Raw genomic sequence first — 72,089 nt, 5'->3', positions numbered from 1 at the left:
AATGTTTTTATTTGTTTTGCTATAGTTGCTGACGAATAGATAATTGCACCTTATGATATGAATTCGGTGAAATCCTAATCCCAGTAACTCTCGATTTTATTTATTATTTTCATTAAATCTTTAAATTTAATTTTCACAAGTCTTAGAGTTCGAATCTTTTACTACAACAACTTTGAAATCACATCACACTGTCACCGTTTTATTAAAAAACATCAGTCCGTTTTTAAGTAAGTAAATTATCATCAATAATTCCCCTTTCTTTCCAGAGCAACAATTTCTCCGATCAATATTTAGAAAACAAACAAAACCATACAATAAAAATTAGATTAAATTTATAAGACAAAAAACATAGTTCTAAAAATCTTCTTTCTATAGCCCTGAACTTCAATATTCACCACCCACTACAAAAAAACTGACCAAAGGCTACTAAAAGTTTTCAACAGCAGCAAAATATAGTTGCCTTAACAGTTTAAGCCACTAGAAAAGGCAACGGGGGTGTGTATTGGTTTAAGCCACTAAACGGTAAGCAACTATAGTTTCTAAAATCCATTAGCAATAAATGTGCGCCAACCAAACAAACGCATTAGTAGCTTGAGACATTCAACCACATGGAGAAAACCAACAACAAGATACTAGTTGCCTAATTCTTTATTCAGCCACTAAAGTAACGCAACTACAGGTAAACCTAGTTGATTAAACCTTTGGGAACTAACCATGAAAACTACAGTAGGCATATACATTAAGCTACTTTTGGGAACCAACTTGAGCATCTTAGTAGCTTAACTTAAGAAGAGTAAATAATTTAATGAGAGAAGCCTTGTAAGTGAGCCATCATACTCAATAGTCTGGACATGTTATTGTGTATCAACTAACATGAGGTTGTTGTAGAGTAATTTAGTAATTAAGATGTGTTAAAATGTGTATCGACTACCACTACAAAAAAACTGACCAAAGGCTACTAAAAGTTTTCAACAGCAGCAAAATATAGTTACCTTAACAGTTTAAGCCACTAGAAAAGGCAACGGGGGTGTGTATTGGTTTAAGCCACTAAACGGTAAGCAACTATAGTTTCTAAAATCCATTAGCAATAAATGTGCGCCAACCAAACAAACGCATTAGTAGCTTGAGACATTCAACCACATGGAGAAAACCAACAACAAGATACTAGTTGCCTAATTCTTTATTCAGCCACTAAAGTAACGCAACTACAGGTAAACCTAGTTGATTAAACCTTTGGGAACTAACCATGAAAACTACAGTAGGCATATACATTAAGCTACTTTTGGGAACCAACTTGAGCATCTTAGTAGCTTAACTTAAGAAGAGTAAATAATTTAATGTGAGAAGCCTTGTAAGTGAGCCATCATACTCAATAGTCTGGACATGTTATTGTGTATCAACTAACATGAGGTTGTTGTAGAGTAATTTAGTAATTAAGATGTGTTAAAATGTGTATCGACTACATATAGAAACACTCCGCGTCAATGCAAAATCAGATTCTTAACATTACCATGCCAATTGCAAGAAAACTCTGTTTGTTTTAATAAAAATGAAGGCTAAGGCCAGAACTTCCATCACCTGAAGTTAACAAAAGTAACTATAGTGGTAAAACTTTGATTGAAAAGAAAAGAAAAGTTCCTTCCTCACAGAATCTGGGCATCACTTTCAGTTTCCATGTATAGTTCAAAAGTTCCATACAACCAAAACAAGAAGTTTCCATACATAGTTCAAAAGTTCCATACAACCAAAAGAAGAAGTTTCCATACATAGTTCAAAAGGGTTGAATTCCTCGTAAACAAAAATAAAAACTTGACCACTGTATACACTTGAACAACGTGCATAAACTGCACCTTCGCCAAATGCGGGCTATTAGAATCCCATATCGCCAAGTTCAAAGTCATCGTCTTCTTCGTCAGTGGTGTAAGTCAGTCCTACCCCAAACCCTTACTTCTTCATGGCCGATGGCTTTGGACTGAACGTCAGTCCTACCCCAAATCAAAGTATACTGGAGGCACCAAAATAAAGTATACTTTAAGCACGAAACACAATTGTAGCCTTACTTTTTGGTTCCTTGGTCATAGTAACAACAAACCTTATCCACAAAAGAAAAATAAATGAGTCAGAAACCATTGGAATACGGATGTTGTAATTAGAACAAATTGAAACATAAGCATACAAGATTTCAGCAACAACAACAAAACAAAACAAAAATTAGAATGTGAACAAACCTGAAGTGCAAGCTGTGGTACTTTCTTATTTGTTTTTAATGTTCTCCAAGAAAACCTTCTACTTCGTCTTCTGGCTCCAAGAAAATTTCCTGATTTTCAATATTTCCACCACTGCACTTCCATCTGAATCACATTGAAGATAGAAACAACAATAAAGTCCTTGTCCATTTCCTATAAAATAAGTGCAACCAAAAGAACGAACCGAACTTTGTTGATCACAAACCAAATTTGAACTTACGAAGAATTTGAACTTACAAAGAATTGTATGTAAATTTGAACAAACCAAATTTGTTGTATGCAGATTAGAACGAGTAGCAGTAACTAGATAGGTAGTCAACTCCTCGTTTAAATGAGACCCATCCTAATTAGGTGCCTGCAAAAATACCATATATAAGCAAATATATAAGTTCTAATAAGCTAGAAACAAGGGATAGCAGCTCTGCGGCAAGTTAAATCCTTGAGACAAATTGCTTGCAACTACAAAAAGTTAATTTTGGGCGGTTTCAGGGGTCACAAGAGTTCATGGACCTTGGAAGTTTGATCAAATTGACATGAATCAAGTATTACTTTCTGGGTATAGCTGAGAACGTTCACAGCTAGGTGTTGATCCCTTAATAAGAGAGTAACTCACAAAATTAAGCAATTAACTGTCAGACCAGAGATTTTTTTTAATAAGCAAATATACAAAGGATCAATTAACCAACCTTAGTTTCACCAACTTAAAGCATGAGTTCAGTTGTATGAATTTGATGATAGAATTTCAGTCCCCTGCATATTTAAAAGCCATCAGTGAAAAATTCAAGAGGAGAATCAACCAAACCCCAGTGATGACAAATAACAATCCAAGTAAGACTCATTCATACCGTCTCTTACTTTACTAAAACAGATTTATATTAAACAAAATATAGCAAACAAAAGGATTGGAATTCACTCACAACGAGGAATAACTTCGAATCATGTCAAACATTGAGGAGTCTTTAGCTTGACAATTGAACAGATTGCCACGAAAGATATCCACATCGGAAATGCCAAGTATGCACTTACATTTGTAAGTTCCGTTCACTTGCAATACACAAAAACACTCTGAGAATAACAAGAAATTACCAATTATATGAAATGATATTGTATGAGAATCAAAATAAGCAACATCAGCTGGCAGTTTCGAGAATGTTCAATCACCTACTTTAAAGTTGTCTTCGGTCAGCCATGCCGTGCCAAAAGTAGGCCTACAATCAAGAGGTAAGGCCTCCTTTGGTGCTTCTACTAAGGCACTACGAATTTCACCTGAATGTTCCATGTATTCATACATTTGCATGAGTTCTGAATCTTTTTAAAAATAGGAGGAGTTAAGCCACATACAAAAAAGAACATTAAACAAAACAAATAAAGTGGGTTAGGTCACCTTGTAGCCTAACAATAACCGTAACGACATCGAAACCTTGGTTTGTCAAGAGGGTCAAACACATACTTGGCTTTATAATTCAACATTCCTAGTTAGGAAACTTTGGACGACCTAAGATCCACAACTACAGAAAAAAATTATAGTGTGCATGATGAGTGCCAAATATTGTATATATTTATCCCTTTTTGTTGGCATTTAACTCATCTTTTGCGCATTAATTCTACATTTTATCCCATATTCTGCATTTTCATTGTTTTCAAGAATAAATATTTTTATTAATTAATTTTGTATTTTTAGGTAATAAATAAAGTCTGGATGACTTGCGGAGCAGAAAAGAGCTGAAGAGTAGTGAAAATCCGGAAGAAATTACGCAAGGAAGCCGCAAAGAATGGTGCGCACAAGACCAAAAAGCTAGGAATGGGCTCAAGAAGGAAGAATTGTTCTTAAAGAAGATATGGGCTTGGCATACCCAAGGCCCAAAACCCTTACCCAAACCCATTTTCTATATCCATACCCGCCTCCATTCTCAGCCGTTAGATTGGATCCATCTCATCATCCAATGGTCGCTTCTTCATCGTGCATCAAAATCTGAAGTCCCTGCAAAACACCATAGTGCCTAAATTCCAAGCCTTCGGATTAGATCACATTTAGATCCTACGGTCGCTTCTTTGCCTGCTCATCAAATCTCGATACTTCCGCTTAACACTTCAACACCTAACCCCATCTAGAGCCGTTAACTTCGTTGTATCAAGACATCCGACGGTCACTACCAGCCTCTTCAGGCGGAGCCGTCCGATTCACCTACCAGCTTCGATTCCAGTGGCTCAGCTTCGCCAACATCTAACTTTGATGCGCCCGCTCAAAACCCTAAAAACGGATACCCTATACCCTAAACTGTCGACCCATTCTTCTCCTCTTTCTTTCTTTCTTCTTCTCCTCCACCCGACAGTTGCAGAGCTGCAACTGCAACACCCATTCCGCCACCATACCTATGCCACAACCACCAAAAGCCATCATGGCTCTCACCAATCGAAACCCATCATCATCCTACCCTTCTACCTACCTATTTCACCATTCTCTCTTCCTTTTCAGAAACCCTAGAGGAGAGATTAGTGAAATATGTCGAGCTAGAAAGAGAAATTGAAGGCATGGGAAGGAGCAGAGAAGGTAGAAGAAGCATGGGTTGAAGACGGACTCGTCTTATCACAGTTGGTGAGTAAAAAAATCAAAACCCTAATTTTACTGTTAATTTGGGGATTTTTGGGATTGAGCTTGCATGTACAAATTGAAGGCATGGGTTGCATCAGGAGAAGAATAAGAGGCATGGGTCGACGTATGAGGGCTGTTATCAGTAGGTTAGGTGAGTCAATTTCACTTTTTGGTGAAACCCTAATTCTCTGATATTTTGGGGATTTTTAGTTTTTTTTTTGCTTGCTTGTATAAATAGAAGGTGTTGGGTGTGAAATTAGCTCATGCTGGAATAGCCAGTGTCCAGGACTGTGAAGTTCTGTTAATGTTCAATTTCAGTTTCAAATCAATTTTAGTTAATTTTCAATTTCTGTTTTATTTCATGTTTAATTCCATGTTCATTTAATTTATGTTCTTATAATTTCTGTTTGTTTCTAATTTCAATTTAGTTTTGTGTTTAATGTTAGTTCACTGTTATGTTTAGTGTTTAAGGTTTAGTTCCTCAACTGTTGTTTCAATTCACTGTTAAGAAGTGATGGAATGTTAGGCTAGAAGCCTTAGAGCATTGTGTTGATTGAGCATTGGGGAGAAACTAGTGCTCACTAGTGACTGTGAGCAAACTAGTTCTCTTCCCACTCTAGTAGTATGCCTAGGCTCACCTTCACCATCTCACCTTCATCATCTCCCCTGCCCTTGGCTTAGGCCTTGGTTTACTTCCATTGTTTTTGTTTAGTTTCATTGCACTGTCACTTTTCCTCATTCCTTCACTGCCACTGTTTTACTTTCACTTGTCCTTCATTTTGTTTGCTATTTGCTCCTGCTACTTCAACTACTCCTTGTTCTGCTGCTGCTACTACTTGCTGTTGTTGTGCTGCTGCTGTGCATTGTTGTGCTGCTGCTGTGCACTGCTTTCTTTCCCCTGCTGTGCAGTACTGCTGCTGCTGCTGCTTTCTTTTCCACTGCCGCTACTGCAACTGAGTTTGGCTCACAGCATAAGCCCAGTTCAGTGCTTGACCACAAGCCCAGTTCATTGCTTGGCTATAGGTCCAGTTCAATAACAAGCCCAAGTTCATTATCAAGCCCAGTTCAATTCATTTCAAGACCAACTGAGTCCAAGGCTCAGTTCACTTCAAAGGCCCAAGGCCAAAAGCACTTCATTATCACACAAGCCCATAGTCCAAAACAAAAGCTTAATCAAAGCCCATTGGTACTCATAACCCATTGGTACCCAAAGTCCATTGGTACCCAAAGCCCAACAATAGCCATTTAGAGCCCAAAATAGCTAGAAACTCCAAACACACCCAGTCTCTGTGGATCGACCCGTACTTGCACGAGCTACAACCGACGACCGTGCACTTGCGGTATTACTGTAGGCCCGTTTTATTTCGCTTCAATTTTCACCCTTCTCCGGGTCCACCAGTGCAATATGTTACAGCACCAACCTTCAAAATCCTTTTAAACACCCTACAAATCTAAACCATGAGGATCAAGCAACATGCCAGATACCAAGTCGTCCCTCCACACACAATAAGATTCACTCAGCTTTGGCAGTACAATTAACAACATCAACTATCAAAATCCAGAGCTAAAACATTCATAGTAAACAATGTCAGCAAATTTAGTCCAAATTTAATTAAGATTCAGATTCTCCATGTTCGTGTTGGTTCTAGCAAGTTGCTAGTACTCCAAAGTGGATACCAACATTGATAGGCCGTGGGATCCATTCCACTTTGAAGTGCTAGCATCAGGCAAGCATCAACGCCTAATTTTGTACCAACACAACCCAGAATCCCCAACAACCAAAACATATAATCTTCCTACTACCAACACAAACAAACGCCGCAAAAGACAGTCAAATCTCCACATTGATTAGCTAAATCATGACTTAAGAAAGCGATTATTACCTCATAATATTCTCCAGTTCATATTCGATTCTTCATACCCTCTTTCAGACAACCTCATCAAGAATCCAAACTCCATCTAAAGCACAAACACAAATCGAGTTCATCAACATCGAATTAACCAAATCTGAGAGATAACAGTCAGAGTAATTTTGTCAAACAGGTTATAAGCGTTTGTAAATAGAGATTTGGAGTGTCAATAAACTAACTGGAAGTGGACTGTCAGTAGAGAAAAGCATAGAGTCAAAACCCCTAATTTCCAGTATACAGTATCAATTAACAATCTCTCTAAGACTACGAAGTCCAGCATCACAACCTGGATTTTGGAGATTTTTATGGTATTTGATCAAATCGATCCAAAAAGGTTAGGAATCAACTAATAACTGCGCAGTCCAGCAGAGATTTTAATAGCGTGTGAGTTAGTAATTGGGAGATAACGGTATGAGAAAGATTGGTGGAAAAACGATCAAAAAAAAGAAGAAAGATTGGTGGAAACTAATTGTTCGGCAGTCCTAAAGAAAGAAAGCAAAGGTCAGAGAACTGGAATAGGAGAACTGGAGAAGCATGGTGGTGAGAGATATGGTTTTCTGAAAGAGAACATAAAGTTGCAGGGTTTCGAGTTTTGATAACTAAAGCAAGTGAGAACTTGGATTTCCAAAATACTTTGCGCGGAAAAAAAGAACTAACGCGCCAAAATTCCCGCCAAGAAAAGTTTACCCAGAATATTTTGCGCGTCATTTTTACCTCCACTAGACAAGCTGGAAATGGGGTTATTAAAGACTTTAAAGTCTTTGGCTTTCCATTCCTGCCTAAATTGGTGTCTATGCCATTAATTTAGGCCTACGACTACAACACAAAAAAGGTCATTAAAAATTAAAAAAAAAAAAGTGCTTATCTAATTATTTAAAAAATGGCTAATTTACATCATGAAATTAGTTAGCATAATCGGGTGATTAATTGATGTTTAATCAAATTAAACTAAAAATTAACTAATCTTGATTCTTCATCAAAATTTTTAAAAAAAAAATCAAACCAGAGTCGGTATATGTTCGTACTCTCATAAATCGATTCTGGGTTAATTTTTCAAATTCACAATAAAAAAACAGAATCGGCTTTTACAAATGTACACAAAAACCGATTATGGGAAAGAAAACGAGTATGATTTCATATTCGATTTCAGTTTGCGTATAAATTCATATACTCATTTCGAGAAAGAGTATGAAATTTTGAAATTCAAACATAATTTAAATCATAGTCGATCTGAAAATGAGTATGATTTCATACTCGATTTCAGTTCGCGTATAAATTCATGTACTCATGTCGTGATCGAGTATGAAATTTAGAAATTCTGTAAAATCATACTAATACTCATTTTTAATTCGGGTATAACCAGAATCGGTATACACGATGCACACATAAAAATCGATTATTGACATTGCATAACAGGAATCGGTTTATAAAGTGCTCATGTAATTGATTAATGTCAGCGGACATCCGGTTAAATTAATAATAAATGGAGAAACCGATGGAATTAGAGAAAAATTGAGTAAGGTCGACTGGTATACCGTGAGACTACGGATTACTAATGAAACTAACTAAAGTTGATGAAAGTTTGGCTTCAAATTGATAGATAACCATATAAACCCTTGGGATCCATGAGAAATTGAGTGAGCTGAAGTGATGGGTACTCGGTTGAAAAGATAGATAACTCGAGAAGTCGATCGAATACAGATAAATCGAGTGAGGCCGACTAACGTTGGTAAAACTGACGGATGACAAGTGAAATCAAGTAAATGTGATGTAATTCGGTTTAATAGATAACTATATAAACCTATCGAATCGATGAGAAATTGAGCGAGGTCGAGCGATGTTGGATTTAATTAATGAATACACACTAAAATTTAGTGAGGTGGATGGACATTCAGTGAAGTTGATTGAGAACATATCCATGAAATTTGGAGAAATTGATTAATACTGATTGGTCCTTCTGATAAAGAGGTTTAATGAGAGCACATAAAGATTAGGTTTTTAGTAATGTTCTAGAAGCAAATTTATTGAGTAATACTGCCACTTATTTCGTCGATTATTCACTAAGTATCCACAAATGAGGTCCAAGTTTTCTCAGTTTCACTCAATTTCAATTAAAATCACTAAATTTCATCCGATATCATTAAATATGCATACAAAATGTACGTATAGTCGATTTCAAGAAGTTTCATCAGACTTTATGTTTCCTTCGCTTATATTGGGCACGTTTAAAGATTTTCAACAATCAATTCCAAAATAATTTTATTTTTCTTTAGAATTTTTTTTACCCCATTATATGCTTAAAAATTTATATATAGGTAATGTAGAGAAAAATGCATCCGATGAAGTTGATTGATAAACGGTAAATCAATGGGTTAATCTTACAAACATCAATGGATATTCAACTAATTAATTTAATGGATAACGTGTGAAATTAAATAAAGTCGTAATCTCTGAGATAGCTCGTAGTAATTTTTCAAAATTTAAAATATTGATTGTTTCCTCAAAAACTTGTCGGATATTCAATAAGCGTTTCAATATAATATTATTATTCAAGCGGATTTGGAAGTTTCCACCGCGAAACTAAGATTTATGGTGTAATTGCTTTTTCTTTCTCTGTCGATGTGAGTTCAGTTTGAGTTCATCTTGAATTCTTATAAATATTTTTCTTTTTTTTCATTATATATCCTTTTCCTCTCAAAAAAAAAAAGTTGAATCCAAATTAGTACAAACTAAAAGTAGGATGGACACAATGGTATCATGATTAGCAATATTTAGTTGTGAGTTGATAAAATAAAAATTGTAACAACATCCTTCAACTTTTATCTTTATTTTCTTTTGTAACAATTTGAGGTAATATACAAGCGTGAATAGAATGTCAAATCCATCCAAATTTTGGACCCCTACCAACAAGGTCGCATGTTAACTTAAGTTGGAAGAGGTGCTGCAGTTATCTTCAGTTGGAGTAGCTAATGTACTTTGCAAATGCTTGTACGTCGGGACGGCCCTGAGATGGACGGTTCATATTATATATGAGAAAGTCATTCTAACGTGACGGAGTTTTATTTGCTGACCATCAAAAGAAATGATGGACTATGTTGCATTAAACTTCAAAACTGAAAAAGAGAGAGAAAGAAAACCTATATTCACTTTTCAGTTTTCACTCTATCCGCCTCCCTTCTTTCCTAGATCGGCCTCCGCCTCTACTGTGAAGATCGAAGATTCAGAGATTTTCGAAAACCCTAAGCAAACCGTATCATTTTCCCTCTCGTTGAGATCAAATCCAAGTAATAGCTCCCACCTTTTCCTCCTCGAAAACCAGAACCACAAACTCAAATCAATCACAAAAAAATCCCTATATGAAGTAACGAAAAGGATAAATTAAGTATGCAATATTCAACATATTGTCATTGAGGCTTGATTTTTTTCATGTTCTATATGAACTTTTTTGATAGCTTTTTTTTTTAATTTTTCATTGTAAGTCTGTATTGTGAACCAGAAGCACAACATTCTCATCGTGTTTCCACTTCTGGGAGAAAGAAGATGTTCTCCATATACCAAATTTTTTGAACCTAACGAGATAGCAATGTCCTGTTGAATATCTACGGAGATGGCGATGCCCTGGTTTGTTACCCCGTCTTTTTTCTATTTCCACTGTTTGTTTGTTAGTTTATTTTTTTTTTATTTTTTTTAAACTCTTTTTGTCTCTATTATTCTTTTCAATCAATTTAACAAGGTAATTTTGTAAGTGCCATGGATTGGATCTAATGCATTCCACCATGAGAAATGTGGCTAATTTCTCGTTTTGTTGGCATATTGCTGGGATTAATATGCATATGGATATTTCATGCGCATAAAATATACTTCTTGCGATCACACATCTAGATTTTAAGTTAAATACGACTAATTGTTTTGATTTCTAGTTCTTCTGCAGGCAAGGGAGTGTTGTCCGATACTTGGTTTGGATACAACTCTATAGGTGGCTGAAACTTAACCAAAGGCCATAAACCTTGTGCCAAAATGTAGGGTAACAGTTCATCCCTTGTTCCTTCATAAGTCCAATACTTCCTTTATCTGCTCACAAGTTAAGCGTGTATGCTGGTTTCTGAGAGTCCTATAAGAACCTCAGGCTAACTAGTTACTGGAAATCAGATTGCATTTTTCAATTAGACATGTCATGGTTTTGTGTTTTATTGTGTTTATTTACCACCTAGTTTCTAGGTATGTGACGGCTAGTGCCCGCACTGATGGCATTTTCTTTGTGGGGGAAGAGACACAACGACCACTGTATGATCTATTGATATGTTCTCCCTGAACTAGATATAGTCAATTCGTACCAATTTACATTATGTGTTCCCAATGCTTCACAACTACTTGTGTTATGTTTCCAATTTTGGCCTTTCTGTTTTTTGCGAGTTGAAGTTATTAGATAGAGAGCCATAGATACACCTCATTGCATACACCTTTATATATATATATATATATATATATATATATATATATATTGTGCCATATACAATGACCAGTAGTTATGCTTGAGTCTGAGAGGAATCTCGACCATAACATAATGTTCTTTGGATTCTGTAGGATGCTTATCGGCTTGAGCACAAAGTTGTTCATGGATGATGTGAACTTTAACAATTTTATCAGAAGTTACCTGAAGGTTATACTCTACCATTTCAATTGGGAAACTTGCAAGTTATATGGAATTAGATGAACCTACATTGAGGTTGGTGGTTACTGCTTGCGCCACTAAATCTGTTTCCCTTTTTCTATGTCTCGATTATCTGCGTTGTTTGATGGTTTGCATGTCGGCTTTACAAGCACAATATTCGTGTTTTTGTTAACAAAGAGATTATTTCCAATGCAGACGTGGGTTTCCACACTGAAGATGTGGAAAATGAATCGCACATGATAAAGAGTTGAATGTAATTTACAATCTTTTTTTTTTGTGGAGAGCTAATATAAGATATAATCCAGTATGTCTGGAACCAAATCTGTTAAGGGGTATGGTGACTGAGTTTCTGCATCAAATCCTTAGGGTACAACTGTCTTCGTTATAAAAGTTATGAATTCTATCATCCCTCATTCATTTTATCAATTGTCGAGACAATTTTGTTCATGACACAGTTACTAGAATGGGCCATCACATCGTTATATATTGGAATTGGGATAGTCATTCCTTATTCCTGCCACTTGATGCATTTTTTTTTCTTTTTTTAATGTAATCCTTAAGGCGACCCTTATTCTTTCGCATTTTGGATGTATCAAAAGATCTAGGATTTGACTAAAATCCTTAGAAACTTCCTTATATCCTGGATGCTAATTAATAAAATTCACTTTTAATTGATATTAAAAAGAAAAAAAAGATTGATATTTCATTTATTAGGATCTAAAAAATAGAAAACAAAATATATTATTAACCCCAAAAATTACGGCCAAAAATAAGGCAATTGGCTAAGAAAATAACGGAAGAGATCTTTCATTTATTAGGATCTAATAAATCGGAAACAAAATATATTATTAACCCCAAATATTACGGCCAAAAAGAAGGCAATTAGCTAAGATAATAACGGCAGAGATCTATCAAACTGGAAACAAAATAATCTTAATCGCAAAAATTACGGCAAGAAATATGGCAATGAACCAAATGATGTTATTAGCTTAACTATTTAGCTTCTAGATACACTAGTGGCTCTAAAAATCAAGCCACTAAAACAGTAGTTGTACATGTTTTGGTCGAACAACTAGACAAAAAATTAGTGGCTTCAATGATTACGCAAATAAAACAACTACCACAAAAGGCAGTGGTTTTATGTTGTTGGCCACTAGATAGACCCCTGAATGCAAAAACTATTAATCCACTAAAAGATTTTAGTTCCCTTAGTGTTTTCGCTAATATCTGGACAACTTCCCAAGTTAGTGGCTTTCCCTATTAGATGACGACTGTTTGTCAACTACCCAGACTAGTAGCTTAACACGTTGCTACCAACTAACCCTGGCGCACTTGTTGATTTAAACATAAGACAACGACCTCTTACGCCACTATGGCCTGGCAACTAACATTAATTGCATAGAGTGATTGGCAACTATAGATGTGAATAGGCCACTACCATTGGTCAAGTAGCTTTTGGTCGGTTTTTTTGTAGTGACCATTCATAAACCCCCAACTAAAGAGAGAGTAATTTCGTCTCCTGAGTTCATAGGTATAAACTAATTAAAGCCAAAGCTTACTCAAATCAACTGTGGTTTTAGCTAAACGAATACCCAATCTTCAAAACACTATGAATCACCATTTCATGTAGCCGCAGAGAGGACCATCAACAAACAACTTGTAATATTCATCGATTTTGTTTCCCTTGCGCGGATAATTTCTTTTTACTAGAATAATTTGTTGCCGGTCACTTTCGTTATTTATAAGTACCCTTATCAATTAAGGTTGTTTTGCTTAGTTGACCCTAAAATATTTGACTTAGTATTAATAAGTAAGGGTAGTGGAATTTATAGATATTCCTTGTTCGAGAATAGGGTTCCTTTAATGCGGCGAATCAAACACAGAAGAGAAGATTAGTATAAACAAAAGGAAAACAAGTGGTTTAGGTGGTAAGGATTTAATTTAGTTTTGATCATTTCGCTTTATCGATTTTAGCTTGTACTTATATGCTTCTCTGTTTTCTTTTGATGTATTCTTTTAGGGATTAATAATTGAGAGAAATTCTTCCTAAGGAAATCAATCAAGTTGCTTGCCAAGAGTTGAGGCAAGTTCACTCGTCTCTTAGTCTCCGATAGATGTAGAATTGGATATCAAGTAACTCATGATTTGTAGGTCTCTTGTGTGAATCATTTTTCATATTCTATGATCTGCAGTTTGATAATCTCATAGTAGAACTCATTTAACCTTCCTTGTTGATTATTATTGGTTTTCTATTGGGAGTGGATACATGAGGTTCTGGATTTATGACACGGTAACCATGGAAGTACATTCGTTCCAGATTTTATTTTTATTTTTTTTAAATCTTTTGGTCTTGGATTATTGGATATAAGTGACTATGGCCAAGTGGCTGATTGCTCAATTCTAGTGTGAGCATTTAATCGCTATGTTAGTAAATCTAGATATTAATGGGTCACCCTAGTTTAGTTATTAGCTGTAAGTAAATGACATAGGAGGGATGATGTATTATCTATGTATTAAGCTGGTGACTGTTGATGACATGTGTGACGTGCTAGAATATTATGGTTTAATGTACGACTAATCAACTGGGAACATTTGTGGCTCAAGGGTCAGTACGTATTGTAGGTATATAGATATACGTGTGGGTGGTATATGTGAGTGTAAGTGCTTAGCAAAAGAATTATCAACTGGCTCTCCACAAAGAATCACTAGGATAACGAGTTTCTTCGTAGTTTTAGCCACATCGGTGATGAAATTTTGATGTTTCCCGGGAAGTAATAAATCAATTCAATCGTGTGATTCTCTTCCTTGTGATTGATCTAATCCTGTATTCGATATAACCAGATTGTGTTAGTGGAATTTGTGGTGATTAATGGTTGGAGTTTACTGTAGGTGTCCAACAAGAGCTTAGCGAGACATTTATCTAGCTAAAAGAGAATGATTAGTAAATTTGTTTGCTGTTTTGTGTGTTTGTCTTATTTTGTTGGTCAAAGTTGTGTTTAGCAAAGTTTCTCGGTAGGCTAACGCCCACTATGAGAATTCCAAACGAGGGTTCATACCGTCCATAGTTTGGCGACTGGGTGAGTGTAGTATTGACATTCTAAACTGTTAGTTGATAAAATCTTTGAATCACGGTTTGTATTTCGTATGCACGGAGGCTTTATGTAAGCATATATAGTGCCATTGCGGATATGTCCCAGTATAACATTATACTAGAGGTTATTAGGTAAAGAGCTCTATTCTTTTTGATTTATGCTTTCCGTGATCATTTGAATTTAGGAAAAACTTAAAGTCTTAATGTAGTTGCTGATCTACTTGTCACTACTGGCTTACAAATTTTTGTTTTATTTTTCCTTGTGACATGCTTGGCTGGCGATTTATTTGTATATCCTTTTTATATTCTTAGCGGCTCGGTGATGGAGTGATCTTGGTTTGGAGTTTAACTCCCATTGACTATTTTTCAGGTGTTGTTAGGGATCGTGAAGGAGTTTGATTGATTCCAGTTCCGGTGGATATTATGAAGATATCTAACTGAGGGTGGACATCTACACTTCTTATTTATTATATTTTTCCGTCATGTAGTTGTGAAGCACTGAGATACTTGCTTTTGGGTAGACTTCATTAGTTATGTCCTTTCTTTATTTAGTTCTCATTTAAGGATGGATTGTACTATTGAAGTCAAGAACACCAAAAATTTCTCGACATCCTTATTTTCGTTAAGAAATAAAATTCCCTTATGTATATTCAATTATAATGGAAATGTATTTCTAGTTTTTTGTGGGTTATGTACCTTGTTGCAGGAATTTAACGGCATATTTTCTATTTATTTATTGGCCGGGGTTATACGGAAAATAGGATTGTTACCCAACTCATCAGCAAAATGAGGCTTTAATTGAGGTTGCAATTGGAAGACTATTATTTCCAAAACTCACGTTCAGCTTAGAAGACTATTATTTCTTCCACTACTACTTGGCGACAGAGTATTACTCAATTATTCAGTTGGGGTTTGGTTTCTAATTGGATATTTTCTGGTTGTTCTTGTTACGGTTTGGGTATCTCGATTGAAGATCTAGTTTTCTGAAGACATAAAAAGGAAAATGTTAGGAACAATCTACGACGAAAGAAGATTTTTCTGAAAATGCAATGAACCTGTTCGATGAAATGTCACTATGTGGATTTGTCAAGTGTTTAACGGGGTTGAAATATAATGCCATTTTACCATTTTAGAAGGGCATTTTAGTAATGTAGTCAAACAGTCAACCTCAGTCTACGACCCAAACGCATAAACTGCGTGTTCTACGATCCAGACCCTAATATAGCCAAAGGATGCGATCCTTTTACAAAATATCTCTATATCTATTACATCAAAAAAAAAAAGAAAATATATATCTAAGATAGGGGTAAGAGTTAAAATGCCCCAATTTGGGGGTGTCGTTTGTGGAAATGCACTGACTTTCAAAATGTAGGAATTAATTATAGATCCTATTATAGTGGTATTAGTTAGTGGAAGGTTCACCCACTAAAGCCCAATAACTAGAGGTCCATAATTAAAAGAAAAATGAAAAATGGACCCAATTTTTTAAGTCCAGGTCCTGTACACGTGCGAGATCAGGTGTGTGAAATTTAAAAATACCACAAATAACCTTTCCTATTTAACAGGTCTATAACACGAGAAGAACATTGACATTTCATATTCGTTTTCTTCTTCTCTTTCTTCTCACTGCTGCTGCGAATGGGTTCTGAACAAATCCAAATTTTATTCTTCAATCTTTCTCTTTTTTATCAAATCATATGGAGATTTTTATCTTACAATGTTTATTTTAGGGTTTCACGATCTAATCCTTGTTGTGTTTGATTACGCTTTTTTATCCCCATGTTTGATTAGTTGATTATTTACTAGATCTAGACGAATAATCATATTTTTTGTTCATTTCGTTATTAGATTTACTTATACCACTTCTATTTTGTTGGTTTTAGATGTGTTTCAGTTTGTTTTTGCATATGAAGCAGCAGTACGTATATCCTGTACTGACAGAAACCTAGAAGAAGAAGAAGAAGAAGAAGATGCATCGTTATGATTTACGACGAGAAGATTTGTTTGTGTTTCCAGATATGTTTTCTAATCATCTTCTTTGATTATTTTGTTCGTTTTTATTCTTTTGATTTGTTTTTCGATTGTATTATGAAGATCAAATTGATTTTCATGACGTTTTTAGGTTTTTAGGTTCGTTACAGTTTGCTACTGTGTACGAACCGACAGTACGTATACGACGTACCGATATAAAATACTTCTGATTTTGTTTTATTCAAAATTTTGCCATTTTTTTGTGTTGATCCATTAGTATGTATTGTAGTACTGAAATATGTGCTTTGATTCGACTATATTCATGGATTCATCACTTTTTCTTTACATGCAGTTGATTTTTTAGTTCATGAATACGCAGTACGTATATGGCGTACTGATAGAAACTTCTTTTGATTTTGTTTTATTCAAAGTTTTGCCACTGTTTTTGGGTTCGATCCATGAGTATGTATGTGTAATACTAAAACATGTGCTTTGATTCGGTTATATTCACGGATTCATCACTTCTTCTTTACATGTGGTTGATTTTCTAGTTTATGAATATGCAGTACGTATATGGTGTACTGATAGGAACCTCTTCTGATTTTGTTTTATTCATACTTTTGCCATTGTCTTTGGATTCGATCTATGAGTACGTATGTGTAATACTGAAATATGTGTTTTGATTATGTTATATTCATCAATTCATCAATTCTTCTTTACATGAAGTTGATTTTTAGTTCATGAATACGCAGTACGTATATGGTGTACTGATAGAAACTTCTTATGATTCTGTTGTATTCAGAGTTTTGCCACATTTTTATTTCTTTGATCCATGAGTACGTGTGTGAAATACTGAAATATGTGCTAATTTTGTATAGTTTTTCTATGTTTACAGTGCACATAAAGGTTTTCCTTTATTTTTCCTATGATTTAATACTGTATTAAAGAAATATTAGAAATTAATTGGTATGATCCTACAGTATATGTGATGTAAAACATTTTCTAGTTCATTTATCATTGATTCTAACAAGGAAACTTTGTTGTTTGGGATCTTGAATAATGAGTTATCAGTTCTGCAAGACTCTTATTCATGATATAGTACATTTGTATCTGTATAACATCTCCTGTAGGTAACTAAACCGTGCTTTCATTACAGGTTCATTTAAGAAAGGTCATGCACCGGAATAGGTTCATGAGGCAAATCTCTGTTGTTCCAGCCATTGTCAGCCGTATATGCGGGATCTGATCCATAATCCTTTACATTTGATATTCTCAGTAGATGTTCTTGGTATGACAAGCTCAACATTGGCTTCTTTAAGTGAAGGCTTTGCTGAGATGTCAACAGATGGGCAGTTTCTGCAATTACGTTTGAAGCATGTAACTAGTATATTTTGATATTATTCATAGATGAATAAAGGTAACTCGTAATGGGGATTAAATAATGCGTTGTTTCACCATGGAATCAGATATGGTCTAGAAGAATAACTGGGGTTGGTGACGGTATTCTTCAAGGAACTGAAGCCCTTTCTCAAGGGTTTGCTTTCGGCGTGTCTGGATTGTAACAAAGCCTGTTGAGAATGCAAGGCAAAATGGTCTTCTCGGTTTTTCTCATGGGCTGGGACAAGCTTTCCTAGGGTTCATTGTTCAACCAGTTAGTGGGGCATTGGATTTTTTCTCACTAACAGTAGACGGAATTGGTGCAAGTTGTACTTGGTGCTTAGAAGTCTTTAATAACAAGACCGCCTTCCAAAGAATCAGAAACCCTCGTAAGCAGTGCGACAGATATTTACTCAAACTTGTAAACAGTGTAGCAGATATGTACTCAAATTTGTAAACAGTGTAGCAGCTATGTACTCAAATCTATGGTCCTTTATATGTTTTAATTAAATTTGGACCTCCAGATAAATAAAATCCCGATTTGGTAGAAGTATGTTATTTCACACGTACTTAAACAGTGGGGTATATTAGTCATTTTCATGTTTTCAAATAACTTTGGACCTTAGAATAAGAGTAAAATCTAGTTGGACCCTGCTATAAATAACCTTATGGACTTAGGACCAAACAAGAAATTTTCCATTATGTCACTATGTGGATTTGTCAAGTGTTTAACGGGGTTGAAATATAATGCCATTTTACCATTTTAGAAGGGAATTTTAGTAATGTAGTCAAACAGTCAACCTCAGTCTACGACCTAAACGCATAAACTGCATGTTCTACGATCCAGACCCTAATATAGCCAAAAGATGCGACCCTTTTACAAAATATCTCTATATCTATTGCATCAAAAAAAAAAAAAAAATATATATATATCTAAGATAGGGGTAAGAGTTAAAATTCCCCAATTTGGGGGTGTCGTCTGTGGAAATGCACCGACTTTCAAAATTAGTGGAAATGCACCATCCCATTAATTAAGCCATCAGGAGTAGTTATGTGGTCAACGGTACATATGTGAAGAATGCCCCAGTATTTATTAACTTAACATGCATTTTATTCCTAGAAAACCAACACTTAACATTGGGACACGAGCCATATTTCCACCACCACCATCACCATCACAACCGCTACCATCAACGCCGACGCCACCGTTGTCATCGCCACCACCATCGCTACTATCCTCACCATCATAACCACTCACTACAAGAAAAGTTGGATTAAGCGACCAGGCATTTTTGGTTGGAAAAGCCCATATTGAGTCGCTCTAACCCTTAGAGCGACTTAATTTGGCTCTCGCTCTCGAGTTGCAAAAGGTGGGATTTCTACAAGTCTAGAGCAGCTAGGTAATCGCTTTAGTAATCAAGCAACTATCATGTAGCGTCTTTTTTCTTAATTGCTTCATGGCTAGACCGACCTCCCTAGAGCAAGCAAACTAGTGATCGCTTTAAAGCTAGACCAACCATAATAGAGCAAGTGAAAAACCTGAAATTGGTTGCTTACATTTTTGAGCTACCAAATGTTTTGCCCTGAAGTTGGTTGCTTACGTTTTTGAGCTACCAAAGTTGGTTGCTTACATTTTTGAGCTACAAAACTTTTTGCCCTGAAGTTGGTTGCTTACATTTTTGAGCTACCTAACTTTTTGCCCGCTACATCTGTTGTTCTGGTGCCGGAAGTATCTGGCCTATTTCGATTTAGATAATCCTAAATTGAAATTAAAATTAAAATTACAATTAAAATTGATACTAAAACAAATTATGAACCAAATTAAAAACTGAATCATGTTTTATTATATCACATAGATCAATTTACATCATTTTAAAAAAAAAAAAGACAATCCTTAGAGGAACAAAAAGATCAAAAATACAAACTAATCATTTCTTTAAAAAATGGTGATTACAATTTCCTTAATTTTGAAACTAAAGATGAACACTCCTTCGACTTTGTAGCACCAAGCTCATAATAAGAGATTCATACTGCCATCATTTATCATTCATCATTCAAGTGTAAAGAAACCAGCAAATCCAGAATCTCCACAACTTGTAGTCTTCTTTTTGCCCAGATGGATAGATGCGGTTGGAGGATACTTGGTAATTAACACCTGTAGAATTGTCAAGAGATTCAAACAAGTTGGTTTTCACTAGAAACACAAAGGGATGAGATTGATACTATGAATTTAACAAACTGCAGGAAAAAAATGAACCAGAATAACAAAAGGCGAAATGCACAGTTAGTTCTTACATATAGGATCTTTGAGAAACTTTTCATTGTTAGGTTGAAACTGCAAAGTTTAAGGATCACTATCAATTAAGCCAACCTACAAACCAACCTACGACCGCAAGATGTCTAAATCTGAAATGAGTAACAACGTAAAATGTAAGGTTCAAATGACTACAGGTCCAATAAGGAACAACAAACACGGGAGAGGGACTCGCTATAAAAATACCCAATATACTGTCTAGTAGCATTTTAGAGGCCATACTAACCATTCTGCAACACCTAAAAAGGCATAATTGTGCCCTTTCAATCTGCACTCTCGTCTCATCTGCATCAACATGTATTCAATAAAACATCAAAAATCACCAGCAAATTCATCCACAAGCACATGGAAAAAAAAATCTCAAATGGAATCAACAGTTTTACTAATTAATTCAGACAAACTGGACGGATTTTCATCACATTTACAGGACAGTTTTTTTTTGTAGCAGATGTTTTTGAGAAATCAAAAAACCATGTAGTAGGTAGTCAAGACCATGTTCTGTAAAGTGATAACTATTTCCATTCACCAAAAGCACTCTGTAACCCTATATGCAAAAGTACTAGTTTAATTGGATTACAATCTAACCACATACTTTATGTTCATTGAAACTGGAATGGAGAAATCTCAATTAAAATAAACTAAATGAATGTCAGTTGGTTCTCTGGATCAATATGAATATCTTTTAAAACTGATAATAGAGCTACTACAGCTTAGAAGAAGAAGAAGCCTACTTCTACAATTGTTTTATGTTCCAAATCTACGGTCTCCTGCATCTCCAAATCTAGGAATTATAAACCTGCAAAATAGAATACGCCATCTCGAATTTTAGAAGGTTTAAGCCAATGATCATTTATTCTTCAATTATTGTATATTCCCCGTGAGAAAATTACTTCTTCTCATTTATTGTGGGGTCGATTGTCCCAGTGTACACATGAAGCCTGAAAATTTCATGAACAAAAACATTTATTCAGTCTAGAAGGAAGAGAATTACGACATGATTACAGTAACACATAAAACAAGTGACTAAATTTTACCTAGGAAAGTTCTCTCTTAGCTTCTGAAGAGCTGGAGGAGCAGCTAAGGTCGATATTTGATAAGTAAAAATAGTCAGCAATAAGAACTAAATATAAGAGATACAACTATTTGACATTTTATATATTAGCATGCATAAGATTGAAATCCTAGTGAGAGACAATCATTTTGATGGGTTTTCAAGAGATCTAAACAACATCATGCAATCTTGACTAATCACTTTCCACACCACAAACACCAGAACAATAAAACAAGAATCGAATCTCTTTGCACATACACAATATGAAGCTAAAGAATCATATCCTGAACACATAAACTTGTAATAACAATATACCATCATCAAGCATGCGGTCCCAACCCAAACCACGGTGGATAAGATGCTTCTTAAAGCCTCAATAATCTATATTAACCGGAAATACACGATATAATATCATCAGTGGCAAAAAAAAACCCACAATTACCTAAAAAAAAGACTTGAAGCTCGAGCCCCTTGAGCTCTTCAATCCTGCACCAATTGATATCTTTCAAATACTTGAGAGCACCTTCGTCACGCTCTGTGATCTACATTCCAGAAAGAGTAAATTAAACCAACAATTCTGTAATCTTATTCCAACAAGGAGAAAAATGGCTAATAATATCACTTACCTACTCCATCAAAACTTCATTTGTCTTCACAACATTGAGCCAAAAAACTTCATTTGTCTTTAATTGAAACTTAACCATTGCCTTGGTTTCGTTAACCTTGGCCTCCAAAGATTCCTGATGTGTCACAAGAGTAGATCTAAAGGTGTACAGGATTCAACCAAATCCCTGCATACTCCTGATCTCCATATGAACCCTTGTTCAGGCCTTTACACAAGCACTTGGTGTGCGTTTTGCTGATAACAGAGAACTAACCCATTCTGTCGTAGTATGAGCTCTCTAATCCCCTGCAAACACGAATTTATTGGTTCAAACAAAAATCCAAAAACTTCAGAAAAACAATCAAACAAACAAAATCAAAAACAAAACAAATACAAAATCCCCACAAACTCATACCTTCTCCAATTCTAAGCTTATCAGATTCAGTCGGACCAGCAATTGAAATTGGATTTGTAACACCAAGCTTCTTCTTCATCATTGACACAGACGGTGATGAACCACCACTCTCACCCTCCAACACCCCCATTTCACGAACCCTAAAATATATTTTAGATTTTTTTTCATCTTCAAACACGCGCAAAATAAATTGATGAATCGATGAAATCAAACTAGAATTCGTTATTCTTGAGAGAATTAAGGTTTGACAAGGAAGCTGAAGGTGGGTCTGATAATGAGTTTGCTGGATGGAATTGATGGGTGTTTGAGCTAGGTTGAGATTCCAATCAATTTGGGGATTTCTAAACCCAGATCTGAAATGGGTTTGTCTGAGAGATACATCAGCGAAGGCAACAGATTTATGGGGGTTTTAGTGTGTTGGTCGTATGGGAAGTCACCCAGATTTCAGTGAAGATGATAACGACCAAGTTAGGGTTAAAATCATTGAAGAGTTTGGTTGTGTTCTTTCAGCTCTTGCAATTCAGTCGAAACAATTTCATCTCGATCTGATTTCTTCATCAACATAAAGATTGGTTCTCTAGCAATTTCCATCGTCTTTTCTTCGTCTCTTGCATCTCAAAATTACCAGACCCACAGTAGCAGATTAATCTTCATCTTCTCGATTTCTCTGAGTTATGGAGACGCCATGGCTTCGTTTCTTTCTTCTCTGAATTTGAGATTTGGTTTCTTTTCTTCAGATGTATGATTTTTGATTTGCTTCATACTGAAACTGATTCCTTTGTTAAATCACTGGTTAAAAAATCTCGAGTGATGGTTTTTTTTTCTGAGGGAGGGGAAGATGAGAGACGATAGAAAAGTGAGTGAATGAAGATAAGTGAGAGAAAAAAAATCGTTTTATATAAAAGAATTTGAACGTCTAAGATGTGGTAGGATGGGGTCATACGGATTATGAAAACATTTGGACGGTATAGATTTATGTTAAGAGTGTCATACGGATCAAGGAAAGTGTGTTTTATTTGTGCTTTCTCTGTGTTAATACGAACTCATGTTTTCGGTTTAATTATCAATCTTTGACATGAAAAAAAATCCAAAAAAAATATTAATAAATTTAGGACATTGTTATCGACATTCTGATATAAAAAAATCCAAAAAATGTATAAGAATGAATCGGGAAAATGAAAAATGAATTCGATAATTGGTGTGTTTCTTTGTGCTTTCTCTTTGTGTTTTCGTGCTTTCTCTTAGTGCTTCCGGTTTGAATTTCGACTAGTCACATAGGTCATGAAGTAATTTTTACAAGTCATACAGGTCATGAAGTAGCTTTAGTTCACACTGGTAAACTCAGGTTATAAGATTCCTAGAGATGGACCACGAAATTCAGAATGGTTCTGTCTTTAAACTTTGCTAGATACATCATCAAAATTGATGAATATAAAGCTCGGTGTTGATTCGAACTTCAAATGTGGTATAACAACATATAAACTATGAGCCAAAAATATTCGGGAGGGTTCTGACTTCAAACTTAGCATGATACATCATCGAAATCGATAAATATGAAGCTCGTTGTTGATTCAAACTTCAAATGTGGTATAACGACATATAAGTTATGAACTTAGAAGCTTCAGGAGGGTTCTGACTTCAAAATTAGCTGGATACATCATAAAAATCGATATATATGAAGCTCGATGTTGGTTCGAACTTCAAGTGTGGTATGAAAACATACAAACTATGATCCAAGAAGCTCCGGGAGGGTTCTAACTTCAAACTTAGCATGATACATCATCGAAATCGATAAATATGAAGCTCAGTGTTGATTCAAACTTCAAATGTGGTATAACGACATATAAGTTATGAACTTAGAAGCTTCGGGAGGGTTCTGACTTCAAAATTAGTTGGATACATCATCAAAATCGATAAATATGAAGCTCGGTGTTGATTCGAACTTCAAATGTGGTATGACCACATACAAACTATGAGCCAAGAAGCTCCGGGAGGGTTCTGACTTCAAACTTAGCATGATACATCATCAAAATCGATAAATATGAAGCTCGGTGTTGATCTTAACTTCAAATGTGGTATAACGACATACATTTTACAATTTATCGCCCCGAGAGGGATCAAACCCTAGTTATTCTGGCATATTGTATGCAAACCCTGGCTCTGAGATCGAAATTTGGCCATTAGTGAACTACTATAAGTCGGAAACTTCGTAAGAACGATGAATCCATCCATTTACATGTAAGATTCCTTTGGAATATACCCTAAAACCTTAAAAAATCTATATTCTGGCATATTAAAAATACATTTACATGTAAGCACTGGAGGTGTGTTTCGGAGGAGGGGAGAGGTGTTTTTCGGAGGAGAGGAAGAAAGAAAGAGAGAACCAGATATGGATTAAAAATGGACGGGAATGAACAAGTGATTATTATCGTAGAAAATATGTAGAACATATAAATTTTGGATTCAATACTACGAATGTGTATAAATCAATTGAATGAAAATGATTAGCAAAATGAGAAAGAATGAGAAACCCACCTCGTAAAATTACTATAGAACTTCTATTGGAAACCCACCTCGTAAAATTTCTACAAATCAAAATTAAACATCTCAATATCAAACATCAAACACTAGATTGGTGATGGCTTCCCTTTCCCATTAATAGAATCATCCACTTTCCTTTTCTGAATTGGTGGTCGCTATACCTTGGTTGCTTAGACAGGTTTTTAGCAGCCAAACATATTTCGAATTGTTGATACATGGTAGCTTGAAGTAAATAACTACTAACCTACTATTCCACTCGCTATGTAGTACTTGGAAAAATGATGGAGCAACCCACAAATTTAATTAGTAGCTACAATTTAATGAGAGCATGTTAATAGCAGCCAAAGTTTTTGGTAATTGCAAACATAGTTGTTTAACTATTAAAACGACCAAAATTTTGAGATCTTGCTAAGATTTTGGTCGCTTACCAAGTTTTCTTGTAGTGACTACTAGCACCTCCACCACCACCGCTTGCACCACCATCGCCGCCATTGTCACCACCAGAACCATCACTGGACTTGAAAACCCTAATCATGAACCCTAAATTCCCGAACCCTAAAACCTTGAATTCCAAACCTTTATCCCTGGTGGATTATTATTGTCTTTTCTCACATGCATCCCAAATTCTTAACTTGACTGACTTTGATGGAAAAGTTAATGGATGGGGACATTTTAACTTGTTTTTGAAAACTCGAGGCATTTCCCCAACCACGCCTCCGAAATTGCATCATTTTCATGATTTTTCCAAAAGGATATATATCGACTAACAAATTATTTATTTTACCTAACGCAACTGACTCGTCCGGGTTTTACTCTTTACATCTAACTCAAAAAGTATAATACAGTGACCACAAAATATGATCAGTAAAGTAAGACCTAAAGTACAACAGACAGAAATTTAATATGTAGATGGATGTAATGAGGTTTGATTGCATGGCTAGGCCTAAGTATCCCAAGGAAACCTAACCAGCTAGACCAGCCTCACCGCTGATTCAAAGTTTCCTAATTGGAATCCACCCCTTACATATAGGATATAGCACACACCAAACTACCAAAGGGTGTAGGGTCTTATACCCCTAAGACGTTGACAAAATTATTTTTATGTGAACATTTCTTTCTTTCCCTAACGTGGTGAGACTGGTTACACGGATCTGTATCGAGTGATAAATATTTGGTTCCAATCGAGGATCAGCTATAAATGTCCATCGTCATAATATACCTAATGTATGCAACACTTTCCTAGAAGCCATGTTATCAAGTTGTCCATGTGCATATGTAAGTATAGTTGACATTATTTCCATAAACATAGACTAGTTTATGTTGATGGTTGAGCTATATGTATATCTTTGTTGAGCGACTCTACACATATATTCCACACCGAAATGAGTTGGATTCAATCCATATTTTTTTGGTATACCCTTCCTATTAACACTCCTCTAGATATACTACTCAACATCAGTCGGCCAGAGTTATTCAATAAGATGAAATTAGATTACGTGAAACAACCCATTTCATATTACGAGGACTGTGGGGATAGGTTACAAAAAGAGGAGATCATTTTGATGGACTCTGTCCCTTATGGTGGAAGAATGAGTGAGATTTCAGATTCTGAAACTCCTTCCTACAGAGAGATGGCAACTATTTAAAAGGGAACATTATTTAAATATCTCTCAAAATTCGCCCCTTAAAATATATCCTTATTCAATTTTTAAAAATATCCCATTTATTACAAGTTTGTTTTCAGAAGTGGACGCAATTAACACAAGTTGCTTCCAAAAAGTGGAAGCAACTTTCTCAAGTTGGCTCCAAAAAGATTACTTTTTAGATAAATTAGGTCAATTGTCCAAATATTTTAAAATCTGGTTCTAATGGACGAGTAAAAATTAGTATGGGTGAAATCCAAAAGAATAGCAAGAATGAATCTGGATTCATCCTGGCATAAACTTAAAAAATAGCGAGGGTGAAACTAGATGCATCCTGATGTAAGTTAAAAATAAGAAAATAATATTTGAAAATGGGTAGGATGAAACTGTTTTTACGTTCTCGTCCATTTAAACAGTATCAAATTTTACATATCTTTTTCACCCCGGAATTGTCGTTATTAGGTTAATTGACCAATGTTGTGTATTTTTTACTCTTCGGGATATTTGTGTAAGGTAAACGAAAATGGAGAGTATTTATAACATTCCCACTATTTATTTAAAAGAGATATTTTGTAAAATTGTCGTATATTTTGAGTCTATTTAGGGTCTGGGTCGTAGAAGACGTCGTTGATGCATTAGGGTCGTATACTAATGAAAGACCGTTAGATAAAAGTTAGATAACTTTGTTATTTGGCGGAACACCCTGACTAAGAGTTGACTGATGTTGACCGATTAAGATGTTTTCATAACCTACCTCTTCCGTCCTTTTCGGTATTCTCTTTTCCCCTGTATTCATTTCTCGTTTATCTGAAAACCTCTTTCAAGCAAGTCGAGATAAGAATAACACAGAGAGTTACATTGACGTTGCCACCACTACAACTTTCGTGGAAGCTTCTGGTTCTCCAGAAGAAGATGTTACTGAAAAACATGAGCATAGAGATTGCAGTGTAGTTGTGAGAATAATTCTCTGTATCTTCATTGATAGGTAAAAGCCTGATTTATACATGTTTACACAACTAGATAAGGCAAATAAAAGATACACCTAACAATATCTAGGATATATAGAAAAAAATATATATGCAGTTATAACCAAATAACAAATACAATAATGTCAAGATATATGATATCTTGACCATATCTTAATGGATACTCCACTGGATGATATATGGTAAGTTTCTCTCACCACATAAAGAAAATCACAGAAATCCCCGATGCATATTTTGAAAATTTGGCGGTGGTATGGCCTCTTTTCTCTCTTTGTAATTTCGTTGTCGTCCCCATTTATGCCGGTAGGATATTTTGATTTTGAGAAATTGGTTAAATTTTGTTGGAGTCTATATACTGTATTTCAATTCACTGATTCGGACAGGACTTAATTTGGTTTTCTCGGAATCACTTTAGACTTCATTTTTGTACACAATATATATCCATTTGCTTGTTTGTATTTTCTCTCCATTGTAAACAATATACATAAGCAGTAAGATGTTCGACGAGATGTGGCTGTGTATTTTTCCCGGTTAAGTTTTTGGCTGCGGTTAGGACATGATTATTTCACTAGGATATTTTAGTAAGCAAATAAAACGGTCAAGTCAGTCTACGACCGTACATCTTCTACGACCTAGACCCTAAATAGGCTCAAAACATACGACCCTTTTATAAAATATCTCTATTTAAAATCTTTTACCATGTAAAAAAAGAAGATGGATGATGCTACTTCCGATGAATATATCAATAAGGCTCGGAGATTGTACGACTACATGACTCCATTTATTTGTGTTGGAACAGTAAGAATGGCGCGGCTAGTTACTGTCAAGCTAAAGTCTGGGTAGCAAGTACTTCAAAAATAACTTCAACAGAGTAGTGTATGTCGAGAGCATTTTTGATCCTGACAGTTTCTTCAGCCACGAAAAGAGTATTCCAGGCTGTTCGACTATATTGAAGAATACGATGAATGACAAGTCTGAATTACTAGAGAATTTCATAGGTATGCCTAGTGTATACTTATGTAAGTTGCCTTAACGCAGTAAATAAGGTGTGCTTTCGTTGTGATGCATGAAACTTGTGCACTTTTTTTACAAATGACGGAGAGAATAAGAACACCATAAGTCCATAACATATGGGCATCTAAGAAGAAAATTAACATTACAAATACTAGTTCTTACTCGAATAAAAAAAAAAGATAGAAAATAATGATAGTACTACTGTTACAGACCACACATAGAGTTGGAGTAAGGAGTTATGTGTAGGATGTGCTAGCAGTAGCGGTACACCTTAGGGACTGAAACTGAATCATCCGTGAACCATTGACTAAGCCTGTGAGATCGAGGATGGGAACTAGTAGTCACACAAGCTGAAGGAATTATGTGGGATTTTTCTTCCGGCCAGTGTTCCTTTCCAACAGCATTCATAAACAGCCCTTGCCATGAATCGTGTCGCCAAATTCCCAAGAACTCCGACGCCACAACTTCTCATCTTTTCTCGGTGTTCAAAATGCGCAATGTATTCTGAGCAAATACAGTCAGATGAATTCACAAACAGATTAGGTAACCAGGGTGATAAAGTTCTAAAAAGATCTTCTGATTGTTGCCTCTGTTTCTTACTTTGCAAGACAGCTGCGAGTCCTGCGGTGATCGCGGTGGAAGCAACAAGGAGCCCACGCCTCACTCTCCTACTTTTAATAAGTTCGATTGGAGCTGCAATGAACGGTGGATTATATAGATATGATTCAAGGAAAATACCCTCCTTTGCCATGGTTTTTCCAGCAAGCATTGCTATGGCAGCACCTAAAGAATGCCCTGCCAACCAGATATTACTAGCTCCTTTTTCAGAAACCATGTTTTCGACAGCTTGCATTGCCTTAACAAAACGAGACCTACGGTGAAGTGTATTAATCAAAATATTTATGTTTAACTTCATATCACCAAAAAAACTATCTTGCTTCACCATAGTTCCTCTAAAAGCAATTACATATTTCGGAGCACCTTTGGACTCAGGTATGTATTCATATACAGCACCAAAGATGGAATAATCTCCATCATCGGTGAGGAAACGCAATAGTTTAAAATTGAAGGATTCCCACCATGCTGGGGCGAGAGCTTCACACCCTTGCCGATGTTGTCGATGGTCAACCTTCAGTACGTAAACACCCTTAACCAAGCTGGCGATTACAGATCTTCGGTGACTTTCATCTTGCCTTCAAATTACCATAGAAATTATATTTAGAATAAAGGTTTGCTTACAACTTAATGGCACACATTCTGCAATTGTGCGCATGAGATTAAAGAATCAATTCTGCAAAATACATTTGTTCGATACAAACAAATGGAATGATCCAACAGAAGTACGAAGGCTAGTAATCTTACCAGTTCACCGTAGTCAAGCGTGAAGGTCCTGAAAGTTTAAAATCATTGTCTGTTTGATTTTCCTGCAAAATAGAATTCAACTGAGAGGTTTTCCTTCACACTAACACAAAATGTCCATTCACATTCATGAATAATTAAACTGCAATCTAGCAACAAAATGAATCAAAGATTGCAGCAAGTTAAGTACTCCCACCAATTAGAGTGGCAAAACTAGTAGAGAGTGTGAGAGAGTAGTCAAACCTGATTGTTCATTATGAACACCCGAAAAACTGTTGAAATTGAAAAAGATTGTAGAATTTCAGTCAATAGCTAGGCTGTGAATTCTGTTTAGAGTGTATGATCATGTTTAATTATGAGACGATTTATAGACATTATGCAAATACAATTAAAAATCAAATATTGTCAACTGGTAAGCTGCAAATTGTGCAAGTGAGATTATAAAATTAGTCTTAAATACAACTTGAGAAATATAAAATAAAACATTAAACAATGAAAGATTCTAACAAGAACAAGTGCCCATCAGAGTGTAAGTTGTAAACTAGGTAATAATTGTAACTCAGTCGAAATCAAGATTCATTAATTTGGCTCGAATGCTTCATAAATCTTGGATTTTAATACTCAGGAGGCTGATAGTTGCTAAAAAAAAGAATATGTGTTAACTCATTATGACTTGAGATAGTGGACAAGTAGCTATAACGTGCTCAAAGTAAAACTCCCCACGGCAGCAACAGTGTTGGACCACTTATTAGTGTACCAAAATGTTGTTGATTGTGTCTTGTTGAGGCACGGTACTTCCGGTTCGTGGATTAGCACTCGTCATGAGCATAATGCGATGGCCGAGGGATACTATTTGATTTACGCTTTTGAGAAATAAATATAGGAGTCGAAATGTATCACAAATTTGCAGACTCAATGGACTCATCGTATATACACTATTCTTTTTGATGAACAAATACACTGATGTACCGTGTTCATCATACGTGTAACAAGAGCACTAGATCCATTACCAGTAACCATTATGAACCATTGTACAAGAAACAACTATGTCTTTGGTTAAAATGTTCCTAAAAGAAAGATATACTGTATTTGATAGATGTTTTTTTCTTTTTTTTAAAAAATGAAAATATTGTGCAAAACCTCCAAATTCGGAATTTCAGTGAACCTATAACTGAAGAATTTTGATCAGAAATTGAAAAATAAACCAACGACTGTCCGATGACAAAGACATAAACTTAATTTAATTCTAGTGACGTGATATTCCCAAAAACTGGAATATTGGGGCATATCCCCAAGATGACAGCTGATTTTGGAGCATATCCCCAATATTCCCATATTTCTACGCACGAAAATTTTATTAGAAAGCCAAAGGAGCACTGGAAGTATAAATTTTTGGAGCCAGGAATCATTTTGGTTAATTTTGTTCATATATATGTGTCGATCTTATCATAGATAATTAATGATGAGCAATAAATGTCTGATGTTAGTTTAGTGGGGTGTTAGTTTAGTATGATGTTAGTCTAGTCCAATGTTATGGAAGTACCTAGTATATAATAATGTTGTTGATTAGTTCAATTACTAGGTAGCAACACCTTCTTCGAAGATATCCCAAAGTTATGGACTTTTAAGTGTACGTATAGTTGACCTTTGAATTGGTTGACATGAATTGGCTGGTCAGATTAAACGGTTTTTTACCCGACAAAGTACGAAAATCTGAAATAGGTGAAAATGGGCCATTTGTCTAGTAAAGTGTAATTTCCGGTAATATGGACGAGTAAAGTTCCGACATAGATGAAATAGACGGGGCCAATTAACAAGGATTGTCCATTACACGCCTTTAACCATCGACGCGATCCTTTCTTTTTATCATTGCACCGCAAAACCATCGATACATATCTTTTTTGTTTGTTCACTGCAGACACCACTTCTCTCCAGCGCATCTGACATCAATGGTAAGTTGGTAACCACCACCACTTCTCTTCTCTAGCGTCTCCATTGTTATCTTTCTTGAGCATCTTACCACATCAACAGTACTACCATAAACACCGAATCCCAAATCCCTAATTAGGGTTTCAATTAATCTATCAATTTTAAGGACTCTTGATAATCCTAAGACTCGTAAGTTTCAGAAGCTCAATCTTTTTTTGATTTTATTTTCAGAAGCCATAAATTGGTCATTGGATTGGTTGATTTTTTTTTATATAGATGGATGTAATTGATTAATTTTGGGCTTTTTACAAAAATAGGCCTGTTTTTTTGGTGCTTTTCAAATCTAGGCCACTTTTTTTATTTATTGCTAGAGTAGGCAAGTTTTGACCAAAAGTGATGGATGGAAAGTTAGCACCGTTAGGTGTAACTAAAAAGACCTAAAAGTCCTTTGTATCACTGATTTAATGTTATATCATTGATTTAACTCAGTTCCTCCTTTGAAGTCCTTTGAATCGATGATTTGAGTCCCTGTCACTGACTTTCCACAGACTTTCCTGTAACAACAAAAGCCAATTCTTGCTTGTTCCATTTTCTTAGATCTGACATTCTCTGACGCAACACACAATTCCTGCAGCTGTGACTTCTCTGCAGCACAACTCCAACATCAACCAGCCTTTTAATATCAATTCCTGCAGCTGCAATATACCTGTAAATTTAGCTGAAATCAGTGATGCACACAGCAGCAACTCCTGCAGCACTGCATCAACAACTCCACCTGCTCATCCCTTTATCCATCAAACTTACCCACCAATTCACTATAAACTGCACTCATTCAATTAACACAGTACCTCAACCACTCTGCAGTTCCACAAGTGCCTCCAGCTCCTCTGTAACAACCATTCTCTCTCTCAAACCATCAGCTCTCCACATTTCTGAGCAATATAACCCTCTCTCAGATACTGCTCGGAACAACAACAGCGGACTCAAATCAATTCTACCATCACCTATTTCACATCAACATCATTACATCTCTCTTACAGCACATCCTTCTCTTGACTTCGGCAAAGTGAGTACTCAGTGTTGTTCACAACCAACCCATTTCTTCACTGATTTTGCTCGAGTCTCCAATTCTATGAAACCCACCCTTTCACGACCTTGTATCTATCATTTCATTAATTCAACAACAACCACTCATGTCTCCATCTTGTCATCATAATTAAATTGTTAAATATCCTCTACCAAGTCAAACCCAATTCATTAACACCCATAATTTACTCGTTGCATCACCAAACAAATAGAACTGCTAACCATTGGACCTCCATCTTCAACTGCAATTGCATCACTTGCACAGATTCAGCAGCACCAGCTCTTCAGCGTTATGTTCAACTTAAGATAAACTCCTCAGCTCTTCAAACATCCATCTCCTTGAACTATCTCTACAATCTGACAGCAAAACTCCAGACTTAGACTCACCATTGCATTCTACAAAATCACCATCAGTTTGCGTCTCATACACAATCCAGTCTATTGCTCTGCCAACTTCTTCTTGCTATAGTTGCACCACCATTCCATTCGTTTCACCTGCAATATTCTGGCAACAACACACAACACAACTTGAGCCATTCTCCATAACCATCAATACTATCTCATTCATATTTCAACCCACTTGTCCTAACATTCATTCTCAGTTCATAACATGTGTAACAAAATATAGAAGCCACAACGAAAATGAATGATAAATATTGAAGAATTTCGGGAAGAAAGAAATTTTATTCAGACGATGGCGTTACAATCACCCAACCAGAAACACCAAACAGCGGGCATTATATATAATGCTGGTTCCAAAATTCATTTCTCATGAGTTGGTTTACCAGAACAAATCATCCATAAGAAATGACAGTGATCCGCCAAACCATATTTGCATTAAGATGCATATAAGATACACTCCCAACTCTATCGCAGTCTACTCATTGCAGGATCTACCATGGATTCAATTTCAGAAATCTTAACAACAAGAAAACAAACTGTAACTAAAGAAATGCATAAAGAAGATGAAACAACCATGTGGAAGAAAAAGTTGAATCACATTGAAGATAACAACAGAGATTAAGAAAGTTCAACAGAACTCACCACAATGCAAATATCGCGTTTCAGTCCATTCAGAACATCCTCACCATTTTCAGCTCTTGTAGTACAACACTTGAAACCTAGCCAATGCATCAGCAAAAACAACTAACAACAGCTGATTAAGCCTCAGTAGCTTCATAACCCCTCTTCCATCAGTTCATCTTCTCCTTGTAATTTGATTAAGCTTTTCTACAAACAACCTGTGTGCAGTTTACTGGTGCTTCACAGATGAACTCCATCTTGATTTACTAGTTCCTCATCTAAATTCAGATACCCCATAACAATTCATCTCCTTCTTAACTTCTCAACCATTCTCTGATTCCAGTCCAATCAAACCTTTGAATTTCATTCTTAATTTTTAAAATCAGAACATCAACTCAGACCCTAACATCCATAACCATCAGGAATTCGTCTGCATTTCTTTGTTGTAAATCATATCTCATGAGAACCCGTGTATTCTAATTCATTCAAGACACTAGTACTTCCATTGAATCTCTTCTGTTTATTACCATGAATCGATAGAAATAGAAATTGCTCTTTCTTTCGCTGATTTCTCATCATCGAAATAACTTCATTAGACACTGATATTTAACAACAACAAAGAACCTTCAATCTTCTCCTAACTCTTCATCTCCTATCAAAATCAAGAAAAAACCCCGACTATTTTGGTAGCAGTTACTTCAGCCGAACACTCTCAGTAAAGCAGTGGCGCACGTACGCAAAGGTTATTTCAGTAATCTTAACACATCCACGAGATATCCCTATATGATATTTTGGAGAGATATTGACAAGTCAACGCGATAAATTGACCGAGATGGTTAAAGTGGATGGAATCCGTTTAACTTGCCTAGTTTTGCAAGAAATAAAAAAGGTGTCCTAGAAATGAAAGTGAGGGTCCAGACCAGGCCTACTTCTGCATATAATCCATTAATTTTTAGTTAGATGGAACTGAGTGATTTTGTCTCTGATTTTTTATCATTTAAATGTTAAATTTTTATATTTGAGATGCCGAATAGGAGAGATTTTAACATGAATTGAAAGATTGAGTTGTACATTTGTTATTTGATTTGGGTGTTTTTCCGAACAAAAAAATGATTTCTGTTACTCCTTTGATAGACATCTGGGTTGCACGGACGCTCCGTTTTTGGAGTCGTGTCCGCGTTCGACTCGCGTCGGACACATGACGCACGTTAGACGCTGACACGACGGGTGTCCGACGCACCAATATGCGTGTTCGCGCGCGTCTTATTTGGACGCACCAATGACTCGTGTTTGGAACATTTTTTTTCATTTTCATTTAAACTTCTTCCTTTATTTTTACTATTATTAACTAAATGAAGAAAGACAAACATTTGATCAATCATTTAAGTCTTTATTAGGATTTTGTAATTGGAAATGACGTCATATATATTTTTGGTTGGGCATGTGTTGTTCTAAGTGTTAGAGCATTGCTCGGTTAAACTCGCATGCGTTGCTATCTCAAGCATGTTTGTCAATGTTAGTGATCAAAACTATAAGTATTGATTTATAGTCTCTTATAGCTAAGTCTCGGACTAGGATAGTAAGTGTAGTTGAGCTCAAGGACTTCATGGCGATTCATCATACAAGTAGAAGATCTACTCAAGGAACCGGTGGAACCTCTCGACAAAAAGGTATGTGGAGACTTGAACTTATATGTCACTCAAAAGTCTATCTATTCTATCTCCTACTCTTTGAGACAAAAGTCGTATGCTATATATATATACTAGATTATACACATTTGGTATTTCGAGACGAGTATACCTCGCCTATCTATATCTCGAAATATGTGTTGGTAAGCTTTTCGCTTCGACCAAATTTATCTTTACCTAGTGACGAAAGTCATGAATGTTTCAATCACTTTGAAAATTGCTTTGACGAGAAATATTGTAACAACTATATAACGTCCTCTAAGAATGTGTCAATGATTGGAATGAGAGTTTAGATTACGTAACCAATGGATTCCTTGAACTGAAGTTTTCGAACTTTGTTGATCAAGAGAACCAGAAGTATGGAAAGTTCCAAGTCCGCAAACTCAGTCCGCGAACTGCCGAAGTTCTCAAACCCGAGAATTTCTGCTGGAGATGACAAACTACTTGCGTGAGCCAAGTCCGCGAACCGACAAAGTTCTCGAACCCGAGAATTCTGCTGGAGTTTGTAAACTCTATCCGGTGTCTGAAGTCCGCGAACCTAGTCTGCGAACTTGAGAAGGTTATATATCTAAAGATGATTTCTGAACTTAATCTCAAAATACTAAATAATGCATTTGCAAACCGTGGATATTAAAGTTCATGAACCGATTCCAGTGAATCAAATCATCTTTGCTTCAATTGTGTCTTGTGTAGTTATATAACATTTCCTTGCAATTGAACAGCTCTCTTAACTAGTTCATTTGAATCAGTTGAACTAGTTATGGTGAATAAGAACATGGTTGGTATGAAATGCTCATATGGTTAACCTCTTTGGGTAGACTATTATTGAACCAACAATGTACACGTTTGGGTGTGGTTAACAAACCTAGAAGCGTACAATCATTTGTGTATGACAAGCTAAGTTTTCGATCTAACGGTTGAGAAACATTAGCTTGAATCTAAATCAGGTTTTCATCTAACGGTGAATATTGATTGCTCTGTAACTAAGGAAAAACCCTGATTTGAAAGGCTATATAAAGGAGACATCTAGTATTGTGCAAAACTAATCCCCACACGTTACGTATGATACTAGTTTGCGTGCTAGTGTCGTTTCTCCTTTAACCTTGGGTTTTCGTCTTCTAAAACCAGGTTAACGACTTAAAGACTTCATTAGGATTGTGAAGCCAGACCGATACTACTTTTATCGTAGTTGTGTGATCTGGTCTTGCATCTTCTATCCTAACAGTGCAATCATATTGATTGGCTTGAGATCGTGAGAGTTCTCCGTTAGGCAAGATATAAAAAGTAATCACAAAAACCTTCGTCTCATTGTTTGTGATTCCACAACATCTTGTTTTGCTACCATACGCTTAAGATTGTTTTGAGGTGATTGATTAATCTAGGCTGTTCTTCGGGAATATAAGACCGGATTATCAATTGGTTCTTGTTCACCTTGATTATTATCAAAAGACGGAACAAAAACTGTGAGGGTTATTCTGTGGGAGACAGATTGATCATTTGATAGACTTGTCTGTGTGAGACAAATTTGTTTATTATTAAAGTCTGCGATTTTGGGTCGTAGGAACTCTTAGTTGTGGATGAGGTCACTAAGGGAATCAAATGCACAGTATCCTACTGGGATCAGAGGCGTAAGAAGTACAACTGTACCTTGGATCAGTGGGAGACTGATTGGGGTTCAACTATAGTCCAGTCTTAAGTTAGCTTGGAGTAGGCTAGTGTCTGTAGCGGCTTAATACAGTGTGTACTCAATTTGGACTAGGTCCCGGGGTTTTTCTGCATTTGCGGTTTCCTCGTTAACAAAATTTCTGGTGTATGTGTTATATCTATTTCCGCATTATCTTTGTTTATATAATTGAAATAATACAGGTTCTGGGTTTGAATCAATCAATTGGAAATACGACCTTTGGTTATTGATTGATATTGATTGATCCTTGGACATTGGTCTTTGGTACCGTCCAAGTTATTCCTTGTGTTTGATTATGGACTCGCTGATTGCTATTAGCTTGAGTGAACCCAAAACAAGAGAGAGATATTAACTCCTTGAGATATTTTTATCTAGATTGAGTCTTTCTGTCTAGTTGATTCTCCAGTAATTGTTTCGGAGTTAGACCCCCGCTTTTTCAATTGGTATCAGAGCAGGCAAACACGTTTAAGACCTCAAAAGTTTTTGTTTGTAGTGATCTGACTATATGGACCATAAAGTCTCAATTGACGCTTCACCAGGATTAAAAAACAACCGTAGAAAAAAGTCTGATAAACTGGTCATTCTTCAAAAAGAGTTATATGAACAAATCCGGATCTACTTTGGTCTTGTTGCAAAAATTGCAATTCTTAAGGATTTTCTATCTAGTAAGAGTCTCTCATTGAATCTGAGAAAATCCAGTTGTTTCTCTCCAAAGAATAGTCACTATTCAGATAGTAATCAACGATCGGTTGATAAGAAAACTTATATGACTAGGAACTACTCGAACAAAAATCAAGGTTTTATCCCATATTTTTGTTCGTCCAATCAACCTCAACAAGTTTTTACGTCAATTCTGAAGAGTCTGAAGATTGCAAGTAATCCTTGTAAGAAAACTAAACGATCTTTTGCTACTCTAGAAAGACGTACAAAACTGTCAGAAAATTCTAAACAGAAAAGTACCGATGGTATGGGTAATCTTGTTTCTAGTCCTACATCTCCCGGCCAATGGTGTCGTGACAATAGTTGTAGCCTTTTTCTACATGTGATAAACGACTCTCCATTGTGTTTATCATCTATCAACTTTAAAAGTAGAAGAGATCCTATATCCAAAACAAAAGGATATCTTCAGATTGGTGGTTATTCTCCACAAATTGAACCAGGAAATCCTGATAAAACTCTGAATATTCCCTTTTGGGAAAAAGCAATGCATGAAGAGTTAGATCAATTTCACATACAAACCGTGTGGGATCTTGTACCATTTCAGTCCAATATCAATGCTATTGGTTCTAATAAATCCAGCATTGTTGATCAAGGATTCTCAGGAATTGAAGCTTTTGTGTGTGAGGAACCTTTAGTTCCAGTAGAATGTCATGTGTTGTTGAATCGTAAGCCCTTGGAAACAAGTTTTTCCAGAATCAAAAAGGGGAGGATCTCTACTCATGTAACAAACCTTGAAATTTCACAATGTGATAAACAAGGGGAGATTTTTGCTCACAACGTCTCCTACTAATCCTAGATGTTCGCATCCTCAGTCTTAACTTGAGAAGATGGGGTTTTTGCGTCCTTTTGACTCAAGTAGTTTTTTGGTAAGTCTTGATTAAATATAAATAAGGATTCTTTAAAACTAAAGGAATTCTTGTCTAGCGTTTGGAGGAGTTCATAAACGTTGTGATTTTCCAAAGGAATGCTGTTTCATGACTCCTTTGACTAGAGGTAGCGCAAGCAGGAATGCGGTTGAAGCAGCTAACGTATGGCGGTATACATGAATCTCATCCACAAGGGTGAAGAAAGTGAAGGCTGTAATTAATGGTAAAAATCCTTCCTCAGTATGTTGACGGTTATTCCCAAAGAGTTGGAAGAATTGAACGATCCCATAATCAATGGATTTCTCAATAATGAGAAAGAGTTTTCTGTAGATGCCTTGAGAAAAAATTTGCATTTCCTAGTAAGTCTTGTTTTGCCTTAGTTGGAAGAATAACTAGTGCTTCGAATAGCGATGATTGTGACTACACATAGCTATTATTTTCATCTTCTTGTTTTTAGGTTTTTTGCTTTAAATTCTAAAACTATTTGGAGGATGATGTTTTGCAATATTTTGGATTTGTTATATGGCAACTTGTTATGGGATATTTGTGTTTACGTCCGTGAACATTGTTGTCCCATATTTTTGTCAAAAGTAAAGTCATTCACGATCAGTAATCATGTATTGATTTAAGGATGAATAGACATTTGACATATACAAAAGTTAAGCCTATATTGTCAACCCTTGACGGAAGATAGGTTAAAATCTTTTGTATCCAAGGATTATTGCTATTGTATATGCTTGTGCAAAAGAATGAATCCTTGAATATTCCACGGTATTGATATTCATTGATCCATCTTTTTGTATAACCGTGAGGTTCCGTGATGTGTCTTATGTTGAGCACGATACAACTAAGTTGATTATTTTTGATTAGCTTGGTTGGTTGTTCCGTAAGGTACGTTATGTTGAGCATTTAGAACTAAATTAATCGTCTTCTTGGTTATTTAGCCTAGCAATACACCTTAGTGTCTGAAACTGAATCATCAGTAAACCATTGACAAAGCCAGTGAGCATGTGGACTGCAACTAGTAATGACACGAGCTGAAGGAATTAAGTGTAAATCTTCCGAGTAAAATTCTTTTTGGAAAGCATTCACTAGTAACCCCTTCAATGAATTTGGTGTCGCCAACCTCTCAATACATCCGGAGCTTTGCATCTTTTCTTGGAGTTCAAAATACTTAATGAAACCTGAGCAAATAATGTCAGCTGGATGTAGAAACAGATTGGGAACCCATTGTGATAAGTCTTTGAACAGATGTTCTGGTGGTTGCTTCTCTTGGTTATTTTTCATAGCATGGCTGAGCAAGCGGCTAGCAGTATCGATCCCACGTTTGACTGTCCTACTTCCTATATTTTCGAATAGAAATGCAACAAATGGTGGATTAAAGAGATACGATACAAGGAAATTACCCGTCTTTGCCATTTTTTTCCCAAGAAGCATTGCTATGGCAGAGCCCAAAGAATGCCCTGCTAACCAGATATTACTAGATCCTTGGACAGATACCATGTTTTCAACAGCTTCCATTGCCTTACCAAAACGAGACCTATGGTGAAGACTATTTAAGAAAACATTTATGTCTATCAATATATCCCGTACCGCAGTATCTTCATTCAACATAGTTCCTCTAAAAGCAATCACATATCTTGGAGCTCCTTTGGGATAGTCGTCGTTGTTGGAGTTGGGTTTGAATTCATATACAGCCCCGAAGATGGACCAATCAACCTCATCTATGAGCGTATCCAGAAACTGAAAATCAAAGAATTCCCACCACGGTGGTCCGAGAGCTTTACACCCTCGCCGTTTATTTTGACGGTCATCCTCCATTACATAGACACCCTTAACCAAGCTAGCTATATAGATCTTCGGTAATGTTCACTTTCCCTTCAAATTACCATGAAATTTATAATCATAAAAAAGTAAAGGAGGATGTGGCTTGACCACTGAGTACAGAGTCTCTTAGTATGGAAGAGACCATTACTTAATTGAAGAAACAAATCAAATGACCCAAGAGATGAAGCAGTATGAATCATGGACATCTTACCAATCCACCGTAGTTAAAAGCGGCAGTCCTGAATGTTTGAAATCATGACTCTCTGGTTGCTTTGGCTTCGATAGTCCTAAACCTTTCTGAATCGCCTAAACATCGGAATGCAATCAAAGAGATTTTTGTTGAAATTCTATCCAGTGATCCAGATGCATGAATACGAATTTAAATCAAAAATGGATCACAGATACTTAGTAAGCTGTTAAATATAGTGTGAGAGAGTCATACCTGACAGATCATTATGAACACCCAAAAAACTGTTGAAGTTGAGCTAACTTAAGCGGTGAATTATCATGCTTAATTATGAGGACGTATATATAACGCAAGAACTGCAGGGTTGGTCCTATGAGAATCTTTGCTCTAGAGGTCACTATGCATTTTTCTCATCGACCCCCACCATTGCACGATCATCTTAGCTATGAATTACAATACCATAGAATTTTTATACTCTGGACTTGGTTAGGTAATGAAGATAAGATTCGCTTAGTCAGCTTAAGATATAAGGTTGATTTAATAATATTTTGTGAGCTGCCAAGGTTGACACATTTTTCTCTTGTGTTCAGATTAAGTCTTTGCAAAGATCTTAAATGAAGTTATGTAAGGGAATGTTTAGATTTCTTTGTTAACATCACTGCCAACAAAATTTGATTCGCTTAATTTGTTCACATTCCTTTTATGATTGATATCCACTAAGTAAAGGACCTACATACATTTTACTGCTGTTACGGCCCCCAAGCGTCATCACTGACAATGCAGACTGAGGTCATCCCCAAACGGAAGACTGATGTCATTGATCATATTCAAATGGAAGGAAACACCATGCTAAAAGTGCGGTGAGATTTTATTGAATTCTCCATTAGAGTGTTGGAATTTGAATGTGTCACGTTCAAATAAGCATATTTTGTGTTAGTTTTCTGAGTTGATTTGGTCTCTTGATTTAGTCGGTATTAGTCCTAGTATTTAGGCATTTAAACGTGTTTTGAATAAATAATTTAATCGTGGGTTATGGATCCTAAAATGTAGGAAATTATGTTAGTCATGGGTTGTTTAAACGTGTACTTGTAATGCCTATTTAAGGCTGTTCTCAATAAATGAAAATCTTGCCGAGTTTAGTAACAAAATATCTTCTCATATCTTATGTTCAATTTCCACATATATCTGTTTTGAAATCTACATTTGACATCAAGAGCCAGCAGATCCTCGGGAAACTAATGGCAACTAAAGGAGCTTTGCTGCAAACAAATGTCCCTGTATTCAAAAGTGATAGTTATAATTTTTGGTCAATTAAACTAAAAACAATTTTTATTGCGTTTGATTTATGGGATTTGGTAGAAACTGGATACGATGAAGTCGATTTAGAAAGGGAAACTCCATAGCAGAAAAAGGAATACAAACAGAAAGTGAGGAAGGATGCTAAAGCATTAACTGGTATACAAGAAGATGTAGATGATGCAATTTTCCAAAAGATTTCTTTATGCAAAACAACAAAAGGGGCATGGGATCTCTTGATAGAACAATTTGAAGGAACATATAAAACAATCATGGTAAAGTTGCAAACTCTTCGTCGTCAATTCGAAACTTTTGCTATGGTAAATTCTGATTCAATTCAAGTTTTTCTTGATAATATTATCAAGGCTGTTAATGCGATGAGGGCCTATGGTGAAGTAATTTCTGATCAAAAAATTGTGGAAAAGGTATTACGTTCTCTCCCTCACAAATATGATCATGTTGTTGCTGCCATTGAAGAGTCAAAAGATTTTTCAAAATATACTTTTAATGATCTTATGGGTTCTCTTCAAGCACATGAACAAAGATTAAATAGGTTGAAAGATGAAGGATATGAAGAAAAGGCACTTTGGGCTAAGAAAGGTGAGTTCTGTTCAATTTGTAAAAGAACTAACCATACTACTGAAAAGTGTTACTTCAAAGATAGATGGTAATGATGATGATGGACCACATCGAAAAATATTGTCGTGATAAACCAAAGGAGAAGAATGCAAATTTGTGCATGAGAGCCATAGATGATGAAGAGGTAATTTTATTGTAATGATTATGATGGTAATGATGATGATGATGGCGATGATGATATTGATAAATGATGATGATGATGGTATGATGATGGTGATGAAGAATGGTGTGATGATGTTATGAAGATGATGGTATTATGATGATGATGGAAGAAGATTCATGGTTTACACATTCAGGGAGGGTGTTGGAATTTGAATGTGTCACGTTCAAATAAGCATATTTTGTGTTAGTTTTCTGAATTGATTTGGTCTCTTGATTTAGTCGGTATTAGTCCTAGTATTTAGGCATTTAAACGTGTTTTGAATAAGTAATTTAATCGTGGTTTATGGATCCTAAAATGTAGGAAATTATGTTAGTCATGGGTTGTTTAAACGTGTACTTGTAATGCATATTTAAGGTTGTTCTCAATGAATGAAAATCTTGCCGAGTTTAGTAACAAAATATCTTCTCATATTTTCTGTTCAATTTCCATATATATATCTGTTTTGAAATCTACATAGAGCACAATCAGTTATACATCGCAAGATATAGAAAACATTTTACTTCCTTACTCTTGAACTGGTGCATGTCGTGCATAAAATAATTTCATCACCATCAGAAGATGGCATATGTCTCCATAATACAAGGGTAAAGGACGTGGATGATAAATTGATAATATTAATGATCTTTCGAAACTCTGCCGCACCAAATTTTTTCATGACAAAAAAATTAAAAAATAAAAACCATGACCTAATTATTTAAGTAGGAAATACCAATTGGTCATACAAATAATATATTAGAGAGAGTCTAGTCCAATTGATCTAGTCAATTGTCTGTTTGGTCCTATTTGGTAATATAAATTATAGTTTGGTCCTAAAAATTATAGTTTGGTCCTAAAGTGATGTCATGGATGATGTAAATGTCATCCTGTAGTGGCAGAAATACTCTTTTGGATAAGGACCATATATATAGTCAAAAAGTAAGAGAAAAAGAATCATTCTCAGATTTACTTTCTCTCTCTTATATTCTCATATCTAGAATTTCTCTCTCTCTTTTTCTTTTTTATTTTCTTCCTAATAGTGATGAAGATGATGAAGATGATGATGAACGATTCTCTATTCTCTCTATTTTTTTCTCTACTAGTGATGAAGAAGATGAACGATGATGAATACGATGAAGTTTTGCGTTTTTTTTTTTTTTTTTTTGATGTTTTGCTTCTGTTTTGATGATGAAGACGGTGAGGTTGAAGATTCTGCTGCTATTTATGATGATGATGAACCTTTATCATCTTACATGCTTGGGTAAGTTTCGAATCTACAAAAGAAGATGAAGATGACGGAGTTCATTTCTGGAATGAATTCTGGTTTGTGATGAAGATTTTGATGTTTTTCCGTCTGTTGTTGCTGCTGATGATGGAGAGGATGAAGATGATGAAGATGAGTTATTGTTGCTGATGAGGAAGATGAAGATGACGGAGTTCATTTCAGGAATGAACTCTGGTTTGTGATGAAGATTTTGATGTTTTTTCTTGATGAAGATAGATTTATGTTTTTCTTCATCGATGTTGCTGCTATTGTTGAACATGATGAATTTGATGAAGTTCATTCTTGGAATGAACTCTGTTTTGTTTTGAAGATGATGATGAAAACGATGAAGATGATGAAGACAGCGATAGATTTATGTTGAAGATGACGATGAAGACGATAAATCTTGATTTTTTGATGTTTGTTGCTCGTGTTGAAGATCTTGAATTTGATGTTGTTGTTGATGATGAAGAAGAAGAAAACGATGACGACAATTTCATGGATCTGTTGCTGCTGTTGTTTGAAGATGATGCTACTGCGGTTCATTTCTACGAATAAACTATGATTTTTATGGATTTTTTTGTGTGTGTTCATGTAAAGAATGAACTCTGTTTTTTAGGTTTTTATATGGAGTTCATTTTTGGAATGAACTCTGTTTTTTTAGGTGATTATACGGAGTTCATTTATGGAATGAACTCTGTTGTTTTGGGTGATTATATGGAGTTCATTTCTGGGAATGAACTCTGGTTTTTTAGGTTTTCTATATGGAGTTCATATCTGGAATGAACTCTGATTTTTTTTTATGTTTTATATGGAGTTCATTTCTGGAATGAACTATGTTTTCTTAGATTTTTTTATATGGAGTTCTGGAATGAACTTTGGTTTTTTTATGTTTTATATGGAGTTCATTTCTGGAATGAATTCTGTTTTCTTAGGTTTTTATATGAAGTTCATTTCTAGAATGAACTCTGGTTTTCTTAGATTTTTATATGGAGTTCATTTCTGGAATGAACTCTGGTTTTTAGGTGATTTATGAAAAAATAAGTAGAAATTAACAGGAGTTTATTTTGACGAATGAACTGCACAAAAAAATAAGTAGAAATTAACCCGGAAAGGTACTTTTGTCCATTTAATATTTTTAAATAATTATGGACTAAACAGTAAAGGCGTTTGACCAAAGGACTAAACTGACATGGGCCACTACAACAAAAACATACATGGATCATTCTTAAAAAGTGTGATTTAAACACTGGTTGTCTGTGATCTTTGCTAGTATAATCTAAAGGGTGATCTATAGATAACTACTCTCCTGGATTGAAAAGTGTGATCTTATCTTAAGCAAAGAACATAAAGTTTTGAGAAATTGAGATCTAAAGACAAGGTTTTTAAAAGACAGGGTTTTAAAAGTTGTGATCTTTCCTCTAAGTTTTCAACCCAAATTTACCCTATAGAAACAGTGCATTCCATTTCTGCACCTTAATTCAAATTCAAAACTGACATAAACAAAATCGGAAAGGCTAATATAAAAACTATATTCCATTGCCATCTGAATCAAATTCATTTCTGAACAAGAAAATGGAAAAATTACATATTTCTGCAGAGTCTACTTGTAACTCAAATCAAGGGTACCAAAACACAGATCCTTAACATCAGAAAAAGCTCATTTAGACTATTCCCTAAAGCACTACAAGTAAGAACAAGCAAATAGTGTCAACCACTAACAATGGAGAATGATGTCAAATCTGAAAATCCAAAGACTTTGAGAATCCATGACAACCTCCAGACTAATGGAGAGTATTTTGTACGCCTTCTTCTGCAGCAAGCCATCACAACCCAGCAACCTGAATACTAATCCTGGTTACCACGAAAACAAGTTTGTACAAGTGATAACGACAATAAGGACATACACGGACCTCTAACGCCGGACGTATTGATGAACTGAGACAGAGAAACACAGGCAAGTACTCTAAGCAGAATTGGCTTTTTTTTTCTCTTTCTGATGGTAGATTTAAGCGTATCTAGCAACCAAGAAACAAGTATTATCTATCCGAAGGAAAATGAATAACTTACTTGGGAACAATTTCCATGTTAGGGTCATGTCCTCTCCCAGGGATTGAGTACGTAAAATGCCCTGTACCTTGAAATCAAGGGCCAACAGCCAGAACTAATAACCTAGAAAATCCAGCAATTTGACGATCATGTCAGCCAAGCACTAACAATTTGTTTATAGAAGGATAATCCAATACAAGGAGATATCCAAATAAAACAAAAGATTTACAGCAGCAATGGATGGCACATCTGATCGAATTATAAGAGGAGTACGTGGTACTTGTTCAATAGCTAGCATAGAACATAAAAATAAGAATATACCATATTGGCCATAAAAAGAGGGAAGAGAAGAAAAACAAGAAGCATAACAAAAATTAAAGCACAGGAGCAATGGTTTACCTTGGTCAAGGTTAAACCACTCTGTGCGGTATGGAAACTAGAATGGAACCTTCGAACTTCGGTACTGCCGCCACCAACAGAAACAAAGTTCCTTGCGTCACCAAGATATAAAGATTGTCTAATTAGAAGACAGCCCATACAATCAAAAGACGCAGAAGGAAGAAAACGCTTCAATTTTTACACTTGATTTCACTGTGACTGACAAAACCAGGGCTCTTATTGCTGAAACAACCTTGATTTCACTGTGACTGACAAAACCAGGGCTCTTATTGCTGAAACAACCTACAACCCCCGATTATATGTCATGCTACGGATTACAAGAGACATATGACAACAAGAGGAAACATAGACAAACCATTTGAGGGGTGATTCCTCTGGCACCATTTGGAACTCAAACCAGTTTGATAGAGACTATCCATAAGCTTTATCCCGATCCCCTTGCTTTGAGCACCTCCTTCATCTTCAAAGGTAACAGAAACCTGCACCATTTTAACTGATTAGTTCAAACCCCTGCTTATAATTCCAACACCAATTCCAACTAATATTTTTGGGATAGGTATAACAACATCATAACATTTTTGAAATTTCTCCTACAGATGCATGCAAAATGTCAGGCAGATGCCACAAGGTACTACTGACTAATCAGCTACTGGTGCTAGAGCTGTCAAAGCTTTTAAACCATGGCTCAAAAGCGCCCAAAAGCGCCGTTTTAAACCATGGCTCCTACAGATGCACGTGTAACACGCCAAACAGAGACAGATGCCACAAGTAAAACATAAGATAACAGTGAAAGCAGAATCCATAAGGTACCTGTGACTAATCAGCTACTGATCCTAGAGCTGTCAAAGCTTCCCCCTGCACCACTTTATTGCCAGCCTGCATTGCAGACATCAGAATGACCTTATTTTTATACCTCTAGTCAATGTAATTATTACTAACTGCACCTCTCCAAACATTAAATGCAAAAATAAAAGTAGACACAGTAAGAAGTTCTTATACTTATGACTCTAATGTCTCAGTGATGGATGCAACCAATTAATCAAGTTTTGACGAAACAATCAAACAAGAAAGTAAGGAGGAAATTCCAAAAAAAACTCTGTACCTCAGCTCCACTGATGCAAAATAGTACAAGAACCACGCAGACATAAAGAAGTACAGTAGCATCAGTAAGACTGGTGCAACAATGACAGATACCACAGCAGCCCTGGCATTGATATGAATAACCTCATTAGAAGAGTCATTTCGGACAGTCTTCAGCATCAGAAGAGACCCGAAGAACCAAGAAACAAAACAAGTTTCAAAAATTACATCTCCCTGAATCATTTCCAGAGCAACAAAGAAGAAGATAAATTTTGGATCACAAGAATCATACACATAACATGGACTTGTAATCCTCATCCCCAAAATCTGCCAATGCCTTGGCTTTCTTATCCCATGGGTTCCATACAACTGTACATCAAAATGCCATCTCCCTCTCAACCATCTGTTCTCAGGATCCCTGCTGCTGACATCTGAAACTTATTGGAGCAACGCCGTCACCTAAGGGATCTGCGCAATTCAAATGATTCTGGATAATGTTAGGCTTGGATTTGCCAAGGAAAAAAAACTAATCAATTACCATACCCTTCGGCAATTATTTTTAGGATTGACATTCCATTATCACTGTAATTTCACTTTAAGCTGTCAATATATCTGATTATTTTAACTCATTTCTTGACCCAATATATGAGATTATTTCATTTGAAAGAAATTTTAGTGAATACGATACTAGTGCTTGCTTTGGTCTACTTCCTAGAGAATTCTGTAACTGAAACTAAAAAGATTAAGTTTTGGGGATGAAGATGGTATTTCTACTTGTATGTTCATAGATATTTTACTCCAAATTGGGGCCAACGACTAAGATGGAAGGGCTAACTGGGCAAAGTTAGGTACCAGAACCCAACTATAGGTTTTCTCAGCCTATACTGGTTAGTGGCACACAAAACCATTAAACATGACTCTCTTTAAAATTGAATTAAAACATTACAAAATGGGATCAAGATTTTCATTACCGCAACTGAGTACGGATTAGTTCCATTGCATACACCAATATCCGCAGTTGATTTCCCGCCGCTAAATCCAGTAATTCGCAAGACCTGAGATGCCAACAGTAGCATTAGTGATCCAAGTGCGAGAAGTGGGAAAGATACGGATACTCTTTAACATAACATACACCCAAAAGCCCAAATATGAAATTCTATCAACTGTGACAAGAACATAGTTATTATCGTTGTTCTTTAAACTATGTCCTGCTCCTGACATCGAAAGGTTTGTAGGTTATAACATTGTCGCCATGAGGTTCTGCAATTGAATTGATGGATGACATTTTTAAACTAAGGATTTCACAAATTAGACAAGCAATTTACAAACATCTTTAATTCATAGATCTATTAGTATATATCAACTCATAACTCAAAAATATAAACTACTTCTAATATCCAAAACAAAAAACAGTAAAGAAAATAAGAGAATAACTTACTCAAAACCAAAAAATAGTAAAGAAACTAATCCTAACCTAGAGTCTCCGGAGGTAATCAAACCAACTGGTGATATTGGTTTTTCCCAATCTCAACGGAGAAAAGTTACATCTCTGCTTCCCTGTTTCCATACATTCAACGGTCTCCCATCATCATTCTTGATGCTATTTCTCAGTAACAGAAAACAAGTTTATGAACAAAAATTTGACATCTAAGAAAACCTAAATCGAATCACACAAAGCAGACAGACATAAATTTAGAGTTTCAAGTGTAATACCAAATCAAACTTCACCGATCTTCCAAACAAAATCGCACTCCATGTTTAGATCGCATACGTCTGCAGGAAAACCAAATCAAAAATCAAAACAACCAAAAATAAACCCTAATTTTTAATCCCAACTTCAATTTCGAATCAGACTCCATACATAATTCAAACAAGAGGGGAAACCAGTTGAATCCTATCTGAATCCAAATGAAATTAACGATTTCAACGAAAACTCCAAATAATCACTTGAATTATCTATGAACTGAAGAAAACTCGAGAGATGGGGGAGAGAGGCATGGAGAGTTTTCGGAGTGAAAATGAAATTAGAGAATTCGAGGAGTAGAAGTCCTCAAAATCGGGACCGGGAGTCCGTTCGATATAAATTCTACGACTCGGTATGATTACCTTGGCCACTCTAATTAGTGGGAGGATCAAGCATAATTGGAGAGATAAATCTTTTTCTTACTGCTGAATAAATAAATTTGACCATGACTCACTCTACTAATTAAAGTTGGCTATATATACTACAACTCCATATGAATCCATGGTCACTCACTTTGGCAGTTTGGTGGGAGTGGGAGCAAGTATAATTGGAGAGATGACGGTGACTGACTTTACCGATTAACAATCCTCACAGGGGCTTCAATCAGTGGGTATTCTGCTTTTATAGGATTTTAATATCCGAGGAGTGGATATGGGGACCAAATCTCTGTATAAAAAAAAACAAATCTAAGAGCATCCACAATCACGACCATATTTGGGGACTATACCCAAATTTGGTCGTGAATTGAAACGTAGTGGGTGAGACTAAACCTAAATACGGTCTGTTTTTCTAGGGTTTGGGACTAGATTTGGCAGCCGACACAGATTATAATCAAATTTGGTGGGGCGAAGATACATCATCCGTTTAGAATCAGGTGAAGGTATAACATCCGTTTGGAATCAGACGAAGGTATAAAATCCGTTTTGCATCAGACGTTATTATAATGTTCGTCCAAAGAAAATGAAACAGATCCTAAATCTACGCCTAACCTCCAAACGTTGATATAAAGCCCGCCTATTAACAGACGCAGACTATACCTCCGCCACACTAAATTTTAGTCTTCTCCCGGTTACGCTTCACCTCCAAAAATGCCAAGAAAATTTAGTATTTGGTTTGATTTTTGGTATTTAATGGAGCCGACGGTTGTGGATGCTCTAAGGTTGGGTCCGTAATGTTTTTTTCCTCCCCAAAGTTACTTTCACCTATATACCGTATGCACGTCAATAATTCTTAAAATTGGCGTTTAGTAATTAGTTTTCGCTGGGAAAAAAGATTAAACCGGCAGCATGAGTTCAAAAATGAATTCGTAACATCAAAATCGTTGGATGATGGAGATGTGACATATCAAACCAAGGACTTAACCACAGTTATATAGATATATGAATTTATAAATATACCCGATATGTTTACAGAATATTTCTGAAACAGAATTTGGTACGCAATCCTAATTTTGGGGCAAGAATTAAAAATGAATTCGCAGCATCAAAATCGTTGGATGATGGAGATGTGACATATCAAACCAAGGATTTAACCACAATTATATTAATGAATTCATAACCGTATGAATTTATATATATGTGACATATCAAATCCAGATATACAACTATTGTTAAGTCCTTGATTTGGTTATGACGTTGCAAATTCATTTTTAAACTCGCGCTGGGAGTCCAAATTTTTTTTCTGTTTTCGCTTTCTCTACTTTGGGTGAGTTTAGTGAGGACACGTTGTGTTTTGTTAGTTTTGATGCTAAGAGTGGTGTAGATAGTTTTATTTTCATACATTGGGTGTTGCTATTCAGAAAGTGGTTGGTGCCCAGTTTGTTGCTCGGTTACCAACTACAGCTTTATACGATTCTTTGTACAATTCCTTTTAGTATTTTTTATTATTATTTTTATAAGATATATTTTATTATAAAAGAAAATAAAAGTATTTTTTGTCGAAGACACTTCCTAAATTCCTCAACTTTTAAGAGCTTAGGAGGTGCTTTAAAAGCTACAAAAGCATAAACCTTTATTGAACCTAAGTTTAATATTTGATTTATCTTTTTTCGGAAATGCTAATTGGCTCCCTATTCTCCACCTCCCTATTCAGCTCCCTACAATCTAAGCCCCACATCCATATCAACATTTGCATTCAGATTCAGATGGGGTTTACCATTCCCCTAATGTGAGGTTTAGATTGTAGGGAGGAGAATAGGGAGGTGGAGATTAGGGAGCCAAATAGCACCGCCGATCTTTTTTTTATCCCTATTTCATTTTATAAATTACTAAAGTTACCCTTAAATTTATACACAATAATTTTTTATTTTTCGTTAATCTTTTTTTTTGAAGCTTGTAAACTCTTTAATCTTTTATTTTCAAACTACAGGTATACCGTTTCATTTAATAGGAAGAATCCCTTCACTCTTTTATTATTACACTATCTCACACGTTGGGCGTTATTTTCGTGAATAATAACCAATTGAAGCTAATATATTTGGATCTAGTATTTTACTAAATACATTTTGATTACTTTTTTAATCAGCTTTAACTTTAATAATTTTTTTTTTGGAAAAGAGAGGGGTTAAGGAGACCCAAACCTTACAAAGAAAGAAAGAAAAGGAAAAAAAGAAAAAAAAACAGCCAAAAAGTCAAAATCCAACAACAGAAAACCCACAACCAAAATCACTCTCTAACACTTTTCCGCTAGCGTCTTCCTGAACTATCTTCTTCATATCTTCTGTAAAAGTATTTGGATCAATTTCTAGGAAATCCCCAACAGGATGAGAACATGCCAGCAAATATGCTGCTCTATTTGTTTCCCTATAAACGTGTTCAATTGAACAGCTCAAAAACATAGCACGCAGACGCTTTATAGACTCCCTTATGTGTTGACACTGCCAAGGAGGTTTGGGGTTAAGACTCTGCATATAAGACACTACAGTCATGGAGTCTGACCACAGAGAGACTTTAGGATGTTGCTTAATCACTGCCAGCTTCAGGCCTACCTCCACTCCCCGAAGCTCATGTTAATAAAAAATTTACCAAACGTCTAATTGTTTTTTTTCTCACAGCACAGCACAAAAGAAAAGTGCTTTTACAAAAACCGCAACAATACCAAACTAAGCTTAAATCTATTATTCTTTCTCTTCTTTTTTTCTTTTTCATTTTAGAAAAAATCTAACACTATTAATGTCATTAAATCTAATACAGTTTATGCCCAAGGTAGAATTCTGAACGGGAAATCCATGGGAGAGAACTTATTTTGGCCATTAGGTGTGGCGGTGGAGGTAGCTTGGGGTCGTAATGTCATGGAAGATCAAAAACCTTAGCGGAAGGTGCAGTATGTATCGTCTAGAAGTGCCAAGAAATTCATGAAAACTTCCCCAAGAACTATCACAGTAAATTTTGTATTGTGGTTAATAATACGATAAATATGGATAAAACATTAGTTGTTACATTCAGTAGCATAGCTTGAATTTTGATTATTTTATAAGTATGATTCCTTGCGTATGGCTTGACGAGTTCTTGTGTGCTATCCTTTATCCATTCTTCTTACCTTTTAACAGGTTTTGGCGACCTCTATTTTGCGCGCTCCCTTCCGTGGTTAACCAACCCAGATAAATGCTTATCCAAAATTTTAAATGTTTAAGGAAATTTTAAATACTTTTTAATTTAGTTTTATTTAATTAAGATTATTTAAGATTTAAAAAAAAGAAATAATAAAATATAATAAAATAAATTAGATAATTTTTGGTTTTCTTTAATAAACCACTGGGTTTCCATGATAAACCCAGTCGAACTTCTTTAATAAACCACTAGGAACACGTTTAAAAAAATCAAAAATAGTACAATTAGGAACACGTTTTTCAGTTCTAATGATTTCGGTTATAAGATTGTCGAAACAAGGTTTTAGATCTTGTGATGCGTACAAGAGTGTGTTGATGAGATGAGGTGGTAAAGAATCACAGTTTTCAGAATTAGGTGGTAACCCATGATCAGTACTTGTGAATGGAAGCTCAGCTAAACAAATGTTGTTGGTTTCTGATGTTAAAAGGGTTGATTGGAGGCGTTTGACGTTGAGAGGAGTACTGACCATAGTGATTTTCATGTTAGGTTTTCTTTAATAAATCTCTCGGTTTCCTTGATAAACCCAGTCGGACTTCTTTAATAAGCTATTTTTGGTTTCCTTAATAAACCACTGGGTTTCCTTGATAAACCCAGTCAGGCTTCTTTAATAAGCCATATTTGGTTTCCTTAATAAACCACTGGGTTTCCTTAATAAACTTAGTCGGGGCTTCTTTAATAAGCCATTTTGGGTTTCCTTAATAAACCACTGGGTTTCCTTGATAAACCCAGTCGGGCTTCTTTAACAAGCCATTTTTGGTTTCCTTAATAAACCACTGGGTTTCCTTGTTAAACCCAGTCGGACTTCTTTAATAAGCCATTTTTGTTTTCCTTAATAAACCACTGGGTTTCCTTAATAAACCCGGTTGGGCCTCCTCATTAAGCCATGTGGGTTTCCTCAATTAAACCCACATTTTACCGATATCAAATAGCTTGTGCGGATTGCACGTACACTATTTTAATAGGGTACAAACAGTAATAATTGAAAGATATATCACTGTCGTCGTACGATCTTACGACGAACAAATCTGTCCCTGGAATGCCTTGAATAGACATATTACCTGTATCCGGATCAAATGGTGGCATTAAGAATGTTCCTTCATTCCAGTAATAGTTTCTATTAATACTTGCACTGCATGCCATCTAGATCATTACTAGTGTCGTACAGGATACACATCTTGACTGACGCTCACGCCTTGTTCTTATTTATCCAAATACAACGGTTGTCTCGGATTGAAGGAAAGGTCATCGCCAATGCTAATATAGCTAAATGACCGTCGATTTGAATCAATTAGTTGTCGTAAAGCCCATGGATGCGAAATCATGTCCTGGGTGATCATCAATCCTTCTCCATGTATTGGTGCCAACAGTCAAGATCTCGCAAACGCATTCATCACTTATGATGTTGTCGTCCATATCCCATTTAGCTACACCCCACAAAGCGACCACTTTGTGTTCCTTGGTAGCAGGATCATATCCGAACTCACAGGAAGATATTGAAGATGATATCATATGAACCGCACATCCGCTTGAATCTAGCACAACATTCGAATAATCTTCTCCAAATTGTTGCCTAACTAATGATGTGACCCAAGGTGTTGATTCTCCAGTGCTGGGGTTATGTACGCAAACACGATGAAGCTTTACGTCGTCTTTTTCCATGTAACAAATCAAACCGGTTAGAAACTTATATGAGGTAGCAGTACTAGGTCCAAGTATTTTCCTCTCGATAGTTGTTGTTCCTCCTTCATGCCCACCTTCACCATCAGATGGTAGCAGTATCTCTGTTGACAACAAATTAATTTCTCTACTTTTTTCCAAATTATACGCCCCAATAAGAATCGAAAAAGGCATTGATGCTGAATTTGATCGAGCAAAGTGTAAATCAATGAAGTATCGATCACTTTTAATCAAAGCTTGCCAAGGTTTGCACACACACTTGAACCTCATGAGTGATTTAACAGGGAGTCTACTCAGAATATCACAAACTAATGATTCATTACAGACTAAAGGATGACTTACTTTATCCACCAGAAGATGATGGAGATGGAATCTGCACAGCTTTTCGAGGAGGCCCGATTAAGAAAATGCCACTGTACTGAATTAAAGATCACCAATCCTTATATACAGTATAAATAAAGCAAAAGCTTAAAGTAAACCCTGAAAGGCTGATGATTTGGCCCGTGGTTGGACAGCTACAAACCCCAACCCTCACTGACACAGTCTAGGTTAAGGTTATTCTGCTGATATGGACAGTCATTGCCACGTCATCCAAGAATATCAAACAAAGTAACCAACCAAGAGAATGAAAGATAGTAACAGATTAAAAGTTCTTTAAATTTCAAAAAAGATCTTCACTAATTGTTTCCTGCGAATCAATTCGCAGTAGATACATAGAAATACATATAGGGATCATTGTCAGAATCATCTGCATCTGTAGACTGGACAGCAACAAAACACTAGGAAATAACTTCAATACAAAAAAAAAAAAAAAAAAAAAAGAATCAGAATCTTATTATATAGAAGCTGTTGAAGCACAATACCACATTCACTGTTGATATAAATATACTTCTCTCTAATGGTTATTCTAAAACTGTAAGCTGGTTAGCCTTCAGTCTCTGAGGAATCGAAAATTTCAAGTGGAAACGACGTACACCACGAAACTAAACTCTTCTTTACTTACCTACATAAAAAATTGTCGATTCTCCTTCAGTAGCAATCAACAAGATAGCACCAAGGAATCGTGCACAACAAAAAGGTTATCAATGAAACCCGACATTGGGATACATTCAAGTCTGTATGTGCTGCGTAGAGTACATTTAACTTTGGGTTGCTCTGTTTTCTTCTTGTTATTACATCATGTGAACTGTACTTGTATTCTGTTTGCACACCATCAATCTGGTGATCTTTTTGAATCTGTGACTTTGAGTTTCTGTCTTTTGACTGCAAAAATATTCTGTATACTGAATCCAACAAATCTAACACTTACAATTGTGCAATCATTAGTTCATTCCATGTATCAGGAATGCCAGGCAAACACCAGTGAAGACAATCTTGCATACCAGGTGTCGCTTTAATGCTGTACCGTGAAATATGACCTTCATCTCTCAACTGAGAAATGGCAGTTATATCCAAAAGCTTAACCTTTGTACCTATCACAGCCCCAGAAGCACTATGATCAAGAGACTCATCTTGTGTAACTTCCTTTCCTCCAGCAAGTGGAACTGTATTATCACAGCTTCCCCCGGTATTCCAATCACCATGGAAGAAATGCCGAGGAGAGATTGTCCTGAAAAAGGCTTTTAACCGTGGATGTGTTGGGAGCTGCTGATCAACCCACTTGACAATACTGTAAACTGTGAAATTTTTGGCACGTCCAATCTCTGCAAGCTTTCTATCGGTGTTGCGGACTCCTCTAACATGCATAACCCATCGATTTGCATTAAGTTTCCCCCTATTCCAATGATGACCGGTATTAAGAACTAAGACATCAAATCTGTCGAGATAACGGCGTAAGAATGCTGGGGGACGATCCAAATGCATGGCCCAGTCTGTGGCTTTGTCACCCGGGTTAATAGGCTCCAAATCACAAAGACTTGCAGACCAATAATAGAGAATTGTGGTATTGGTGCTTGGGAATCGATATGCCCAGCCATCTGGGCGCGTAGCACCACGAGCCTTAACAAGTCCATATTCCCACCCAACATCTACAACATCTTCCCTAAACTCACCACCTGTAACCATACACATCAGAGATTGGAACTGCTGTCTCCCTAAGGAATCCCCAATAATTGCAATCGTTTTGTCCTTCATCCTGTAATGTGACGTCTTTAGAAAGTATAATATGCAAAATTGATACATGACATTAATATAACATATTATATGCATGACAGACACACTTATGGTGAAGGAAATTTTCTTATGAATTTAACCCTTCCGTTTAAATCCTTAACATATTATATGCATGACAGACACACTTATGGTACCTTTTTAAGAATGATTCTCCATCAAATTCTGGCATCTCACAGCTAAACGGCTTCCAGCGAAATTTTTCATAAGCAAAATCTGTCCGCTGAGTCAATCTACAAGCCCACATACCTGACAACCACTGCTTACAACCAAATCCAGAATATAACGGTTTGCCTTCCTCCCATCTGCCTTTGGCATAATCACAAGTTTCTGGTACACAAAAAATTGAAGATACTATCAATAAGAAAATAAACAACAATAACACTACCCATAAAATCCAGTAACTACCAGTCATTCGCAAATTTTGTTTTTGTTTCTTTGGTGGCTATCATACCAACCTACACTTACAAAGTGAACAAACACATACAATTTCTTTATGGACACAAAAATGGATAAACCATGGGTTCCTAATTTAGCATTCACAGCCACAGGGCACTCTTTTTACTGGATTGTATTTAGCAGCAATTAAAATCATATGCAAGGAAGAAAATATACCTTTCTTTTTCATATTGGCAGCAGCTGAGTTATCATTTTCCGCCCCTTGGGAAAAAGTTTGGTTGGAAGAACTTACTGAGTTATCAAAAACCTTTGTCGCATCTGATTTTTTCTCTTTTTCAAGATCTTTTTTAGGACTTGTTTCAGTCTGCGAGACGACCATCGTGATATCTGCACAACCGCAAAAATGTAGCCTCTGACAGTGAGCTTGGTTACTAGAACAAAATATTGCAAAAAAAAAAAAAAAACAGGAAGCAATTTTCAAAATTCAAAAACCAGCATGCGTCACCATCTACCTTTCTGCTCTGCAGTTCTATCGTTATCATCTATGCTTGCCTTGGTAGTGCTCTTCGTAACAGAACTAACTGATGGTACAATCTCCGAACTTTTTTCTGCTTGCTCAGTTGCCGATTCTCCATCTGAAACAGCTCATGAGGTAAGCTTAATAAATAATATCCACTTTGTCGAATTTTGTAAAATGACGGATATGTTAGGAAAAATTGCATGATTGCATGATAAAACCCACCTGATGCTGCCACTCCACCTTTCTTCTCAGCTGTGGAAGTGATCTCGTCTAAATCATCTATAATTTTATCAGGAGTGGTTGTTGAAGAATCAGATAGAGTTACAACTTCAGATGTCTTTCCTGCTTCCTCTGCATCATTTTCTCCTCCTGGAACAGCATAAAATGGTTACCCGAGCAGATGAATAACGAAATATCAAACAAGTAGATTTTCAAAACATACTCATGGCATCACTCTATGTAATACTGTTCACTTTTTACCTTTATTTTCAGTGGAGGAATCAATCTTGTTGCCATCATCCGTATTTGTGGGACTCTTAGTGGTAGAATCAGTATCTACATCTTTATCTGCTTGATCAGTCCTCGACTCTCCTTCGAGATCCGTGTTTGATATTTTCTCCTTCACACTATCATCTGTTTCAGGAGTAGTTTTTGTTGGGGAGTCAATTATTGTAGCCTCATTGGAACTCTTATCTTCTTGATCCATCTTTAAATCTTCTTCTGTAACAGCAGGCAAAATCTCTTCCTTCACACTAATTTCTGGTTTTGTAGATGTTACATCAGGTGCATCTGCAACAATCTCAACAAACTTAAGTTGGACTCATACAATGTTATCATAATGTTTCGATTATTTCTTTTATTTCCTAAGTGCGCCTAAATTATAGTACTTAAAACTGGTATGAAAAACTATTTGTACATTTACACATAACTCACTGTCACATGATTTAGTGATAGATAGCCCGTAAATTAAACCGCTAGTCACTATATATGATAGATAAAACCAAACTCAACAATCTACAGAAGGAAAAAATAGTACAAGTGAGCACAATGCAAACCTGGAGAAGGCACCAATAACTGGTCCTCTGATGGCACGAATGTTGTAAGAAACGAGGATCTGTCCCATGCCCAAACGAAAATTGTTGTGCAAACGAGAGCGATAAGTATAAGAGAGATTTGTTTACCCCTCAATCCATGTAACAATCCTCCTCCTTTCATATCCCTATGCATCCTCTCAAAATTTACTGGAATATTCAAATGTCATCAGCGCTGAGCTCCCACTACCTTATCCACAGAAGAAAACAAGAATAGACTCAACATAAACACCAATTCTTCACAAATCCAAACTTATATGCACCAAATTTGCATGCAAGACGTTAACTTATGAAAAGTGATTCCAACAATCACAGATTGCGTTGGTTGTGGATTCTGCTAGAAAAATCATTCTCACAAAATAATTGCAACAGATCCTTACCAATATCTCGTGGAATATTCAAATGTTATCAGCGATAAGCTCTTGGCCTCCCACTACCTTATCCACTGCAGAAAACAAGAATAGACTCAACATACACCTCACTCCTACATAAATCCAAACCTCTAGCCCCCAGAAGTTGCAGGCAGAATACAAATACAAGAACCAAACAAAACAAAATAAACTAGAATGAAAAGATGATTCCAACGATGATAACAGAGCTGATTGTGGATTCTACTAGACAAACAAATTAACCTCAACCTCACAAGCTAATTGCAAAAGATCCATACTACCAATACTATTTATCTATTACAATAAAACTATATTTGCACAAATCTAAAAATACTGTAACTTGTAATCTCAGTCAAAACCAAAATACCCAATCCAAATTCATTCAAAAGCTTCTTCTTAATCATCAAAAACACAATAATCAGGAAAGAAAAAATGAATCTGAAATCCTGTATCCAAAAACAATAATCTAGGGGGTTTCACATGGATTCTCAAAAAATCAGATCCATTACACTTATACAACATTACCCACAGAAATCCAGGAAACCTTAAACCTTTGAATACATTACATAGAGGGATCTACAATTCCAAACACGGACAACTCAACCTCCCAAGCTAAAACAGAATGCGCCTGATTTCTATTCGTATTGGTAGTTCTCTCAAGAGCTGATTGCCAATTCTAATATAACAAAGAAATCAACCTCCCCAAGCTATCACAACAAAACTAAATTTGCACTAAATCTAACCACAATGTAACTTGTAATCTCAATCAAGCTAAAAAACATTCAATGTGAATTCATTCAAATTACTAAATCAACAAAAATAATACTCAGAAAAGAAACAAACAACAAATCCAAAAATCCTTTATCCGAAACATTTCACATACTAGTATGTTTCTCCACAATCTAGGGCTTCAAATTCAGGTAATCCTTCAATTTGAATAAATTTCATGAAAGAATCAATAAATATCAAAACACACAGACAAATCAATGAATCAATCAATCAGTGATGATAATAACTAACTAAGTAATAAATCCTAATTATTACTAAATTGAAACCATTAATAATCAAATACGTACCAAATCAGATTTCCAGAATGAAGGAGGTTGAAGACCGAAATTTAAACGTTGAATTTAGAGATCAAACAGAATCACAACTGAGAACTTGGTTTCCGGAGAGAGAGCTTATTATTTATTATTATGGATTTGATCTGAAGAAGAAGATGAGAAAATGGTTAGAAATTTTTTTATTTTTTTTTAATGTGAGTCACTGGTTTTTTTATTGTTGATCTAACGGGTGTGAAGGGATTGTTTGAAATAAAATGTAGTAGGTGGAAAAATCCAGAAATAATAAAATATGTGCATTGATTATGGTTGACCGTATAAATACTTGTACATCGTACACGTACGAAGGAAACTGTTATTATGTCACCACATAGATCACAACCACTGGTCATTGAAAAAATAAAAAAGTTATTGAATTATTTGGGTGTACCAACCTGCATATATATGACAAAATACATATCGGTGAGGAATTGGTACACCCCCAAGTAATTTGATACCCCTATTAATAGTCTTTGGAAAAGGTGGCATAGTTAGGCGTGAGTACATGGATGCTTACCGGATGGGGCGGCTAATAGGGTTGGGTACTGTGGCCGAATTAACAATATGGGATCTTTTATGGGTCGCCAATTCGAGGATATAATTAGGAATTTTATCAGGAAAAGATAAATCAGTATATTTAAAAGCGATAATCTGGAATCTCACGATGCGGCCGAAGAGGGCCTGAATTTCTTGAGAGTTTTTGTTAGATTTAAAGTTATAAGCTTATAATTTGTAAAATAAAAAAAAGATATCCCCAAAAACTGTTATTGGTTTCACAAAATTACAAAATTGGTAGCGCTTATAGGTGTTACGTGGTATATTTAGTCACAATTATATATAAAGTGAATAATTGTGGAAAGATGCTTTACTAACTTTTATAAGTGTCACAAACCGACCATAATAAGAAAAGAAAAATGGGCCCGAATAATTTGGAGCTCTAGGCACCAGCTTATTGCCTATATCATAAGGTGGCACTGCTTACAAGACTATTCAAAACACCAAGATACAAGAAAATAACAAATCCTAACACACGAGACAACATCAATTTGCAAATACATAGGGAAGAGAAAAACCATGAACCGCAAGGACATCCAAATTTTATATGACGAGTAGGTGTGACCTGGAATCAACTCTGACCATTGAAACAAGTTGTCTTCTTCTTAATTAATAGATGCTCCATAAAGAATGTATTATCTTTCTTGCAGATCAAAACGAATCTGGATGTCCTAAATTCCTCTTATTTAAAATGACTACAAAGTAAAGCAGAGTAAATTCGTTTATGTTTTTGATAAATCGATATAGCAAGCCCAGAAACACATAAATATTTGAAAGAGTCGTTATTACAACAATCATCAAATCTATGGTATCTCCCCAATTCTTGACCAACAATTCAACCCCTACAAACATTTCTACCAATTCAAAGTTCTAAAAAGAACAAACTCCATAAGGTGGCTAAATTATCCAATCAGTCAAGTTTGCCTCACTTCACTTAACATTAATGGGATCCATCCAAGTCTCTTTTAAAAGCATTAACCACATCAGGTGGACAAACTAGCCAAACAAGGCTAATTTGCATCACTGCACGTAGCAGCAATGTGATCTTGGTTAGATCCAACCAATTTTTGCTAATAACATGTGAATCAAAGTAATAGCAACTAAGATTATCAAAAAAAAAGTAACTAACAATTTCAAAGCACTATTTTAAAGTAACATAAACATGGTCTTTGGAGTCTTTTAATCGGTATCAAGGTGTCTGGAACCTTCTGAGTTGGATTGAGTCGGCATGGGAGTTTGAGTAACAGGTTTTGGAGATGATGAAGTTGATGATAAACTTGATCATGTCAATGTCTTGATGATGATTTCTATCTTGAACTTGATCCCGTTAAGAAAGGTAGACATGCCGTTAACAGGGACTACAAACAGTCCTAAAAAACATAAATGCAAACATGAAATAGTACACAATCTACTGCATAATCGCTGCACACCATCACTAGAACAATCCCATTATACTACAGGCTAAAATAAAAGCAAAACAATCACATAAAACTAAACCAAGAGAAAATATATTTCAATCTCCATCAAAATCCAAGGAGCATCTAAATCTGGTTGGACTTGGTGGAGATGATGTAGTTAACAGAACTCTAGATGTTGCTTCAGGATGTTCATAAATCAGAACAAAGGAATAAGTTATATACTGATTTCTTCTCATCGATAGATCACAGACCCAACAGCCTTATATCCATTAAAAAAAAAACATAAAAATTTCAGCGGCTGCAATTTATAATAACCTAAATGAAAAAGGAGATATGATAATTAAAAGGTGAGACTAGAGATTTCTAAGATCAAGAGAGCATGTGTTATTGATTGATCTGCTTAGATCGGCCCTTTTAGGAGCCGATCTGAGCAGATGAGGTACATGCTAAGTGGGTTTTCGTCTATGAGGTTTTTTTAGATGGGATTATGTTTTTCAGGAAAGAGGTTGAGAGGGTCTTTATCTTTAGCAATTCGCTTAAAACTTCCTAAACATTAACAAAAATAACACATGTTATATGTCACACTATCGTTCCACCGAACTTCATGACATGCATAGAATTTTGTGCACACGTGACATTTTCATTTCAACCCTTGATTCAATTTTAAGAGCATCACCAATGCTAGGGGTCAAGGTCTTAAATTGATATGACGCATAGGATTTAAGACTTTTTCAACCAACTTTTCATCTCCAACACTAGAGTGAATGTTATAAAAAGAGATGACATGTCCATGTGGGGACCAAGTGGGGGTAAAGGAGGAAGTCTATATAAGACCTTGTTCATAACCCTGGGTCTTAAATCCACATCATCTTTTGTCTCTAAATTTAGACAAATAGTATTAGATAGGACCTTGGAGATTGGAGATAAATTTTTGATAGAAAGTGTGATCTTTATTAATTTTTGTCATGTAGTAAGTGACCCACAATCAAAAGGTACTAATAAGAACTCCATATAGGATGATCTTGACCCCAAGCATTAGTTATATAATAAAAGAATGTGATTCAAGCATAAGTAATAATCAATCCGGTGGTTAACTAGTTAAAAAATTGAATATGAATGTCAAATTAACACCTTTCTAAGACAAATGAATCCCATAGTTTGTGCTGAGAGATCTAAGATGTAGGACCCCTAACCCGCCTAACCAGAATTTAACATGGGGTGAGGTATAGGGCGGGTTAAGGTCCTACCGCCGTAGTTTCGGTAACTTAGAGAAAATGAAATACTGGTACCTTTGAAAATAAGCATATATACCATCAAAAAATAATGACCAGATCATTGAAGCAAAATCTCTTATTATAGCTTGGACCGTACCTTTTGTCACCACATTTTATCTGTGATACGATTTTTCAGCCTCTGTAATTTTTCTTCTGGTTTTTCAGTTTTTAAACTACTCCTTGTAGCATTTTCGTAAGTTTTTGTTTCTCTAATAAAATCTTCTCCTTCATCAAAATAGCAGAAACTCTTTCTGAGCTTATCTTATTAATACATGCAATGGCAACACTAGAGTTACTAACGTTGGAATTTTAAATGAATTACCAATATATTAAGTCACATTCGGTAAAATGTTACTCCGGGGTAGAGGTGTAAATTGGGATGTTTCAGCACGAGCACAGCCCAGCACGCTAAAATATGAGCCCAGCCCGGCCCATCACGTGATTTAGCCCAACACGACCCAACACATTAGTTTCATGGGTTGTGCTGGGTTAGTCTAATCGGCACAGTAGCACAGCACAACACGTGGCCCATCCCAACACAACACGTTAAGAAAGCACGTCATAGCATACACAAGTACACCATATAACAAGGCATAATACATCACATTTTGTGTATATTTCACAAAAGAGTCACTATTCTAGCTAGTTTTTATATTTTATACTGACTTATTTTTATAACAACACATATAATACCTAAACATTTGGAAAATATATTTCAATATCGTTGTTATAATGTCGTTACCTATATTTGACTAGAACATTAATTTACATGACAATGATCCAATTTTATATTTGATGGGCTATTTCTTTTTATTGAATAAACTTGTTAATTTTACTTGAAATAATTTTTGAAATAATTTCAAATGATATGTTGTCTATTTAGATTCTCGTGATAATGTCTCACTTAATGTATACCATTAACTAATTTCAAATTGTTTATAACACGTGTGCCAGCACATCACAACACGTTTATTCGTGTGTTGTGCCCGTGGACTTTGTTGTGCCTAGCTTTTGACTAGTAAAGCACAGCACGACACAACACGTTTAAATCGTTGGCACAACACGACACATGACACGTGGAGCAAGCTACATCGTGTGTCGGGATGTGTCGGACGGGCACGTTTTACACCTCTACTCTGGGGTACGTAGGCCCTTCCTTACGTAAGTCTATCAACGATTTAAAGACAAATTAGCAACCAGAATCCACACAATAGACATAGGTATGAAAGTGGTACGATTTGGGAATTGGAGACTTTTTGTCTTTCCCACAAAGGAAGATCTAGTTACCAAAGATGCCAATGCAGGAATTCTCGTATCTTTAAATGGAAAACTCAATCTGTGTTGCTCATCTCATTGATTGGCATGGTTAAATATTTTACAAACAGTACTTGGGATTTGGCTTTGGAAGATTTTGCCGATCGATGTCATTTTCGGATTTTATACATTTTTTTTATTCATTTGATGGTTAAAAATTATTACATTAAACTAGTTGGACGTCTAATAATCTAAGCTCCAACAACGTACTACTACATTGGTAGAACAAGGTTGTCGTACTAGTTTATCAGCGAGCCTCATGAAGAACCAGCCAAAAGAACCGAAATAGATAGGGATTGATTATGTCGCAAGGGAGGCAAGCTAACTTTATCTTTCATGTCAAATTGTGTAATATTATATCATTGGGGGCTCGAATCTGGGACCTTCTGCAAAGGAATGAAACCTTTGGTAGTACTTTTTTTATCAATAAATTATTCGATCAATATGGTGATCTTTAAAACGATGGCCGATAAAATGGAGTTTCAAATATCCATGCCCGTGTTGGTTGAAGGGTGAAAACAAGTTTCTTGTCAAGTTCCTGCTGTCAATCAAGTAATGGTAAGCTAATCAAAGATTTAAGTTGTAAGTTGTAACAGATTGTAGCCCATTAAGCTTTGGGGCGAGAATATGTTAGTGTATTCTAACTGGGCTTTATATACCATAGGCCCATTTTGGTTGTAATCCAGGTAATTGGGCTTGGAAAGAAGACTGTTCTGACTATTGAAGCATACTAAATATAGACACAATAAAATTCCAAGATAGTAAAACAAATAACCCCTTATCCATCACATTTTATAAGAGGGAGGGTCCACGGACACTCTTAGATGGACAAGGTCAGACAAAATTTGCGTCATTTTCTCCGCAAAACCAAACAACAATGAGTTTAAGTGTAATATTTTGATGATATGTTCCTCTTATAAGGTCGTACAAGTAAACTAATTCAATTTTGGGCTTCGGTTTAGGACACAAGATTTACGTGGTTCGATCAATGTGATCTACATCCACGGGGTTAGAGTTCACTATGATTGTTGAAATTACATTTGTATTACATTGAGACTCCATTAATGAGTATTTTGAGCTCTAGGTTGGTGAAGGAAGAAGAAGGAGATAATAATAATACAAATTTTGTTTTCTCTCTCTCTAATGTGTCCCCCCTTTTGTGATAATACTTTCTCTCTCCTGCCTTTATCTTTATGTAGGTGTTCACATAGTGGATGACAACTAATATGTAGTGGGGTACAACTAATATTTCTCATATTTTCGGATCTAACGTGTGTTATTCTCGCACACTTACATTGATATTTCTCGCATGTACTCTTCATTGCCGCACAACTCTTCGTGCTTTTAGTGCGACTTTGTGATGTCATCTTTGGAATCCTTTGTGCGATCGGCTTCGCTTGGTAATGAAGTGACAACTTCGCATAGAAATGAGAGGTGCGATATTTTGCGCCTACACCTCTCTTTAAATATTTAGCTCCCCAAATTTCCGATTTACTATATCTCTTATTCTCAATCTCCGCATTAGTGCGGAAGTAAAACTAGATGGTATTCTCCGATATTTTTCAATGAAACTTATTTTGCATGTATGTATATATTTTTTTGGATTTTGTTCACAAATCATTTGGTATTACTATTGTAGATTAATATCTGGAAACAAGAGTGGAAATGGCTCACAAAAACAAGAAAGCCAAAGATGATTCTGGCCCATATACCATTGTCAATGTTTTCTTTCATGCTTTCCTTCTGCAATCTTATTCATTTTTTTGGTGGTAGTTGTGATTACTGGAAATCCAACAACACACCCAAATGGGAAAAAGCAAGATCTAAGACATAATAAATACTAGGACTTAAATTTATTTATTAATCTCAAGCGAAATACAAGTTACACTCGTGGGTTACAAGGAAACCATAATCCCTTCTCCCAGCCTATGAAGTACAGGGAAACCCTAACTCTCTCTCTTTCCTATGCTAGACCTTTTCCTCTCCAAAAGATCTCTCCCTTTACATTGTCCAAAGGTCTCTATTTATAGGCTTAAGCAACCTTAGTGGCATACATCTCATATCATCTCGCCGAGATTACTTTATGCTTCGCCCGGAGCATATTCCATAAAGTTTTTCCCCACCTTTCGCTGACTTCACGTGGTCTTGTCGGGACACCTGTCCTTTTTCTTGCGCCCTACTGCTCCTACTTCGCGGTTTATCTTCTTCGCCAAGTAATCTTTTCGTGACTTCTCCTTAGTATCTTGATGGTCCTTCTACTTTATTCGGGGTGGAGAGTTATCTCGCGCTTGGGATTTGTATTTCACCTTCTGATGTTGACTGATTTGACAGGTCACTGACACGGATCTTTGACTAGGATTTCCTTACCTTACTTGGTATGACACGTGGAAATCCTATTTCGTGTACCTACATTTTTCCTTTTCTTATTCTGTCCAAGTTGCTGCGAGGATGGAATAAGAACCGTTTCAGTTTCCTTAACCGCCACGTTCTCCATACCCATAATTCCACGTGGCCACGTTCCCTGGGTAACCGTCCGTCATCGGTCACCTTTACTTCGATCATGTCGCTTCCCGATTTTACCGGTCCCTTCTTCTGGATATAAATACACTTCTCCACCCTTACTTGAGTTTCTTTTCTACCTATTCCAATCTCTGCTCTTTTCTTGTTTGATCTTTGCTCTTAATTTTACCTTATTTTCCCGAAATCCTCTACTTTCTTCATCACCATGTCTCCTAAAGGTGTTTCTGCATCTGCTTCACTTAAAACTCTCGAGGAATTTCAAGCCGAGCTCCAAGAGTTAGGTTTAATCTTAACTCCAACTGTTGATTCTTCCCCAGGTCCCGCCGGTCTTGCTACCCAAGAGATGGAACTGAACTACCGATGGCTTGGTTCGGACACTTGGTCTGCTGATAAGGTGATAATCTCTCTAGGTCAGTTGAGAGCGGGACTATCTTTCCCTTTGTATGATCCTTCAAACCCCATTTTCTTGGAGATTCTCGGTAGGCTGCAGTGCGGGGTTTTCCAGCTTACTGGTAATGCGATTCGGATCGCCAACGAGTTCAAAGTCCGTTCTCGCGATGGTATCTTGCAAATCCCTTCTTCAGCGGACGAATTTGATTCCTTGGATTTCAACATAGAATCTTTCATGGACAACTATTCAGCTGTGTTTACAAGCACCAGGGAGCATCAAGAGTGGGGTCTTGAGCTTGTTATGAAGGTGGTTGCTCCCCCCAATTAAGGAGATTCTACTGGATGTGGGTTCCCAACTTCGTCTCTCTGTTGATGACTGGGCGAGGTTTCCTTTAGTAGTTGGCGGTCCCTTCGTCTGTTGTTTCCTCGCAATGGTCCCCTTCCCAGTCATTGTTACCTCGCGGGATGTGATCCCTGGAGACTTCGCTGGACTGTTCCTAGCGAGGTATGATTTTTCCTACTGCGATTTGTATCATTTGGAACTATCAATTGTACTTATGTTTCTCAATTCGTTTTAGTATGTGATGCCTGCTGCTGGACTTGTCAAGACACGACAGGATAAGAAAGTGGTTGCTAAGAAGACTCCCTCTAAACAGGTATCGTTTTCGTCTGTTGTTGGCGATTTTGTGATAATTGTATATCCTGACGTCATGCCTCTTCGCAGGGAGAACTACCCACTTCTGGGGTACCCAAGGCTCACAAGAGACGTTCTCATCCTACTGCTCCTCCTTCTTCTCAGGTACCATCCTTATCGCCTTTTATTTGTAAATTTTAGCCTTTTTTGTTTTTAATTTTGACTTCGCAGACGAGTGCTCCTACATCTAGTGCATCCAAGAGGCCGCGAAATACCCTAGATGTGGATGCCTTAGCTGCAATACAGCCCTCCGCTCTCCTTGGTCGTCCCGTTCGCACTAAGAAACAGTTCCCTTCAGTTAGTGCTCCTACCCCTCCGTAAGAAGCTGATTCTGTTACCCGTTCCAAGGTCGCGGATTCTCCTGTTCAGCCAGGAGTTGAACATCCTAAGAATTCTCCGGAGGTACCTCCATCTGGCGAGAAGGGAAAGCAACCTGTCCGTCCTGTAATGTCAAATCCTCTCTTCGACCCTGACATGCAATTCCTTCGAGGTATCTACCACAAGTCTCAAGAAGATCCGTCTATGAGATCTCGTGTTTTGGAGTCTTTGTCCGCCTTTGTTTCTGACAACTTCCTCTCCCAAGACTCGTCTTCGCTTTTGAGTGCTTCAATGAATCTGTCTCTCCAGCAGCACTCTTCCTTGATGAACCAGGTGATTTCTTTGTGCTTTCTATGCTATTTTTCCTTTTCGGCTCCGAGATCTATTTTCCGAGTTCAAGTTTGCTTCGCAGGAAGTCTACCGTCACATGGACACCCTCGTGGAAATTCGGCTTGTTCGCGAGATGGCTAGGAAGGATGAAGCTAAAGTCAAAGCTTTATCGGAGGACCTTCAGAAAGAAAAAGATCATTCCCGCAAGCAATACCAAAAGATAGAGGAGATTTTGAGTAAGTTCTTTTTTCTTGTACGTCCCTCTATTGTTCTTGACTTTGCTTACATTATTTTCTTATTTTATGCTTCGTCAAGCTCGATGCATGCAACGTCAAATGAGCGCCGACGAAGCTTCTTCCTCGCTGGAAGATATTCGCGCTGAGATGGTGAACCTTACAACTCAAAATGATATTTATGTTTCTGAGAACTCCATCCTTAATGAAAAGCTCGAGACCCTTTGCTTGCAAGTAGACCGTCTGTCAGTTGAATACTCCCGTAACGAGGAACTGAACCTCCATCTCCACAATGACTCGGCTTACTTCCTTGTTTCTAATGTAGTTTCTCTTATCTTCGCAGAATCAGATGAGCGTCATAAGAGTCTGGTCCTTCGTATCACCAGGGAGAGAGATGAATCTCGTGGTGACGTTTCTCGTCTTAATGAGGAGATTGAGAGTCTAAATGATAATACGGACGAGATCATCGATTCTTCCAAGAAGGTAACCAAGACGGCCCGCAAGAATACTCAAAGCTATTTGGTTCCACTCTTCAATGACTATTGCGCTGAGCATGTCATTCCTCCTCCTTCTTTTCCTTTGGACATTTTTTCTGATGATGAGAAGCCTCGGGATGAAGCTGTTGATCCTACCAACGAGGAATTGTCTCTTGATGACGACGAGAAACCAAAAGTTGACACTGCGAAGGAAAATGAGGGGTCCAAGGGAGCTTCTACTATAATTACCGAGGCAAGCGGCGAGATCCCTGAGTCAACCATCATCGATAGTACCATTCCTCGGTAGCAGTTTTAGTTTTGTCTTCACTCATCTCAGATTAGTGTTTTATAACTAGTAGTTTTTTTATGGGCGCTCCCAAGCTTGGGGGGCAAACGCTTTATTTTGGGAATCATCACATTTCATGATATTATGATTCTGTTTGATGAAGCGTGTGTTTATTTGATTTCCTCCATTTTCCTCAAGTATATACTAACTATTGAAACTCTCAAAAGAATAATGAAGGCTTTAAGTATATACTTGCCTTTTATTCTTTTGCGAGTTTTCATCTTCATTTCTTCCTTCACCTTTCAAATCACCCTTATTTCCGGCTTTCTTTCTTCACTCATCCGTGCTGCCTTTTGATTTTCGGCGAGGTTGAGAATGCTAATTTAAAATAGTGAGGAGCACTGGTTTCTAAAGTATGCGCCCGGTCTTAGTTTTTTGCTTCAGGTTCCTTCTTGCCCTGTTCTGTAGCCTTAGATTGTATCTTAAGGGATTTGTAGTTTCGTGCGGATAATGCCAAAAGAACAAAAAATATAAAAGTATATACTTGCCTTTTGTTCTTGTTGGCATTATCCAATCGAGACGAGATGGTTCTGAGAATGCTCTTTATAACTTTGTTGTTTTAGTAACTGTGTCTATTTCTTGCTTATGAGGTCTCATTGCGCCTCCTAATTAAGGTATTATTGCGATTCACCCTGTTTTTAAGGGTATTACTTAGGCGAAGTCTCAGGTGCTGATGGACACATTTTTGTGTCCAATTTTTCTCGATTCTATATATTGATAGTGCTCATTTTTGTACTTATTATGGTGTTTTATGTGTGTGTAGGTATTTTTGTCCAATAAACATTTTTGGAAAAATCGGCTCGAAAAGCGCAGCCGGAGGACACTTATTATTCGGACTCTCACTATGGATAAGGGGCATCCGAATTACTAAGGGGCACCATCAGGACATCCCAAAGGCACCTTCTATCGGCACCCCTGCTCTGGATAGGGGGCACCCTTTTTCTTCACATTTCAAACAGATTTTTCGGCACTCCTAGAGACAGTCGTTTCTTCTACAAGAATTTTCATATATCGTTTCTGTAACAGCTGTTTGTAACGCTTATACACCGTTGCAAACTGTCTGCTTAACTAGTTTTCTCTTGTTTTTCACCCTATTGAGCTATGAAAACCTATTTTGAGTATGTGAATAATATGAGGAGATAAACCCCTTAGCTGAGGCGACGAAGGAAGCCATTGTTCCATGAAAAGTGGTATATTTCTATTTTAATTAATTCTTGCAATTTCTTTTATGATTATTTGCATGGAACTAATATTGGAAAATTGATTTTTATTGAATGATTGTGATCCGTTTTGATGGAGCATGCTTAGTTTAAGACTTTTGATGTTTCATGCTTGATGTATACAATTGTTACTTCAAAAATCTACTAGAGGCAATATATTAGAATCACTTTAAACGCAAAGAATTGCATGAATTATTGATTAGATTAAATCACTTAATTAGTCAATGGTGGAATCCTGAGTCTCGGTGCTTTTTATAATCTTGATAACAACTTCATCTTGAGTTTTTATTTTAATTTAAGTCTAAAACAAATCTTCACAAGTCTGAGTGAACGAAAACCTTTTACCACTATCTACAACAACATAAAAAACCACATAAATTTTTGGCGTCGCCGACACGAATTTGTATTAGGTTTTAGGTTTTAGATTTATTTTATTTCTTTTAGAATTTTTGTTCTCTTTTACGCCTTTGGTATTTTTCGATTCTTTTCAGATTGGAGCGAAGCTACAAGGAAACAAAAAAGTACTATAAAAGGAAAGCACCAAAGAAGGAAAGAAGAGAGGAATCCAAAAGGAGTGAAGAAGAAGATTTTGTATATAGTTATTTTGTTTTATTTTTAGAAACTGTAAATAGGGTTTTATT

General features: G+C 36.2%; 2 protein-coding genes, 2 long non-coding RNA genes and 1 pseudogene across 16 annotated transcripts; all 5 read right to left on the bottom strand.

Moving 5' to 3' along the window:
* Window positions 1–19,823: 19,823 nt before the first annotated feature.
* Window positions 19,824–22,367, bottom strand: LOC113327631. Its single transcript, XR_003349089.1, has 9 exons — window positions 22,245–22,367; window positions 21,852–22,135; window positions 21,668–21,767; window positions 21,209–21,251; window positions 21,065–21,112; window positions 20,906–20,970; window positions 20,401–20,459; window positions 20,156–20,266; window positions 19,824–20,015 (listed from the first exon to the last, which is right to left on the bottom strand). It is a non-coding gene; the product is annotated as an uncharacterized LOC113327631 (long non-coding RNA).
* A 6,165-nt stretch (window positions 22,368–28,532) lies between these two features.
* On the bottom strand, window positions 28,533–30,122 carry LOC113327728 (annotated as a pseudogene).
* Window positions 30,123–39,726: 9,604 nt separating this feature from the next.
* LOC113327843 (GDSL esterase/lipase At4g10955-like) lies at window positions 39,727–41,168 on the bottom strand. Its single transcript, XM_026574959.1, has 3 exons — window positions 41,053–41,168; window positions 40,822–40,916; window positions 39,727–40,661 (listed from the first exon to the last, which is right to left on the bottom strand). Exon 3 carries the CDS (start codon window positions 40,602–40,604, stop codon window positions 39,729–39,731), a length of 876 nt encoding a protein of 291 aa, XP_026430744.1. The 5' UTR covers window positions 40,605–40,661; window positions 40,822–40,916; window positions 41,053–41,168; the 3' UTR covers window positions 39,727–39,728.
* Window positions 41,169–45,646: 4,478 nt separating this feature from the next.
* LOC113327738 lies at window positions 45,647–49,879 on the bottom strand. Of its 11 annotated transcripts, none has more exons than XR_003349185.1 (10): window positions 49,525–49,758; window positions 49,377–49,436; window positions 49,138–49,263; window positions 48,635–48,718; window positions 47,956–48,131; window positions 47,686–47,787; window positions 47,394–47,459; window positions 46,584–47,062; window positions 46,206–46,307; window positions 45,647–46,073 (listed from the first exon to the last, which is right to left on the bottom strand). It is a non-coding gene; the product is annotated as an uncharacterized LOC113327738 (long non-coding RNA). The 11 variants fall into 11 exon arrangements; XR_003349183.1 differs by having other exon boundaries at window positions 45,647–45,989; XR_003349184.1 differs by having other exon boundaries at window positions 45,647–45,976.
* Window positions 49,880–55,506: 5,627 nt separating this feature from the next.
* Window positions 55,507–60,555, bottom strand: LOC113328164 (protein trichome birefringence-like 14). Of its 3 annotated transcripts, none has more exons than XM_026575251.1 (9): window positions 60,337–60,547; window positions 59,252–59,316; window positions 58,836–59,057; window positions 58,261–58,569; window positions 58,003–58,149; window positions 57,773–57,895; window positions 57,477–57,647; window positions 56,999–57,191; window positions 55,507–56,826 (listed from the first exon to the last, which is right to left on the bottom strand). In XM_026575251.1, exons 3-9 carry the CDS (start codon window positions 59,005–59,007, stop codon window positions 55,998–56,000), a joined length of 1,944 nt encoding a protein of 647 aa, XP_026431036.1. In that variant the 5' UTR covers window positions 59,008–59,057; window positions 59,252–59,316; window positions 60,337–60,547; the 3' UTR covers window positions 55,507–55,997. The 3 variants fall into 3 exon arrangements, with proteins under 3 accessions (XP_026431036.1, XP_026431035.1, XP_026431037.1); XM_026575250.1 differs by having other exon boundaries at window positions 58,836–59,061; window positions 60,337–60,546; XM_026575252.1 differs by lacking the exon at window positions 59,252–59,316 and having other exon boundaries at window positions 58,836–59,061; window positions 60,337–60,555.
* Window positions 60,556–72,089: the final 11,534 nt, after the last annotated feature.

This window comes from Papaver somniferum, unplaced genomic scaffold (assembly GCF_003573695.1).
Source record: "Papaver somniferum cultivar HN1 unplaced genomic scaffold, ASM357369v1 unplaced-scaffold_107, whole genome shotgun sequence".
NCBI classification, from domain to species: Eukaryota; Viridiplantae; Streptophyta; class Magnoliopsida; order Ranunculales; family Papaveraceae; genus Papaver; species Papaver somniferum.
Note: the sequence above shows the minus strand (reverse complement) of the source record. Positions and strands in the feature narration are given on the sequence as shown.

Coding starts and splice junctions, on each gene's coding strand:
- LOC113328164 (XM_026575252.1), bottom strand. CDS start 59,007: ATGCATAGGGATATGAAAGGAGGAGGATTGTTACATGGATTGAGGGGT. Junction 58,150..58,260: donor TTCCTCCACTGAAAATAAAG/GTAAAAAGTGAA, acceptor ATGCTGTTCCAG/GAGGAGAAAATGATGCAGAG. Junction 57,896..58,002: donor AGGTGGAGTGGCAGCATCAG/GTGGGTTTTATC, acceptor GAGCTGTTTCAG/ATGGAGAATCGGCAACTGAG.
- LOC113327843 (XM_026574959.1), bottom strand. CDS start 40,604: ATGGAGGATGACCGTCAAAATAAACGGCGAGGGTGTAAAGCTCTCGGA.